At 37.1% G+C, this 72,089-nt stretch overlaps 3 protein-coding genes across 3 annotated transcripts; 2 read left to right on the forward strand and 1 right to left on the reverse strand.

Moving 5' to 3' along the window:
- The first annotated feature begins 17,183 nt into the window (after nucleotides 1-17,183).
- Nucleotides 17,184-22,557, forward strand: LOC104227429 (zinc finger CCCH domain-containing protein 25). Its single transcript, XM_009779673.2, has 5 exons — nucleotides 17,184-17,330; nucleotides 17,651-17,859; nucleotides 17,959-18,068; nucleotides 18,276-18,463; nucleotides 21,860-22,557. Exons 2-5 carry the CDS (start codon nucleotides 17,687-17,689, stop codon nucleotides 22,403-22,405), a joined length of 1,017 nt encoding a protein of 338 aa, XP_009777975.1. The 5' UTR covers nucleotides 17,184-17,330; nucleotides 17,651-17,686; the 3' UTR covers nucleotides 22,406-22,557.
- Nucleotides 22,558-24,441: 1,884 nt separating this feature from the next.
- Nucleotides 24,442-24,936, forward strand: LOC104227428 (VQ motif-containing protein 20). The gene has a single exon (XM_070170486.1). The coding sequence runs from the start codon at nucleotides 24,442-24,444 to the stop codon at nucleotides 24,934-24,936; it is 495 nt and encodes a 164-aa protein (XP_070026587.1).
- Nucleotides 24,937-40,474: 15,538 nt separating this feature from the next.
- On the reverse strand, nucleotides 40,475-47,160 carry LOC104227426 (uncharacterized). The gene is made up of 10 exons (XM_009779671.2): nucleotides 46,798-47,160; nucleotides 46,288-46,534; nucleotides 45,868-46,099; nucleotides 45,510-45,679; nucleotides 44,494-44,636; nucleotides 44,166-44,343; nucleotides 43,453-44,032; nucleotides 42,781-42,893; nucleotides 41,277-41,520; nucleotides 40,475-41,005 (listed from the first exon to the last, which is right to left on the reverse strand). Exons 2-10 carry the CDS (start codon nucleotides 46,473-46,475, stop codon nucleotides 40,778-40,780), a joined length of 2,076 nt encoding a protein of 691 aa, XP_009777973.1. The 5' UTR covers nucleotides 46,476-46,534; nucleotides 46,798-47,160; the 3' UTR covers nucleotides 40,475-40,777.
- Between the last annotated feature and the right edge of the window lie 24,929 nt (nucleotides 47,161-72,089).

Genomic DNA, 72,089 nt, shown 5'->3' on the forward strand with positions numbered 1-72,089 from the left:
AGCATTTTTCTTTAGTTTAGAGTTAATTAGTTGTTTTAATGTTAGAAATAAATAAAGAATTTTAATTTCTACAAAAAATAGCTTAATTTAGGTTTTTAATTAATTAGAGAAAAGAAAAGGAAAAAAAACAAAGAAAAGGAAATTAGGAAGAATATATTTTTGGTCTTGTTTCTTCTAAAATTGGGTCAATTCCTAAAAAGGCCCAAAGTAATTTTTAACCCTGGATTGATTTTGGAAGAAAAGCGTCGTTTCTCCATTTGGCTTCCTCATCTCTGGCGGAACGAAGAACAGCCATCCCTACTGCTGGAACAAAATTGGGACCTTTATTCTTCTTTTATGTTCCACATTCGGATCCTAGACCCCTGGAAAACGGCGCACAAGAGAGCTCCCTTCTTCTTCCTCGTCATTTTCTAAAAATCCCACGCTAAAAACCAGACCTCCCACCCACCTTCACACTCTCACCCTTCACTCTCATTCAAAAAATCACACACACAAAGACGGGAAAAAGGGGTTTGGATGAATGAAACAAAAGAACAAAAAAAAAAAGGCTGAAAAGAAGGTGGAAAAGAAAATGCAGCAATTGCTGCTCAAAATCATCACAAACGCCCATCATTTTCTCCATAAAAGGTGGTCCCATTTTCTCCATTAAAACCATGTAAACAGCCCAACAAAACTCAGATGTAAATCAGTCCAAGAACCAACTCCAATCAGATCTTAAAACCCCGCAAGAAGAGTTGGGGTTCATTGTGTTATTTGTTTGATTCCAATTAGGTAAGCCTCAAACCTCTCTGTATTCACTATGTTTTGAATGATGAATTTTCCTTACCGTTGATTCATTGTTCCTTTTTTTTTTTTCTCGTTGTTTTTGCCTCATTCTTTGACTCTGTGTCCGTTGCTCTTGTGTGTGTTGTTGATCTCTTTTAAGATTAAGTGGTGTGTTGCGTAAGAAATGGCTAAGGTGTGCGGCTATTTTGTGGTCAAATTTTAAGAACAAAAATCAATTTGTTGCCTCCTCTTTCTTTGTGTGTGTTTTCAGTATTTGTTTAAGTCAAGAAATTGCATCAATTTTCCTTTTTAAAAAAATGGAGGGGTCTGCTCCATTTTATTGAAGATGAGGGTCAAATTTGAGAGCTTCAGCGCGGTTTTCTCTGTTTCTAAGAGTGAGATCCGATTTTTTGCATTTACAGGTGAATGTTGGTTTATCCATCCATATTGTGGTATTATTGGGATTATTAATGTTAAGTAATTAAAATGGGTCTCATCGAACTTTCTGGTTGGTTGTTGAAATAGATTTGGATGTTCAAATATATCTTTTGTGTGTAGCACTACTTTTATGTGTTTTTGCCTATATAGCCAACTTTGGAAGGCCTGTGACAATATAACAATCAAGTGCATTAACTGATTTTAAAAAAATTGTCATCTTCTAATACAAGGAATATTTAACACTTTCAGTTTAAATATTATTTAATACTTTTACTTTAAAGAATGTACGTGTTTGATAAATTTAGCATGTGTTGAAGTTGCAATTTAAATTGCTAAATGTTCATCGATTAGTATAGAATATTGTATAAGTTAGGGCAAGTTGGCTTGTACTGTTATAGATGATACTGTTGTGATTTATTTTGTCCGTGGCATTTTATTATTCATGAATCAGTGTATGTAAGGCATGATACGTTCCTTTCAGAATATCCCGTCATGGTTTATGTCATTTCGATTTCGGGTTTGATGTTATTTGTAGAGGTGCTCTATTACAACCCCTAAGCCCATGGCCCTCACAAAACTAGCTAGCTTTTATAGACAATTTGAGGTGCGCCATTTTCATTCGATAACCCATGGCCCTTGGATAATTAATTTTAACTCTTTAGAATCGAGGTGTGCCCCTAGCTGAATTTTCCATGGCCCTTGCAAACTTGAAAGTGCGTAGTTGCTTTAGGCGCGTAATTTAAATTAATTTCCTTAAACTCGGGTGTGCATTTCATATGACCCAAATCCAAATCTCAACAACGTTAAATAAAATGTGTCGTAGACTGCAGGTGCATTTCATGTGGCATGGTTCAAGACGTGTTTTAGATAACGTTGAATCTTTCTTAAAATATTTAAAAGCGGTTAATAAGGCAAATGTATCACAGGCTAAAACATGTAATAAATCAGATAATAGGCCAATTATAATAGTTTAGGCGGCCGTGCTAGAACCACGGAACCCGGAATGCCTAACACCTTCTCCCGGGTTAACAAAATTCCTTATTTAGAATTTCTGCTTCGCAAACTTCAAAAGAAGAGTCGAATTTCCTCAATTTGGGATTTAAAATAAACCGGTGACTTGGAACACCAATTAAAATATTCCAAGTGGCGACTCTGAATTGAATAAATAATCTTATTTTGAATAATGTCACTTTAATTGGAAAAACTCCCTTACACTCCCTCCGGGGGTGATAAAAAGGAGGTGTGACAGAGACTATTGTGTTCTCAATCATGTCTAAGGTTGTTGTGGGCCCCCGACTCTATGTCTTTAGCAATCCTTGAGTGTGTGTGGCGAGAAATCGAATTGTGAGTCCAAGTCCCGAGCCAATGGTCTAGAACTTGCCTTGAATGTTTGTTGAGGCGAAATTTTGAGTGAAATTCGACTTGAGAAGTGATTATAGGCTCTCCTTGATCCAAATAATAGTCGAACAATTTCATAGCCTACCAATGATATAATCCCTAGCTAACCCTTTTGAGCCTTAAACCTTTTTCTTTCAAGAACCAATGCTACAAGCCTATACCCGTTCTAAATTATACCTCTCTTGGCACCCAAATCGTCCCTTGAGTAATGGCAAAAGTCTAAGTTTGGAGGGGAGAGACAAGAAAGGAAACAAAGTGGTAAAAGGTACAAAAGCAAAAGGAAAGGAAGGCGATGAAAAAGAAAGAAAAGAAAAAAACAAAAAGAAATCCCACTGTGCAAAGAATAAAACGGGATTCAAGAAAAACAAAAGTGAAAAGGTGTGGAAAAAGTAGAAAAAAAAGAAATGCTTTGAATTGCATAAGAAAGAGTGACAATGTGTCTCTCTAACCCCTTGAAAAGAAGTGAAATACACAAAGAGTCAAAGAGAATTGTATCAAAATGAATCAAAAGAAGTGCTTAAGGGAAGATGGAACTCATATGGACCCACAATTTTTCCTACCATGAACCAAAAGCCTTCACATTGACTCTACAAAAGCCCTATATGATCTTGAGTTGGATGACGCTCGCATTAGTGGATACTTACATGAGGGTCAAACATATGGTACTTAGAGACGGACTTGTGACCTTTCTTTGAGAGAGACAAGTGAATTTCCATTAACTTTGGTTTGTGTGCTTATACTCTAAAAGGTGAGGTTTGCTTAGGGAGAGTTGAGGATGTGTGAGTTTGGGTTCCACAACGACCAAAGTAATTGAGAGTGTTCTTTGATGTAATGAGTCAATTCTTGATGTTCTTGTGCCACACTTGATCCATAGTTTTTCAAAGTTTAAATTTTGTTAATGATCCATTCGTATTGAGGGCAATTGTTAGTCCCAATTGATGCTTGTTGAGGTTACTTTAGGACAGCTAGAATTACTTGGATTTTCCTTTAAGGAGTAGATCTTATTTTGTTTGATTGAGGACAAACAAAGGTTTAAGTTTGGGGGAGTTGATAAGTTATGATTTTAACATATTTTATGCCCCTACTTGCCTATGCTTTGATCATATATTGTTACAAAATAGCCCTAAAAGGCTCACAAGTTGTGCTTGATTGTAGGTTTGATCGACAAAGTGACGAAATATCAAAGATCGGCTCAAAAAGGAGTGAAACCTGCTCAAGTATCAAAGATAAAAAAATCTAAGGAAAGAAGGCCTAGTGCGTACCGCGCAAAGTTGAATGCGGCCGCACTAGGTGGTTCAGAGAGTTGGTAAACCAGGCTAGAGGCAACGCGGCCACGGTACACATCTCGCGGTCCGCGGTGAAGGCTCCGCGGCCGCACTACTCTTTGTGCGGTCCGCGGTCATGAGATTCAGAGAGATGAAAGTTTGCAAAGCCAATGCCATGCGGTCCGCGGTCGTGATTGTGCGGACCGCGCCAGCTCCCTCCACGGCCACAGTCCATTCTACGCGGTCCGCAGAGTCCAAGTTCAGAGAAGCAAAAGTCAAAGAGCCCAGTGCAGCCGCGGTCCATTTAGTGCGTCCCGCACTGACCCTGCAGGGGTATTTTTGTCCAGTTTTTCCAGCCTAGTATAAATAGAACATTTTACCATTTTTTGGTCATCTTTTGTATTCAGACGTGAGCTGCGCTCCTGAGAACGATATTTATAGTCATTTTTGGCACTTTTGCTTTACATTTACGAAAGCTTCTTGTAGTTTAATTTTAGCAATTAATTAATATGTTTAGTTCTTCATCTATTTCTTCAATTTCTTTGTCTAGCATGAGTAGCTAAACCTATTAGCTAGGGTTGTGGCTCAACCCTAGTGTGGATAATTGATGGGTGTTACCATCTAGTGTTAGATTGACTATGAGTGTTTGCTATTGGGGTTTATTTTATGTTTTAATCTAGAATTGGTAGTTGCAAACACTGATTCAAACTTTGTGGGTTTAACTCTTGTTGAGAAAGAAAGTCTATGACCTCAAAATTGACCCAATAAGGAATTGGGATGGACTCATGAGAAATGATAGTCTCAATTAACGGGTTAAACCTCGAGAGAGTAATTACCATACTTGAACCCTAGTTGCTTGGTCTAATTTGTCTACCCATTTGGTCTCGAGAGAGTCAATTGGGCAAAATCACTCTCTCTACTACTGAGAGGTGTGAGAGTGGGTAAAATTGTGCAACGGTTATAGCATAAGCCCCAATTATGTCAATCGAACCTTAGTAACATCTACCTGTCAATTAGCCACATAGGTAGTGTCACGACCCTAGTGCCCTTCTTCCCATTTTAGCAATATTCTCGTAGCATAATTTAGTGTTAACCAATAGTTTTATAAAAATAGTTATAATTCGAAAATCCAAAAATGTTTGAAGTGACATTAGGAGTACAAACACATCTCTAGGCTAGATAGACAAACCAACTCCACTACTAGCTCCCTGAGGAAATCTATCCCGACCCTCATATCGGGTAAAAGCTATTGCGACCCGCTCTTCCTACCTTAGTGTAGCGTTGAGTTGGCAGTGATCAGTACACAACTAGTTGAACACGCCGATGAAAAAGTGAAGAAGAAGACTCATGTTAATATTATGGACACCGTAAATCTGTGATAGAAATGCAATTGGCCAAAACAAAAAAAGAAGATTGGTGGATTTTACCTTTCTAAAGGAACTCTTCTCTTTAAGAGGGATCGAACTTTGGGATTTTTTTTCAAGGCGATTTTTTTTCATTGTTATAGAGAATTAGGTAAATTAAAAGAAAAACATAAAGTTAATACAAAGGTTAGCAAAAAAGAAAAAAAATAGTATTGGGTTAAGAAATTGTGCTTGAAAAATAAAGAAGAAGACCTAGTTGAGGAAATATCTAAAAATAATTTAAAAGAAGAAGAAAGAAAGTAGCCTCGTATATAAGGAAAAGAAATAGTTTGCTTGGTTAAAATTGCTGCATTGGGATTGTATTTCAAACCAGCGCCCTTAACCAGCATTAAATTTCCAGCGCCCTTCCCTAACCCCATCACCTATCACTGTTTCTGTTTCGTGGGTGCTTTCTGACCCTTTATATTCATTTCCTCAAGATTGCTATGAAATTATACCTACATTAAGTTAAAGTTAATGGGTTCTTAAAGCACCCAAGTTCTAAGTGTAGATCCGCCCATGGTAATAATTATATGAAATTAAGACATTGCCAAAAAAGGAAAACTATGCGAAAAAGAATAATGAGCAACTTAATTCATGCATAACTTAATTCATACACAACTTAATTCTTGCTTAGTTTATCTGCGAACAAAAACGACCTCTTACGGCTGTTATTTTTCTACGATCTACTCAACTGAAACCTGAAAATGGCTTAGTCCTTATTAAATGAGGTAATGGGAATAAAGATGGGGGAAAATCAGAAATAGCTAGATATACTGGTAATTAAAAAAAGGGGTACGATTTCAAAAGTAATCAAAATTTAGCAACTTGTTCATGTGAAAATAAAATCTGAACATAAAACACCCTTAAAAATCCAGAAATATTCCAGCATAATATGTCGGAGTTCAAATTTTTTACATATGAGATTCCACCATAATGTGCTGGAGTTGCAACATAATATGCTGGAAGTTTATACCCGGGAGCTCCATAATCTATTATGCTGGAACTTTCCGCGTGCTGGAGTCCCCACATAATATGCTGAAAGTTTATATGTAGGAGCTCCATAATCCAGCATATTATGCTACAACTTTCTGTTTTTAGCAAAATAGTGACTATTTTTAATGACTTTGTAAACACTAATGATTTTTCAATCATCGGTCCGAAAACTTGCTAGCCCGTGCAATTTTTATGGACCTTGGAATTAACTTAAATAGCCGTCTACCCAAGCGCTTAAACTTAAAATAGTCGGTGAATATATAATATTTATAATACATATATAATTATTGTAGAAATTATATGTAATGGCTAAAAAGGTAAATAGTGAATTTGATCGGCTATTTGCGTAAAGATCCCTTTGTTAAAGCTAGATTATAGGGGGGTTTACCTTCCTATACACTATTTAAAACCTTATTACCCCTACTCAAGTTGTAATTTAATTACATGATCATATACAATTTATCAATTATGTACAAATAAGTTTTAACTGAGTTTCCCTTTATGCTAGGAATTGAATAAGGAATATCATTTATTTCCTTATCAATTTATACTTGCCCACTCCCTCTCAATCTCTCTCTCTCTTTGTCTATGTCTCTCTCTCTCTTCGTGTATCTACTATCCTTCTTAGTTTTTCCCAATTTTTCTTCATTTAATGTTCTCTATTTTTTATGCTTTCTTGTTGTACGTAGTTTTAATGGAATTCATCAATGGATTTCAATCGTTTTCATTTCGCAATTTCCTTTCATGTTGCACAATTGATGTTCAAATTAAAATTATCAATCAATAAATCTTGAAGGTGTTTGACTCTCCACCATTGACAGTCATTAAAAAGCTTTGAAATAGAATTTGGATTTTCAAAAACCATTATTTGTTGGGATTGGGTGTTGTTGCAAATAAATAAGAATATTGTTTGGAGTTTATATATCAATTTTGAGGGTATTTTGGTTAAGATTAGACTTGATTTTTGCTAATTTCAGATTGAAAATCCAAGAAGAAGAAGAAGAAGAAAATATGACATACAATATACTTACTAAATTGTAGTAAAGTTGTAGTAAAATTGTAGGTAAATTGTTTGTTGTAGTTATATATATATTTTTTAATTTGAATGTTGTATGAAAGTTGAAAAATAGTGGATGATGATAAAATCTAGTTGTCACCCCATGTATAATTTGAGAAACTAGTGATATTTAACATAACAACATCTCTTAGTTGTGACGACCCGGCCAGTCGTCTCATGAGTTACCGCTCCGTTTTTCCCATTTCTACTTTTTTATGCTCCATTATCCATGTTTTATGTGATCGGATTGATCAGTTTGAGTTCGGAGTGGATTTGGTAAGAAATGAGACACTTAGTCTCTTTTAAGAAGGTTTAAGTTGGAAAAGTCAACAGGATGTTGACTTATGTGTTAGAGAGTTCGAATGTGAGTTTTGATGGTTCGGTTAGCTTTGGGAGGTGATTTACAGCTTAGGATCAGGATCGAAATTGGTTTTGGAGGTTCGGAGTAGAATTAGGCTTGAATTGGCGAAGTTGATATTTTGGCGAGTTCCGGTTGATAGGTGAGATTTTGATATAAGGGTCGGAATGGAACTCCAAGAGTTTCAGTAGCTTTGTTGTGTCATTTGGTATGTGTGTGCAAAATTTCAGGTCATTCGGACGTGGGTTGGTTGGATTTTTTATCAAAAGCGTATTTCGGAAGATTTTAGAAACTTTCGCTTGAATTCGATGAGTTTTGGGTAATTTGATGTTGTTTGAGGTATTTTGATGATTGTAACAAGTTGGAATAAGGTATTGGGTCATGTTTGTACTTTTGGTTGAGGTCCCGGGGGCCTCGGGGTGATTTCGGATGTTTAACGGGAAGAATTGGGACTTAAGAGATTTCAAAAAATTACTGCTTCTGGTGTTTTTGCACCTACGGCTTGGGGATCGCAGGTGCGGTGCCGCACGTGCGAGGGAGAAGGCCGTAGATGTGAGACGTGGGCTGAGGGTCAGGAACCACAGAAGAGGAATTTTGGGCCGCATCTGCGGAAGGGCGATCGCAGGAGCGGATTTGGGCTGGTTAAGTGAGTTCCGTAGGAGCGGACTTGTGACTGCAAATGCGGTACTGCAGAAGCGGTGGAGGGGTCACAAATGCGAAAACCCCTGGGCAGAATGTATATATATTCTTTCTTCGCAATTTTTGAAGGGTTTGACTATTTTAACTTCGGATTGAGAGCTTTTGGGCGATTTTGAAGGAGATTTCAAGAGAACTTCGTTGAGGTAAGGATTTTGGACCTAAAACACACTTCTATGGTAATATTTCATAGATTGGGACTCAAATTTAGGGAATTAAAGGACTAAAAATGGAGGTTTAGGGCTTGAGTTTAAGAGGGCTTAAATTGAGGATTTGAGGGGTCATTTGGGCTCTGATTCTTATGTTTTTGATATGTATGAACTCGGGGGGAGACGAGAAATCTAATGATGTAAAAAAAATTGAGTTTCGAGAAGTGGGCCCGGGGTTCGGGTTTTGCTAATTTCGGGATTTTTGGTATTTTTCGATTATTTTCGCTTGGGCTTTGTTCCCTTAGCATATTATGACGTATTCGTTCTAATTTTGGTTAGATTTGACGCGCGTGGAGGACGATTCGAGGGGCAAAGGCTTTGCGAGCTAGAGAGTTAGTCGGTTCAAGGTGAGTAATGATTGTAAATAATGCTCTGAGGGTTTGAAACCCCGGATTGCACATCGTAGTGCTATATTGAGGTGAGGCACATGTTTGATGATGAGCGTGGGGTCGTGCACTAATGGGGATTGTGACTTAGTCTGTCTCGATTGATGATTTTACCGCGTATTTGATTGAATACTATTTGCTATCATCATTATTTGGGTTGAATGCCATATTTGGGTCTAGTGCCAACTATTTGAACCCTTCGGGGATTTGTATTGATATTTCCTCACTGTTTTGACTTATACTTGAACTCAGTCATGTTATTTTCCACTGTTTTACTCTCAGCCACGTTTTACTCAGTTTTAAGACTTAAATGATATTTTAAATGATGTTTGGGCTGAGTAACACTATTTTACTATTGCTCGAGAGGCTTGTGATAATTTTTGACTGAGTAAGGCCGAAAGCCTATATTGTGAGGAACACTGATACTGATATGAGGCTGAGGGCCTGAGATACATATATACGCCACGAGGTGGCTTGATTGATATGAGGCCGAGGGCCTAGATTTGATGCCACGAGATGGCTTGATATTGCGCTTGGGCCGTAAGGGGCCCCTCCCGGAGTCTGCACACCTCTAGTGAGCGGGGTACCCATTGTGATGTGAGATTGAGCCCGAGGGGCGGAAATTGTTGATATTGTGCCCGAGGGGCGAACTTCTATGTGTTTACTTTATTATAACTGTCTGTCAATTACCTGTTTATTTGTTGTAGAAGTACTTTATTTTGTTTTTCATTGGTTTAATGCTTACAAATTACCTATTTAATTGCTTCATTATAGAATACCATGTGTATACGTGTTTTCTTACTTTCAGTCATTATTTATCTTTATTACTCACTGGGTCGGAGTACTTACATTACTCCTTGCACATTGCGTGCAGATCCAGGTGCCTCAGAGGCCGAGTGAGAGCTTTCAGTCGTTCAGAAATTACCGGGGATTTCGAGGTAGTTGCATGGCGTCTGCAGCCCTGATTTCTCCCTTCTATCTTATTACTTTTCCGCATTCTTAGACTATCTATGTAGTAGGTTGTTCAGACTTATATTAGAGGCTCTAGACTTGTGACACCATATCAGTGTGGCTGTGTAGTTTCTATGTATTGTTGACTTCTGCATATCTAACTTGTTGTTTTACACACTTATTATGATAATTGGTAATTAAACCCTGTTAGCAAATGATTTATTTAAAATGAAAATGGGCATTGGTCTGGCATGCCTAGTAATGTGATAGGCGCCATCACGACCGGTATTTGGGGTCGTGACATTAGCATTTAACTCTAATATTCACACAATTAAGCGTCACAAAATTCTTCTTTAGCAAATGTCTTTCAACAAATAATATTTATCTGATTATGCTACCAGCTTAATACAATTGATTTCCTTAAACATGCATTATTTTTCGTAACACGGTGGAAATCAAAACTACATCATAAGCACCGAAAGCCTGCAGGTCTATCACATAACCAATTTGAAAATAGGGCTCCTTATTACTTAGAAAAATTTGGCACAAAAATATTTTGAACTTATCGACATTTTTGACAATCATAGTCACAAGTTATTCGGTCAAATTACATAATCAAATTTTACCCTCAATGAAATTATATTCAATTGCGACTTGGAATGTAATATTTAATTAGTCACATTGCATTTGATTTTGTAATATTGAATTACAACTAACTATATAGTATACACTTATTGTAATGATCCGGCCGGTCGTTTCATGAGTTATAGCCCCATTTCACCCATTTATGCTTCTTTATGTGTTGTTCAGCTGTATTTCATCGTATCGTATTGGTTGGTTCGGGTTCGGAGTAGTTTTGGAGTGGAATGAGACACTTAGTCTCTAATTTAGAAGCTTAAGTTGGAAAAGTCAATCGGATATTGACTTATGTGTAGAAGATCTCGGATGTGAATTCTAATATTTCAGATAGCTCCGTTAGGTAATTTTGGACTTAGGAGCGTGATCGGAATGTAATTTGGTGGTTCGTGGTAGATTTAGGCTTGAATTAACGAAATTGGAAATTTGGTGTTTCTCGGTTGGCAGTGGAAATGTTAATATCGAGGTCGGAATGGAATTCTGGAAATTGAAGTAGGTTCGTACTATCATTTGTGATATGTGTGCAAAATATTAGGTCATTCGGACGAGGTTTGATGGGTTTCAGCATCGTTTGTGGAATTCAAAAGTTTAGAAGTTCTTAGGCTTGAATCCGATGGTGATTTGATGTTTTGATGTTGTTTGGAGTGTTCCGAAGGTTGGAATAAGTTTGAATGGTGATATGTGATTGGTTTGTATGTTTGATTGAGATCTCGAGGGCCTCGGGTAAATTTCGGGAGGTTGACGGATCAAGGATAGGATTTGAGGAAGTGCTGAAGATTTCCTTCAGCTGTCATAACCGCACCTGCGAAGAAGGGACCGCAGGTGCATGGTCCGCAGAAGCGAGAGATCAACTATAGAAGCGGCTAAGGCCAAGGAAGCCAGGAGTCGCAGGTGCGAAAGAGCGCACCTGCGTGACCGCAGGTGTAGGTATTGGGCCGCAGATGTGGCTAAGGCCGGATAAGTGAAAACCACAGATGCGGTTGGTTTGACCGCAAAAGCGGCCCCGCAGATGCGGGTAATGGGCCTCATGTGTGAGTCTCCTGGGCAGAAACTATATAAAGCCACCCTTCGCGAATTTCTACCATTTCTTCACCATTTTTGGGTGAGTTTGGATCGTAGGGCTGTGATTTCAAGAGGGAATCAAGGGGCATCATTGACATAAGTTACTTGGGCTTTATATTTTGTAATTGTGATGATTTTCCAAATGTTTAATTATAACGACCCGACTGGTCGTTTTGTTTTTTAGAACCCCGTTCCCTTAAATAAAACTTTCCACGCTTGCTTTAGCTAATTTACGACTTGCCGGGACGGTTGGTTCGGGATTTGGAAGAGTTTGGAGTGCAATATGCCCATTCGATTCCTTAGGATTTTCTTAAAAAGGCTAAGTTTGACTTTGGTCAATATTTTGAGCAAACGGACCCGAATTCGTGATTTGATGGTCCCGGAGGGTCCGTAGGAAAATATGGGACCTGGGCGTATGCTCGGAATCGAATCCGAGGTCTCTAACCCGAGTAATAAATTTTTATTAGAAATTGTTAATATGAAGTTTTAAGGATTTAAAGAAACTAATTAATGATTAATTTCATGGGTATCAGGCTCATATGTTGGTTCTGAAGCCGGGTACAGATCTGATATATCATTTAAGGCTCGCCCATAAAATTTGGTGTCAATCCGAGTAGCTTAAGGGCGTTTTGGGCCGTTAGAGGAAAATTAAGAACTTGAAGTTCATAAGTTTGATTCAATTGGTTTTAGGGGTGATTCTTAGATTTAGCGTTGTTTCGAGCGTTTTGAAGGTTCGAGTAGGTCCGTTTCATGATTTCAGACTTGTCGGTATGTTCGGACAAGGTCCGGGAGCCCCGAGCGTCAATCAGACGAGGCTCGAGTGAAGTTGAAAATTTTGAGAAGTGCTGAAGCTGCTGCTTCTGTCATAACCGCACCTGCGGTTGGTGGACCGCAGATGCGGCCCAGGGAAGGCCAGGCCAAACCGTAGAAGCGGCTCTCGAACCGCAGAAGCGGTCCCAACCCTTTTAGCCCCTTTTCGTAGATGTAGGACCGCAGATGCAGGACCCTGACCGCAGATGCGGGAATCGCTGAAGCGGTGAGGTTCATTCAATACGGGTTCTAAGTCATTTTTAACACTTTTCACTCCTCCATTGGCGATTTTGGGAGCTTTTGGAAGAGGGCTTCTACTTGGCATCTTGAGGTAAGCTTACCCCACCTATTCTTAGTTTAACACTTGTGTTTTAGGTGGATTAAACACTAGGATTAAGGTAAAATTATGGGGTTAGAACTACACCTAGTGTTTTAATAAAACTTAGATTTTACCATAAAATTTGTTATGGAATGGATTAGAAATCATATATTATTGATCCTTAGGTTATAGAGAACAACTTCCTTCGAAAAATTTCGGAATCCGGGCGCGTAGTCCCGGAGTCGGATTTTAGGAAACTTGTGTTAAAGGCTGGAAAATTGCTTAAATAGCTAGAATTCAATCTTGTGAGTCTATATTGACTAGTTCCTACCTCATTTAACTAGTTTGGGATAGTTCGACTCTGAATTGAGGGCTTGGACTCGTTCTTGGTATTGGAAGTGCACTTTGGAGCGAGGTGAGTCTCCTTTCTACCTTGTAAGAGGAAATTGTCCCCATAGGTGTAATAATTAAATTAATTGCTATTATATGTGGGGGCTACGTACGCAGTAGGTGACGAGAGTCCGTGCGTAGCTACTATTATGTTAAGTCCGGGTAGTCTAGGACCCAAAAGCATGCTCTACGTGGTATTCTTGTAACTTGATGATAAATTTGGATTCGTATAAATTATGTTGATTAAGGTAAATAAGACTAGTAGAGGAACCTTATCTTGCTTGGTCTTTTAAAAGAGGATTTGAATATTCCTGTGAACAACTACTCCTCAGATATACATTATTGTCTGCTTGTTGATGAGTTTATTTATATTTGACAGCGTCGCACGTGTGATTCGCGAGCGGGGTAAAAGATGCATCTATGGTTTGAGCCGTTCGACCCTCGGCAGTACACAATTTACTTTTATATTGGATCGGGCCGTACGTCCCTCGGTGTTGCTTGCGCATGCTTTACTAAGTATTTCTCTGCGGACTGAACTTTATATATGCCTTGAAACGTAAATGGATACTCATGATATTATGTGGAAAAAGAATTGTTATTCCTTTCCATACAATGCTAATAAATTGTGATATCCATGCTTATTATAGATTCTTTCTCATATTATTTGACCCTAGTAAGTATCAGTCGACCTCTCGTCTCTACTTCTTCGAGATTAGACGGGATACTTACTGGGTACATATTATTTATGTACTCATACTACACTTGTGTACTTAATTGTACAGGATCTGAGGTACGCGTATCTTGCTATCAATTTGGTGCGCATCCCTGAGCGGATTTCGAGACTTCTACGGTGAGCCGCTTCCCTTCCCATGCCGTTCAGTAGCCTGAAGGAGTCTCTCTTATATATTTTTGTTGTCGATTCTGTTTCGGACAGTAGGATAGTGTGATTCTTTTGTATATTCTACTAGTTGCCCACAGCTTGTGACACCAGGTCTTGGCACACACATTAGTAGACTGTATTATTTTTGGGATTGTACGATTATTGTTTTGACTTTACTGATCATTTTTTATTTTATTTCAACTTAAAGAATCATTGCAACTATTTTGGGTAAAAGTAAATGAGATCTTATTTAGTATTTTCCGCGTTGGCTTGCCCGACAATGGTGTTGGGAGCCATCATGACCTATAATGGGAATGGGTTGTGACATTAATCATGAAATCAGTGGGGGATTTGGGGTGAAGTTGAAGGGTTAGGGCTTGAGTTTTGGAGAGCTTTGATTGGAGATTTGAGGGGCCATTTCAGGTCGGATTTTGATGATTTTGGTATGTATAGAATCGAGAGTGAAAGGAGTTTATAGTTTTGTGGTTTTTGTCGGATTCTGAGACTGGGGCCAGGGGTCGGGTTTGAGCCAAATTAGAGATTTTTGGTCTAATTTGATAATTCGAATGGGTTTCATTCCTTTAACGTATATTGATGTTAGTATACTAATTTTGATTAGATTCGGAGCATTTGGAGGCCGAATCGAGAGGCAAGGGCATTGCGGGCTAGAGTTTGGCTTGGTTTGAGGTAAGTAACGCTTCCAAACTTGGTTCTGGGGGTTCGAAACCCCGAATATTGTGCTATATGATTTGTATTATGGTGATGCAAATGCCAAGTGACGGCGAGTGGGCGTACACCGTAAGAATTGTGGCCCGGTTCATTCCATGGCATCACTTAGTGACTCTTTTTTGCTGATATATGTGTTGTGATTATGTGAAATGTAAAAGAATTGTAAATCATGCTAATTATCATGTTAGGGCTTCACACCAATACTATGGAGACCCGAGTGATCGTTCTTGCTGTCATCTCATTAGTTTCGTTGATATTATGTACTTAGTCTTGTTCATGCATATCATATTATGTCTCAGTCTCGGTTGTTATCATTTGGCACATCATATCATTATTTCGGTCTAGTATTATGGCATTGTGAGCCCGTGTGTGTGAGACTGGAGAGTGATGACTAAGTGAAGCCGAGAGCCTGGTTATGAGTGACAGTTATGGGATCAGGCTGCACACCGCAGTAGATTATTGATTATGCTTTCGTTGGCTTATTATAGCGCTTGGGCTGAAAGGAGCCTCTTCGGAGTCTATACACCCCTAGTGAGCATAGTTGATATTATTGAGGGATGGATCTTCCCTGGACATGGATCTTATTCGAAGTACTTATGCCTGGAGATGGATCTTCTCCATAGGGATGGAATAGACTTTCCTCGGTACTGGTTACTGTTGTCAGTGATGTGTATATATTCCGGGATGGATCTTCCCTGGGTCGGATGGCCATATACAGTACCGAGTGGTTGAGCACTTGAGAGTGGAGGTACATGGTATATTTTCATGCTTTTTGTATATTGGTACGTAGAGATTTGCTAAGCTTTACACTTCACATTGTTCAGATTTGTATTACTTACCCTTGAGCTTAATATTTGAACTGCAAGCATGCCTACTTTACTGTACAGTTTAATTGTGTTTACCTGTTGAAGTTTAGTTCATCACTACCTGTTAGTCTATAGTTTGGACCTGTTACTTACTAAGTTGGTGTACTCACATTATCCCTTGCACCTTGTATGCAGATCCAGGTATCTCAGGCCACGGTAGCGGCTATTGACTATTCCAGACACGGATTTCATTGGAGATAGCGAAGTAGCTGCCTGCCGTTTGCAGTTCCGCTTTCTCCTTCTTTATTTTCCTTCTAATACATTTTGGCTACTTTCAGACTATTTGGGTCTTGTTATGTTTCAGAACGATTGTAGTATTGCTCATGACTTAGTGACATCCGGGGTCGGGCTTTTAATATCTGCATTTACTTTGGTTTTGACTTTACATATTTTATAGAATTTCAGTTAAAAAGGTTGTTATTTAAGTTTTGAATGAAATGTTGAACTACTTTTGAAATGTGTCGATTGGCCTAGTTTCATGATAGGCGCCATCATGACCGGGTTGGCTTTGGGGTCGTGACACTTATTTACAACTGATCTACAACTTATCTACAACTCTTATACAGTATTTCTACTCAGTTAAATACAACTACAATATCACAACTTAAATACAATTTTTATACAATATGTCTTTTGTATATTTTGTATCTGATTTGTATATATTTTGTGTGTGGTGTGTACTTCTTTCTCTCTAAAATTCCAATCAAAACTTACTCTCTTAATACAATTTTGATACATATCAACAACTTTATGTAAAAAGATAGTATTGATAACTTAAATACAAATTTTATTCAACGAGTCATACATTATACAACTATTTATATATATATAATTTACCTACAATTTTGTTACAACTTTACTACAATTTCGTAAGTATATTGTATGTCATGTCTTCTTCTTTTTCTTCTTCGAGTTTTAATATGAAATTTAGCCAAAATCAAGTCTAATCTTCACCAAAACACCCTCAAAATTGAGATATAAACTCCAAACAATATTTCCAAATGTTTGCAACAACACTTAGTCCAAATAAATAATGATTTTTGAAAAATTAAATTCGAATTTAAAGCTTTATGATAGATTAGTGTTCGAATCTTCAATTCCTACGACCTGGAGGTTACTTCAATAGGTTGATTGGCAGAAGACAACTTTTAGGCTTACCTTATCGAGAGAGAAAGACGGTGAGAGAGAAAGATGAAAAAAGAAAGAAAAAGTGATGAGAGATGCGGCAGTGAGGAATGAGGAGAGGAGAGAGAAAAAAAATGATGTAACCAAATCCCCTAATTCAAGGCACTAATAATGAATTGTATATAATTTGTAAGTAATCCTTATTTAGGGTGGATAATATACAAAGCTAGGATAATTTTAATAAATAAATTTCAAATATTATATAGGAAGAAAAATCCCATCATATGGGCTGATGACTGATCCTGTCTAGGTCGTTGGGCTTAACTTCTTTTGCCCATCAATGGTTCGTTTGTTACTGGGTTTCAACTTCGTTGTAGGACCAAATTTACCCATGTAGTAGAGAATTTATTTGTTTACATATACTCCGTTTTTAAAAATAAATTTAACCTTCGGTACTTATTTCTTTTGCCCTTTCGTTTTTTTTTTCTCCACAAACTACTCAAGAACCCCGCGGATTAACAAGAAGGAAGCCATTCTGCTGCTCAGCTTCTGTTATTGACAAAAAAACTAAAATCACGCCGTCGATAAGAGGTATCTTCTTCTCCCAGCAGCCACACCTGGAGCTTAGATTCATTAAACAAAAAACCTAGGGTTTCTATTCTTCCTTTTCTTTGCTCAAACCCTTCTGTTTAATTAATTGAACTTGAAAAACGTAAACTTTTGGTAGATGAGTTTTCAATGAATTGAAGGTTTGATTTCTTCACCAGTTCATTCTTCGTTATTCTATCAATATATCTTTTCGCTTTACTTACATAATAGCTTTTCATAATCTCTGTATTACTAATCCTGCATTGCAATTACAATTACACTTTCTGCATTGCTAATCTCTACTTAACTTTTCTCTGAACCAGAGGATCCCTTAGGGTTTGAGGAATTTGAATACTGCGATGAATCCGTTGACGCTAGTGAAGCGTATTCAGAATATTAATGCAAAAGAAGCATCTTTGGGGATCTCAGATGAAGCATCCTGGCATGCCAAATACAAAGACTCAGCTTACATATTCGTTGGCGGCATACCTTTTGACCTCACTGAAGGAGATCTCCTTGCCGTTTTTGCTCAGTACGTCATCTTACTTGAACACTTAGTATTCGTGCTTTGCCACTTTCTTTTTTTCCTTCTAATAATAGTTGGTCGCTTGGATTCTTTGATGTTAATTAGGTATGGAGAGGTTGTTGATGTTAATCTTGTCCGAGATAAAGGTACAGGAAAGTCAAAAGGTTTTGCCTTTCTTGCGTATGAGGATCAAAGGAGCACAACTCTTGCCGTGGGTATGTCTTTATCTCTCATTCTTTAAGCTTCTACGTTGTATTAGAATAAATAGAGATCCTAATTCAAGTCTCGTTGCCACCCGTTATAAAAAAGTTGCTAGTACTTGCTTTGTAGACCTAATATAAGTGAAGAAAAGTGTCATTTGTTTAACCGCCAAGTTTTTAGATGCAGTGGTCACATCATTCTCATTGGTATTGGACTTGCAGATAACTTAAATGGTGCACAGATCTTGGGGAGAATAATCAGAGTAGACCACGTTACCAATTACAAAAAGAAAGAAGAAGAGGATGAAGAGACAGAGAGGAAAAAGAGGGAGGAGAGAGGAGTCTGCCGTGCTTTCCAGAAGGGTGAATGCAACCGAGGAGCTGCATGCAAATTCTCTCACGATGAGCAGGTTCGATCTTAGTATTCCCTTTTGTTCTTGTATATCATCTTGTTTCTTTATCTGTCTTCTACTTTATAATGTTGTTATGATTTTATTTTGTGTTGTTATAGTAGTTTGGGAAGTGTTGTCACTTCTGTATTTGTACAATGCATGTTGCTTGCAGTTTAGTATGTGTATATTAGTTTGTGTAAATTGAGTTCAATGGCAATAGCTAGCCATATGCTGTTGGCTGGATGTATCGGTTGCAATGGCTCCTCTAAGCGTATGAGTGAACATTAGGGATGGAATACACACTCATATATCAATCTGTTTTTGACTTTGACATGTGTAAATATGATCAAAAATCTCTTCAGATTTGTGATTCTAGATATCGTAGGCATTTAGGTGGTAACATCCCCATGTTTATAGAACTTCAGTTATGCAATGTACTGAAATTCCCGTACTCATACTTTGACATATTTCTTGAGCAATCTGATGGATTTGGAATTGATAGTTATCTGTCTTTCTGCACCAAAGGGTATGGATAGCGGTCAATGAAGTGGAAGGAAAACTATGGGTAGACCAAGATTCTAATTCAAGCAGAGGCAAAAAGTGTTAAGTGATGCCTAAATTTTAGTTGGCAGAGTTACCCGATAGTCTAGTACCTTTGCTGGTTAGAGGTAGTAGGTACCCAGTGGTATAATCGAGGCCAGCACTAGCTGCCCGAGACACCACCTTATAAAAATGGAAAGGAAAGATAGTTATCTGCCTTTTCGTTCCATAATCAGGGGTTTGTCTCATTAGGTCAATTCCATAATCAGGGGTTTGTCTCATTAGCTCATTAGGAAATTGAGCTATCTATCTTATGATCTTAGGCCTTTACTGCTGCTAGTTTTTGTATACTGCAATCTTTTTTGGTTTTTGGTTAAGTAATGTGATTCTTATTGAAGTTGGAAGCACCAAGAACATGGTACCTTGGTACAACATGACTGGAATTCCTTCCCTTAAGAATATAGTCAATGACTTCCACTATGTTTACAGGATCATCTACAAGCTTCCACTGTAGGTATTTGAATTTTACAAAAGATAAGAATAAAATTCTATCTTCAATACATCTATGGTTCCTCGCAATCCTACTGTCCAAAAGATACGATGAGGAATGACTGTCCAAGCTTTTTGTTATTCTTGACCATTGGGATTATTTTCTTTGAACATGGAAATTATTCTTAATCTCTGAAGTTTCAGATGTTCCAAAACCCTAAGTTTGTTTAAAAACCTCTAGACCTCTTCTCTTAGCTTCTTTCATTTGGAAGCATTCTCGCAAAAGTTTAAAAAATTTGTTTGGTCTTATATGTGCTGTAGAATCACTACCAGAAACCTTCTTATAGCTGGAAATACCCTAAAGTTTACCAAGCACTCAGTGGGATGTTACGTGTGTCAGAAGTGTGTGTTGTAGTGCTTTCAAAGCCCTTACGTGTTGAGGATGCAAGTTGACAAGCTCTCTTGAGTGTGCCACTATGATTTTTCCGAGATCAACAATTTCCTGGGAGACATTTAGCTTATGAAATTGTTTTTATATTGTTTTTTTTCCGTTATTGTTTTTGTATTGTTTGTAGGATAGGTTAGTGTTTTTGAACTATCTTTGTACAAAGAAAAATCTCTCTCTCTCTCTCTCTCTCTCTCTCTTTGTTTTGCTGATCCAGTTTTCTTCCATTTGCGACATCTCCTTGCTCTTGTTTGCATTCTGTAATGAAATATTTCTTTGGCATTTGCTAGAAGAAAATAAATCTCGCTCTTCTCTTCCTAAAAATTCAAGAAGGTTGAAAAAAGGTTTGCCTTTAGTTTATGTGTAAGATGGAGGGGTTTGGGGGGGGGGGGGTTCTACACATGCAGCAGAAGCAAAAAATAAAAATTTGGCATACCCGTGGTGCTCATTAAAAAAATTACTTTTAACCCCCCCACCCAACCAACCACACCAAAGAAAAAAGACAGCGGAAGCAGCTTTAACTTAACCATGTGCCATAAATTACTGTTCAGATGAGAATTTGGAGTTGGAAGGAAGAAAGTGGTGAAAAATAATACTTGAATTTAGTGATGGGAAAAACTTCTGTCCTGATGGGTTGGATTATCCATTTTCTATATACAACCTCAGGTATCAGAGTATCACCTTTGATTTCCAGTAAACTCTGATGCGTTGCTTGTTTCTCTGGAGTTCTATCCATGTTTAGTTATGGGATATACACTCCACTTTGAGGCTTAGAATTTAAGAATGTCTGAGTTCAACCACATTAAAAGCGTCAAAACCTATTGGGTCTTTAAGCGCGAAGCTCAGCTGAAGTGAGTACTTTATTAAAAAAGATACAATTGAAGAAAACTGAAAGTATATATGTAACACTAGGAAAAATCATTATAACTGCAAACATTAATTATATGAATAAAGGAAATGAAAAATTTAACTTAGAAATTTAAATTTCTGATTCAGATACGAAGTGCAGTTTAAGTTTCTAATTCGACTTTTATGTCTATGTTTCTTATAAGTTTGTAATTTTGAATTACTAATTGTTAGCATATTCATTCATAACGTATCTTTACTAATTAATATTCCATTTTCCCAACCATATTCATAATTTAGTGCAGTCCTCTTCAAGATGACCCGTGGGTAATATGAGGTGCATGCCTTACCACCTTGGTGCTGCACTGAAATGCCACCTAAGCGAGGCAAAGTTTCACGCCTGTGCTACGCCTAGCTCAGACGAGCCTTTAACAAAACTGAGTCTGACAGTACTGCTAAACCTAAATTTTTTGTGATTTACCAGGAAAGTGTTTTAGTAAATCCAGTACGGCTTTTGCAAAGTCATCATGGACAAACAAATAGATTAGCTGCTAGAAGATCATATGCCCATATCTATATAACTTAACTATTCCACCACGTTCTTCCAATATCTAATCCATAAACCCAACTACCTTGGCATGAAGAACGATTACGGTTTGAGGGAGGGTGTTTGTGTGTTTTGGAGGGGGGGGGGTCCTGAGAATTAGCATGGTTATGAGAGCCTGATAGCAGGAAAGGATTCCGAGATGGGGGTGGGTTGGATTGTTTGTGCTCATAAATTAATCATTTCTGATTTCTCTAGCGGCCGGGGATAGGTAGATATTCAATTTTAGTCACTTCTCAAGGAGGCGGAGAAGCAGCGTCCTTTTTGCCAAATTGTCTGCAGATTCTTCTAAGCCTAACTAACTAATGCGATCATATGAGTTTCCAGTAAAAATGAAAGAGGAAAAAGCAGAACTTTCTTTTCTTATCGTGTTTTTTAAATCTATTGACCCTCTTTCCCCATTTGGAGTTTTCAGCTTTCTATAATTCAAAGATCTGAAGTTCGTATTTTATAATTTTAGGGTATTTATTCCTTTTCTTTTTGTCTGTAGAGAGCTGCAAACACAGGCTGGGGTGCTGATGAAGATCGACAATCTAAGAGATGGTCGCATGACGGGTTTGAGGATTCTAAGAAGGATAAGAAATTTGGGCAATCGAGTCGGCCTCCACGACCTGATCACCAGGAAAAGGTCAAAGTCGATGAAGATCCAAGAAATTCTAAATCAAGAATCAGTGATGTAGAAAGGCACTACGAGCAGAGAGATTTGACTGCAAGAGATCATTATAAGAGAGATATCGAGCAGCACAGGTCAGAACTAAAAGGAAAGGATGGTAATTACAAAGATCTGGATAGGTCACATGTGGAGAGAAGATCTAGGAGGTATGATGATGTAGGGAATTCAGGGGAAGATACTGAGAGAAAATCAAGAAAGCATGATGATGTACCGACTTCAAAGGAATATGATGATAGGAGGGATGAAAGAAGACAAAAAAGATATGAATCTGAAAAAAAAGATAACAGGGACCGGGACAAACGAGCTCGCATCCACCGTGATGGAAGGGATGAAGAAGATTGGAGCCAAAGATCACGTAGATAATGGTTGCCTGATTTAGGACTTTATCTCTAAGACTTGTGGAGGTACATAGATGACTGAATCGTGCTAAGTTTGCAACTTCAGTTCCAATTCTGAGTACAATGCCTTATCAGACAGCCAGAGGTGATCGCCTAGGTTAAATGTGTTCAATCACCTAGCTTAACAGTGTCGGCACCAGTTTTTTTTTCTTTGGGGGGGGGGGGAAAGGAGGGGGGGGGGAGGAGAGAATTACATCAAGAAGCTGTATCAGAGAGGGGCCATTTAGTGCTCATAAGCAAAAGACCATTTGGAAAGCACCTGAATTTAGAAATTCATCACCTGAAATCTCAGACTCTTGTGTGCTGTACTAAACAAGGGATTTGGTTTTTAGCATCTCAAATATTTCAATTCAATTACATGTGCCTGCTGGAAGGATACAAGTGCCCATTTGCTGTACTTATGAGCTGATTTTGTCTTCATTTTGACTTAAAAAGAGCAATTCTTATAGCTCTTGAAATTTTCCATTTCATTTGATTTAATCTTTTGAAATTTCCACATATTTTGTTCTGGCTATCTGATGGTTGAATGTTCATGTAATGTCGAACTCTGACATGAGCGATGTACAGGCAGGGTGATGTGCTTTTGTTGTTGGCTATATTAAAAAAAATCAAAGGAAAAAAGAGTAGCAGCTTTGGTAGTCCATCTACACTGCTGAGAGGAAATCCTTATCATGGTATGAGGTGGGCTTTGGCAGGAAGATGAAAGCAGCTGATTACAGGAACATTTCAGCTATTGATTTGAACAAATGACCATGGTATAAAATTCTGATGTTGTTAGCTTTATAGTTACCTCAGAACTAAGAAATTTATGGAAATTTTTTAAATGTAATTAGTCTCTGTTCTGATAATCATATTCTCTATCAGCTATTGTTTTTCTTCAATTTTAAGACTGAAACCTTCTAATGGTTTAGTTCCAATTTTATCCAATGTCCTCTAAAAGTAACAAAAATGGTTTAGTAGTTCGCTCGTAGCATGAAGATTGAAGAGTTGAGTGAGTATTACTTAATCAATTTTGTTAAATGATTTAATGGGGAGTAAAGATAATGGACCTTGCATTTTTAAAGCTGGATATATTCCTTTCTAAATCTTTCAAGGAAAATCTCGAATTTGAATTTCAAATCCGTCTTGCTCGTTGGGTTTAATTTAGTTTGGACATTTTCTCACAGCCCATCAAGGGTTGAGGACAAAATCGTGAGTTTCAAGGACCTGGATTTCATAATAAACCCAACACTGTCGACCTTTTCTTCTGAAAACATGTACCCAAACACATGTAATTGTTGGGGCCCACATGCAGATCCAGAATTTAAATTTTATGGGTTCAACTTTTAAAATATTTATTGTATTATTAAAATTATGGGTTCAAATCTAATGATTATTAAAATTTTAGTAAATTTTTACATATAAATCCATACACCATGTCAAAAGTGTTGTTGACTAGTTACAGACACAAGGGAAATGAGTTTATCGCACTCGTAAATAGCTTATAGTTTCTGTAAGAATTTTGCAATTACATTGTATCTATAAAAGAAAACGAAACATCACTTGGCTTGGGAGCTTAAAGACACGTTTGAATGGTAAAAGCGCGCATCCCGTATTTACACCAAATCATATTAATTTTTAATAATGTGAGAGCTACAGTTTAATGATAATAGTGTGGATGAAGCCATATATCATATAATATGTTCATTCACTTGGTGTAAACATCATAAATTTTAGCCGTTTGAATTAAGAAGATTATCACGAGCAATCCTAGGAGAGCATGCATGATGTCTCCTGGTCTAAACTAATAACCTCGTTTTCCCTAAGAATCAGCTGAATTTGACACTGCGACACCATATCCTCCCAACAAACCTTCCACTATACTCTCACATATATCCAGCTATCTCTTTCACATGTGTTAGTACTCTTTCCCTTTTCTATATATTAATTTACGTAACACATGCATTTTACTACATACAATATTCTCCAGAGTTACACATAAAGTTACAAATTTAAATAACCATGAGCCCTCCATTGAAGATCAACAGGGACTCTTGTCACATCAAGAAACCATCATTTGAGCAGCAACAACGCCATCCAGTTATAATTTACACTCATTCTCCCAAAATAATTCGTACCCATCCTCGCGATTTTATGGCATTAGTCCAAAAACTCACTGGCTTTTCTCGTTCCGAAAAAGACCTCTCATCTTCACCCAAGTCCGAGCCAAATAATTATCATCTTGATTACAATGATAACAATGATTTTAAAGGTGGGGTTTTGCCGAAAGTTGAAAATGAGTCTAAGTCGGATGAAAATAAAAGCATCAGTTGCAATAATGCAGGGAATATTCAGCTGGTTAATGAAATTAAAGATACAAATAGTGAAAATGTTAATCATAATTATTTTGGTGATATTACTGATCAAGCTGATTTTTTGTGCTCAGCTCAATCACTCTTTAATTACACGGATTCGTTCTTCTTCATGCCCAGTATGAAGGAGCTTCCAGATTATTGAAATGGATTTTTTAATTTTGTTGTATTAGAACTATTACTCTTTTATTAGGAGTATTATGGTTCTTCTTTTTTGTTTTCTTCTTCAGTTGCGAATTGTGATCTCTCTTTTAATCTGAGGGGAACTTTGATGAGCTTCAATTTGGTAGTTTTGATACAATGAAAAGAATAATAATTTCGTTACATTCTTCTGTACTTGCTTTTAGTGATATGGAATTAATAATATATCTTTCACTCTTTATAAGTCGAGATTCTTTATGGTTGATATATATTACTAGTATATATAAATGCATAACTTCCGTTTCTCGTACTCTTTATGGTTATGAATCCCACAGCCTTAGTGTTGTGAGTTCAATCCAGCAAGATATCATATAAATATATATATATATATAAATTCTGAACCCATAACCTGAAATTATAGTGAGTTTTGTGTTAAGCAATTGCTATCTCCCTTGGAAGATTGGACAGAGGAGTATTGTACTTCATAGTCGGTAGGATCAACACACAAAGAGTTTTCCTTTATTATTAAGGAAATAAATTTTAAACCATTTTTTTGCACCAAATACACTTATGTGTATAGAAATTAGGCAAAGAAAGACAAATGAAATATGAGTATGCTGTTTTCTTTTATTCCAAAAGATGTTTCTCATCTTGTAGTTTTATACTAAGAATCTTAACCTTTTAAGAAATATCAGATATACAATTATTTCTAAGAAAGATTATATTAAGTACTTAAGAGTTCTTTCAATAATTAGGCAAATATTTTGTTAATTTGTAAAATATATCATAGCAGAATATGTTCTATAAACAAATCTAAAGTGACATATTTAACATAAATGTTAAAAATTGAGGTGTAAGATTCTTCCAATGCTATTATATATTACTACATATTATCTAAATATCAGAGATAAATAAAATCATTTTCTCAAAGTGTGACCGTGAGCTTAAAGATAAACAAAGTTTTTTAAAAAAAAACTTATTATATCTATTGTTGGTATTCGTGATTGCTCTCTCACCAATCTTTGTTATTGATTCTCCTATACTTCTTATTTCGGAGTCTATAAATGTAAGATTCTCTACTCTTATAATTTCGTCAAATATTCTAGTGTTGAATAAGACTACTTTGGGGTCTATAAATGTAAGATTCACTAGTCTGGAAAGTTTGTCAGATATCTTGTCACAGATAAAATGGTCTGATATTCGGTATAAAGTATATGTATTTATATGCATGTAGCATCTTATTTTGCTCATATTTTGATGAATTTGGATGAGTAATATAATAATTTATTCTAATGTATGGTATTTTTACGTGTATGAGTCACCCGGAGGCAATGTGGGACGAAAGTGCATGATTTGAAGCAAAAAAAAAAAAAAACAAAGCGAAAAAATGGGCCAGTGTAGCGCCCGGGGTAGTGCATCGCGCTTCCCGTGGCGCAACTTACAGACCTGAAGTTTTTTCTGGCGCAGCTCAGCGCCAAGGCTAGCGCTACGCGCTACCCTGGACGCTGGGTAACGGAAATTCTCCTATTTCACTCAGGACAAGATTTTGACGGCTCTACACACCTCCAACTCGTCTAAAAAAGAAGTTTAAGCCTATTTTTGGAAGTGGGGAAGCCACTTTGAGAAAAAAACACGAGCACGGAACTGCCGTGGAGGCCGAATTTCATCTTTCTTTCACCAAAATTAGTAATTTTTATGTTGTTTTTGTATGATTTATTGTTTAGCTATCATGTCTATGTGGAGCTAAACTTCACGTTCTAGAGTTGTGATTCTTCCATGAATATTGTTATCCGAATATTGATTTTGATTTGTTGATTTACTATATTTGTTTATTTATTCAATCCTGTGCTTAATTATTTGATTACTTGATCACCAATTAAATACTATCTACGAACCTAGAATTGAACTCGGAAGTGATAATTCTAGATTGCACATTGAATTTAGTAGAGCAACTTCTTGAACCTGGGCACCAGGGAATTGATTTGCGGTTAGGATAAACATATGTTAATTGCTTTGCTTGGTTATTATACGAGAATTACGAATGCATTCTTGTTGATTCTAAGTCTATAGACACATAGGCGTTAAGTTAGCTTGAATAGGCAGGTATGAACTCGATAAATTCTTGTGAGTAGTATTAACCCCGTCAACCAGTAAATCAGATAAATTAATTAGTCAATTTAATTGAAGATTACAATAGGATTGTTAGATAGCTCATAATCCTAGATCATATTCATCACATTGATAACATAAAAGTCCGCTCTTCTTTTGTTGAGAGTTCATTATTTTTTTTCTTCAGTTTAATTAGTTTAGAATCACCACTTTTGGTTTTAATCCTTGTTTAGATAATTAGGATAGTCTAATTTAATTAATAATTGATAAAAAGTTCTCGAGGGTTCGATATCCAACTTTTAGTCACTTTATTACTTGACGACCGCGTACATTTGTATATACGTTTGGCCGCAACAAGGTCTGATGAAGTGTCATAACCAGTACTAACCCATCTGGTCCTTCTGTAAATGAATGCTAGGCCTAACATTTTAGCACTAAAACAATAATCTAGTATGCTGTGACGTTTCACTCCACATGGTAGGGACCTAACAATGATATTGTGGATGTCTTTTTTTCTTTGGTTAACTGGATACATATATACATATACATATATATATATATATATATAAGGGAGGGACGAGCTCCCTTAAGAGCTTTCATCAATGTCTAGCATTGTGTTACTATTACAAACAATAATTTTTCTTTTAAATACAGTTTCTAGGATGTCTGCCCATACTGCATCGTTTGCAAATATCAGAGGAACTGCCAAAAATTTAGTTCTTTCAAAAATTTTCTTTCTAGCTCCTTCCTTGGCGAGGAGATCCGCTACTTGGTTTTGCTCATGATAGTTATGGCCTATTGCTAGGTTCCTCAGTTGCACCATCAGATACTTGCATTCAGAGATGATGGGATTATGAGTCAGATTACCATGTTTTAACATTTTTAACACTATTTCAGAATCAGTGTCTATCACAAGGGGTGTTAATTTTTGATCCAGCGCAATTTTAGGCCCTGACAAATGCCTTAGAGTTCCGCCATTATACTATCTATATTTGGAAGGCCCTTCATGTAGCCCAACACCCAGTCTCCTTGTTATTCTTGAAGACCCCCCAATACTCCATTTGCCCATAGTTGTACATGCAGCCCCATCAGTATTTAGTTTGTAAAACCCAGCATTTGGTGGCTGCCACTTAAGGTATATGATTCTTGTGTTGTGGGGTACATCCATAAGGCGATATTCAACTGCCCTAGCAATGGTTTGGTTCACATTAATGTGATTTTTCTTCCTATCAAAGACATTTCTGGTTAGCCAAATGCTTCAAAAACAGAAAGGCAGAAGGTGTTTCCAACTAATGCAAGCATTAAAATCTACATTTTTTTTAGCTTTTGCGAGGTTTCCTCCCAGTTTAACATTAAAAAGGGTGGGAGAGTAAGGGTTGGCAGGTTGGTGCATTGTTGCAACATTTTTTGCCAGAATTGTTTTGGATTAGTGCATTCAAAGAACATGTGGTTGGTGTCTTCCACCCAAGCTCCATAGTAGGAGCAATTTGGGTTGATTCTCAGGCCTAGGCCTATGTGGTGCATGTGTCTCCCTGTAGGCAGTCTATTCTGCTGCATGAGTCAAATAAAGAACTTAATTTTGTTTAGGCCCCCTAGCTTCCGAATCCAACTAAAGTGGTCATCTTGGGTAGAATTGTGGTCCATGGGTGAGTCTATGAAAAAATAGGCAGACCTAGCACTAAACAGTCCATTGGAATTGAGGTTCTAGATTAGTTTGTCATCAGCCATAGTAGTATTAGGAATAAAGGTGCTTTGGATGATGGTGTTGATATTTTGAGATATTGGATGGAGGATGGGAGTAAATTCCCATACACCATTGCAATACATAATATTGATCTTCCTGTTCAGATCTGCCTGCTGCCATGGCCCTCTGAAGATGGTATTGAGAGGTTGCATGTTAGGTGTCCAGGTGTGTGCTAGGAAGTTAACCCTGTCCCCTTTGTAAACCACCCACCTAGAAGCCTTTTTTTCAAACCTTCCAGCCTTCTTGGATACACTGCCAAGTTCTAGTTTTTGCCTTAGCCCTATTCCCTGTTCCACTACAGTGCTTAACCATGAGAACTCTAGCCCAAATAAAGTTAGTGTTGTGGTATAATCTCCTTGCCAGAATGGTGTGGAAAACCTTATTCTTCAAGTGTGCGTGTTGTAATCCTAATCCCCCCATTCTTAGGTTTGGTAACAGCGTCCCATTTAACTATGTGAAGCTTTCTTTTAGCAGAAATGATGCCCCAGATGAAGTTCTTTAGAATCCTATCAATTTGCTGGTAATATAGGAAGGAATTTGGATGAATTTTATTACATGGCTGGGGATACTACCCAAGCTTGAATTTGCTAGAGTAGTGTGGCCAGCCATGTTTTAAAACTTAGTTTTCTAGCCTGCCAGCTTAGTATTGAGGTTGTCAAGAATGGATTGAAAGTCTATTGGTAGGCCTTTTATGGAAAATGGGGAAACCTAGGTATTTGGCAAAGATAGAGCCAGTCTTAATGTCTGGGATAGAGCTGCATATGCTGACCCAGTCCTCTTTATAGTTGTAAGAGAAAATGACCTTAGATTTTTGGAAATTGACCTTCTGCCCAGAAGCAACATTGAATTCCTCAAGGGAAACTAAAATGGTTCTACAATTTTTCCTGTTGGCCCTGGCAAACAGTGTTAGATCATTGACAAAGAACATGTGAAAGATTTTAGGCCCTCCCCCTGCTGATGTTGATAGGGAACCAATCCTTGTCAATTACAACATTCTCATTATTTCTTGATAGTTTTTCCATGCATATAATGAATAAGTATGGAGAGATGGGGTCTCTCTGCCTAATACCCCTACTTAGGTTGAAGTAGTTAGTCTGAGTACCATTGAATAGGATAGAGATAGAACTAGAAGATACGCAAGACATAATTAGTGTGATTATCCTAGTGGAAAATTAAGAAAAGGAGTGAGTCCTTGATGAAAAACGGCTTCAATTTGTCAAAGGCTTTTTCTAAGTTAATTGTTATAATCATACCATCATTCATTCCTTTCATTTTTTGGAAGTGAGTTATGTACTCTTGGACCATAATGGCATTGTCTGCAACCATTCTGTTGGCTAGGAAGTTGGCCCAGGTTGTCCCAATGACGTGGTGTAGCATAGGCTTGATTCTATTTATAATGATATTAGCGATCAGCTTGTACATGGTGTTGCACAATCCTATAGGTCTAAAATTTCTCAACATAGTAGCATTGGGGAATTTTGGGATCAGGCAGAGGTTGGTTTTATTCACTTCATGAGGGAGTATGCTATAGAAGAAGACAGACTGACAATAGTTAATTACTTTACTAGACAGAATGTGCCAGTACTTCTGGTAAAAGAGGGGTGTAGCCCAGCAGGACCAGGGGCTTTCATGGGCTTGAAAGAATAAATGGCATATTTTATCTCAGATAGTCTAAGAGGTGAATCCAATGTTGTTTGATCCCTATTTGTTAGGACATTGGTTCTATCATTTGTGATTATACTGCCTATAAAAGCATTAGTGTTCAGAGGTAAAGATCTTAATGAAGTAAGTCGGGATGATATCCTTGATGTGGTGAGAGTCTTGGATTGTGTTGCCCACCTCATCCTTCAAATACAATATAGTGTTCCTCTTTCTTCTATTAAGGGATAAAGTGTGGAAAAAATTGGTGTTGGTATTGTTGACATTCAATTTTGTCACTCCTTTCTTTCAAATAATTTTTTTTGAGCTTTTATGTTATTAATAATTTAAATGCCTTATTTTTGTTACTACTACTACCTACTACTACTACTACTACTACCTACTACCTACTACTACTACTAATGGGAGCTAGACAAGCCAAACCTTAACTACTTGCTACACTTTCATATTGCTTCATTTTAACAAACACAAGGCGATAACATGATAACATCGGAATTTTAAGCAAATAAGCGGAAGTCAACAATTAAATATCTTAAGTCTACGTCTATTACAACTTTTAAAAACCTCGAATACCCAAAACCTGGTGTCACAGTGTCACAGACTGTCTAAGAGTCACTACAACCAAGGTCTGAAGAAAATACAATATACTGTTTCGGAACAAAAGAAAATGAAATAGAGGAAAAGGGATAGAGGGGGACGTCAGGGCCTGCGGTCATCTACAGGTCTACCTTGGGTCTCCAGATGGACTGAAGGAAGCCCTCCAACTACTATCCGAAAGCTGCTCCTGGATCTGAATACAGTGCAGAGTGTAGTATCAGCACAACCGACCCCATGTGTTGGTAAGTGTCTAGCCTAACCTCGGCGAAGTAATGACGAGGCTTAACCTTGGCGAAGTAGTGACAAGGCTAGGATCAGACTCCAAATAAACCTGTGCAATTCATATATATATACAGCGAAAAAGAAATACAGAAATAACCAGTCAATGTGGGAAGGGAAGACATGCTGTGGGGGAGATAATAGTTCCGAATAAAAGGGCATCAAGTAAGGAAAGAAACATCATAACTAGAATATCAACAAGGAAGCAGAAATCAACAATTTGCACGGCATCACCCTTCGTGCTTTTACTCTCGTTCTCACCAAAACAATACACGACATCACCCTTCGTGCTTTATGCTCTTTCTCACCCAAACAACAATCACAAGGCAATTAGGGTTAGGGAATCCATAACCTCGAAGCAAATCAAATAACAACGAGTAATGAAAGAAACAACATAACTCGTATATCAACAAAGAATCAGAAATCAACAAATGCACGGCTTCACCCTTCGTGCTTTTACTCTCGTCCTCACCCAAGCAATCATATAATAAAAATGTGTATGGCATCACCCTTCATGCTTTTACTCTCTTTCCTCACCATATAATCAATAAAATCGGTACGGAATGGTACATTGTGCGGCACAGCATCACCCTTCGTGTTTTACACTCTTTCCTCACAATAGCAAACAATGCACGGCATCACTCTTCATGCTTTAACACTCTTCCTCACCCAAATAACAATCACAAGCAAAGGGGCAAGGGAATAAACAAGATAGTAATAGAGATCCCGACAAAGGAACAACAGTTAAACAATTAAATCTCGGCAAGGGAACAACAATTAAACAATTAAATTCCGGCAAGGGAACAACAAATAAATCAACAATAGCCAGGCAAGGGTGACAACATAATGATCTCTTCTCTTTCTCAATTTTTTTACTTCACAATTCACTTCACAACTCGAGCCAATGCTCTAGAGGTTCGATTATCACTTATACATTCACAACTCATTTCACAGCTCGAGCCAATGCTCTAAAAGTTCAATTGTCACTTATACTTTTACAATTTAGCTCCACAACTTGAGCCAACGCTCCTCAATGTTCATAGGTCATAATTCATTTCACAAACTTTATACAACAATTAGAAATCTTCATCAAGGCATGAACAATACAACGAAATCATGAAAATCACAATATAAGACCCACGGTCATGCTTGACACCAACGTATAGATACTAGTCACCATGCCTATACGTCGTACTCGACAAGAAGCAAGTAGGAAATAGGACACAACTCATAATCCCTCAAGCTAAGGTTAGACCAAACACTTACCTCGATGCAACGAACACAATTCAAGCCTCAACTACCGCTTTACCTCTTATTTCCAGTAATAGCTCTCAGGATATCATTAGCAGCTGTGAGGCTGTTTTGCACAATTGGGAGGAATTCTTGGTGGTTGCACCACATGGTTTCAAACCTAAAAGGCTTGTTGGACTTTTTATGGCTTTGTCTAATTAAGCTTAGAAGGAAGGGGAAGTGATCGAAGTGAGTTCTAAGAAGACGAGTAACAGTGGATTCTGGGAATTATTCAATCCATTCATCGGTTGCAAAACAACTATCAAGTCTTTCTAGAATCAGATCATGTCTCCTAGTGTATCTTTTATTAGTCCAAATGTATTTAGACCCTTTAAAATTAAATCCACTAACTTACAAAGGTTCAAACAGTTCCAGAATCTGTTGCTTCTATTGTTGTTCAAACTATTGTCCCATAACTTATCCCTGGCTTTTAGGATTTCATTAAAATCCTGTGCGACAAGCCAACTTCCCTTGTATTTTAATGCTAGGTCTTCTAGCAGACTCCAAAGTCTATTCCTATCATTAACACAGTTGCTACCATAAATAGCCGAAAAAAGCCACTTAGAAGATGAGGGCATTACTTTAACCGTGACATGAATCCCCTGTGGTGTAGTGGCAGCCTCCTCAAACTTAACAAGGTTGTCCTTCCACTGAAGCACAATACACCTATATTGACTAATGGCAGGGTATTGGAATTGAGCATCAAATTTGAGCTCAGCAGTGAGGTGCTTACGGTCACCCATCCTTGTTTCTACTTTCTAGCAAAACCAACATGGCAGGGTTGTGAAGCTTCACCATTGAGGCACAGTGTCTGCGTAACTCAACACTTTTGTCTCCCCTAGCATTCCATATTATGAAATTCATTAACATGGAGTTTTGAGACGGGGCCTTCCTCTTGATTCCTTTCCCCTTGCCCATAGGGTTTGGCTTCATCATGCCCACTAGAGGGTCTATAATTACTGCTGAGTTCTCTGAGTTTGTAGCTTATGAGCTTTCTAGGGCAAAGAGCAATAAGTATCTCCGAATTGCTCTTTAAACTCTATCTCTAGAGGCTCCTGCATGAGGAATGTATTTGTCTTTGGCACCCCTAGTTTTGCTAGCATGTTCTCCAGGTCCATGTTGGATTCCCTGAGGTAATCAAGTGCTATGGTGGTCCCTCTGCTCAGTTGTTCGATGGGGGATAGTGGGTGAGGGGTTGGTTGTGGGATTGGAACTACTGGTGGCTATAGTGTGAAGGAAGCCGATAGGATCGAGGCTTCCAAGTTCATGAGAGGGAAGAATGGCATGGTCTGGAAAAGCTTCCCCATGAGGTTGTTGAGTTCTTCCATCGATAGGGGTTGTTGGTCTCCATGTATTGAGCATGCAGCAGTGTGGACATCTACAGGTGGTATCCAAAGTTTGCCAAACTCCGGTGAAGCGGGTGGGTCGTCATGCATGCTAGGTAGCGAGGGCTTTGGATGGTTATTTCCATGGGGACAACCCCTACCATCATCTGGAGATTTTGAGGGCGCCCCTATAATGCCATCCTCAACCATGATTCCGGTGTGTGATCCGGTGGTAGTGGGGTGGAGGAGATGGTTAACGGAGCTGTGGCTTGGGCTTGGGAATAGGTATTGTGATTTTCCATTACTATATTCTTCTTCGAAGAATCCGCCAGCTTTGTTTGGATTGTTAACATGACTAGGGAGAGCTTGGCTATAAGCCACCTCTTTTCCATTGGATTTCGTGTAGGGTGATTTGCTTATGCAGTCGATCTTAAGGAATTGACAAATAGTGTCACATCACTGATGGTAGTGGGCATTTGATTTGTTACAGGCACTCGATTACCTCTATTAGACTCGTTATTATGGCATTTCGGAGGCGAGTGGGACACCTTGGAATGGATTTGCACTGTCAAAGTATCCTTTTCCAAAAGAGAGATACTCTCATTTTGTGAGTGCCTGATTTGAAGGGGACAGGGTCAAAATTGGTGGTGGAATCTTTATTCCCTTTTTTGGTGTCTAATTTTGAATTGTGTGGGGGGGTGGAAATATTTTCTGAAATGGCATCTTTTGAGAGAGTGCCCGAGTTGGACAGATGCCTTTTTCATACCTGTGATTTTGGCATGTGGAGAACCACCAGGTTTGACTTGGCCCACGGTATGGGTTGGACCTTTGTCAGAATTGGCCCAGGACAGCCTCAATTCTTATTGGTTCCCTATTACCTACCCTTGAGAGCCCAATTGGCTAACCGATCGATTCCTTTTTGGGCCTTAGGGATGCTCCCTTTGGTAGTGGTGGTTGACAGATCAAGAAACGTACCTATGGAGGCCTAAACCGTTTTATTTGGGTTTGGCTCGCCTCCGCAACTGTTCTGGAATGTCGTTGTGGGCGATCTCCTGTCTGCAGGCCGTGTTTGATCCTCGTGAAGGGGACTATTCGCCATAATGAGTCCTCGTCTGTAACTATGACTTTGTTTGGGGATGTGTTGCTGGGTTCCAGCTGACTGTTAAATTTCTTAGGCTTAGATATGAATGAGCAGCTTCTCAAGGTATGAACAATTCTCCCACATTCCTTGCAAATGATCCCCTCTCCCTCATATAGGATTAGTTGGTTATGGGTGCCATTGGTAGCGGTAGTGGTAACCAGGGGCGGACCCACGTGGAGTCAAGTGGGTTCATATGAACCCGCTTCATCGAAAAATAACACCGTATATATAGGTATATTTTTGCTGTTTTCAGACAAGTAAAGGTATAAATATAATTTTGAACTCACTTGAAACAAGTAAAATGCCTAGTCTGTTGGTAAAGAGGGTTCAAATTTTCCACATGGTCCTAAGTTCGAAACCAGCTATTCACATATGACCTCTAATGTTTTTTTTTGAACCCGCTTGATAAAAATCCTGGGTCCGTCCGCCACTGGTGGTAACGGGGATATCAAGAGGGACTTGGACACAAATCCTGCCATACCTCCCCCGAAGAGTGGATGAAGTACATGTCTACGATTGATTTGTCGTAGAATTTCATTGGTAATTGTGGCAGCCTCGTCCAAATTGCCATTATAGATAGTTTGGACTCTGTCGGAATAAAATTAGGCTCCTACCAGTGTACAAATAGAAAATGGCTGGTCACAAACCATGATCTTTCCATTAGAATTTTATTCATGCTCTCTTCTAGGCTGAAATTCACAATGACGAAGTCCACCCCAGATCGATGAGATTAATGGTTTAATGGGTTTCCATAAGTGTGCAAGCTTTGCTCGCAGCAGCTGGTGTGGAATTCCCTCCCCCCAAATAGTTTTACTATTAGGGAGTGCATCCAGGGGTAGTATAATCTGGTTTTGTCTTCATTTGATAAGGGAATTGTTGGGATATTCCCCGTGTTCAATTCAAACAGAGGCCTGGGTGGCGGTGGGTGATTTAACTCAAAAGAGGTGGAAGAGACAAGTTTTTTTCCAGTAGAATTTCCTCCTCCATATCAATCTGAGGGGCTTCAGTAGGAAGATCTGGTGGTTTCGGTGGAATTTCTCTCTCGTTTCTATGATCCAAACAGACATTGTAAATAGGGGAAAAAAGATATTGTGAATGTCAAAAAAACAAATGACACCCTTATATTTTATAACCAAAAGCATAAAAGAGGGAGCAAAACTAAATTTGTTTATCAAGATGCAAACAATCCTCTGGCCTCGTTAACTTAATCAATAATAGTGTGGAAGAGCACTTGCTTTCTTACCAATAGATAGTGATTTCAACAGAATTATACTGATTCTTCATCTAATATTGAATGATGTGCTAGGCCACCTTTTATTTGAGCACTTATTTATGGAAAAGAAAATCTTCCCAAAAATCAAGTAACTCCTTTAACTGGTAAATAACCAAAATTCAAAATAGGAGATTCAATTGGTTGGGACCGTTCACTTACATTTACTCACATGAGTCACATCGGCTTACATAGAAACAAAATGAATGAAACTCACAGTAATGCAATCAAACACATAAGATTCAAAATATTTATTACAACCAAATGTAATATAAAAGAAAAAGAAAATCCTAACCAATCCTATCTACCTTTTTCTATACTTTTTTCTAGCATCCCGAAATTTTATCCACAAACAGCCTCCAATAAAAAATATACTTCGTGGCGTTTCCCCGAAGTATACATGAAATTTAAAAAAAAAAAATATAAAGCACCCAAGCAATTAACTGGGCCTAGAGTTTGCCTACTTTTTTCATATATACAAATTCGATCAAAAGTTATAATTGATATACAACCTAAATATAATATTTTATTGTAGGGAATCCAAGCAAAAGCTACAAGTTACATATAAGTTATATACAACTTGAATATAATTATGTTAGTGGTATATATTTTGTATATTATTTGTACACCCGACATACAAAATATATACTTATTTATGTTTTTTTATTCGAGTTTCAATCTGAAATCTCAACCAAAACTAACTCGAACCTTCACCATATTTTCTCAAAATTGAGATATAAACTTCAAAGGATATTCACAATTATTTGCAACAACACAAACAAATAATAATTTTACAAAATTCGATTTTCGAATTTAAAGCTTCGAATTTTTTTAATGGGTGACAATAAGTTTTTAACGGATTAACAGGGTTTCCAATTCAATCTGCTCGCTTCTGATTTGAAAGCTAAAGAGAAATATTTTGGCGAAATGGCTTCCTAGCCACTTAAACTTGTCGGGTTTTTTAAAGCCGATACATAAACTTATAACTTTCCCATTTGAACACTCGAACTCGTTTTTTCCATAACTAATAAACACATCTGACCATTGACCATGTGCGCGTGTATTGCACATACACATACGTGTCCATCCAGTTAGCAAATGACCAATGGATGTCTTACACGTAAGGGCACGAAAAGTCAAGCAGCAACTCCTTCTCTTTGACTGCTTTAGCGTTCTTCTTCATCAACAATGGCTATCTGCTTTTCATTATTTTGTTTCACAGGTGGCTCAGCTTGATCCTTTTCTATGTTACTCTTTCGTTCCTCTTCCTTCTTTTCTTCCAGCTTTTTTATTTCAAGGATTCAACAGTTAACAAGATAGTGCCCTAATTTCCTACAATGTTTGCAGAATTTGGGTATGTTTGCAGACCTTCAATTTCAATCACCCGCTTATATAGAACAAATTTGTAATCTTCATCATTAGTGAAGCTGAGAAACATATTTAATTTATCATAAACTCCAATTTTTGCCTATAATTTTATCATAAGCTGAGAATTTTTTTAGAGAATCTTGACCTATAATTCGGGATCGGGTCTTCAGAAATCGACCAACAATTGTCCTCTTACATTGAGCCGCCATGATGACATCGTAGTCTCTTGTTTTGAAGATCACTGTCGGCATGCCGTTGTATGTCGTCTTTCTAGCTTGGAATTTCAAAGAGAATCTGAAGGCCCTCCTTATTGAAACTTGAAATACCCCAGAATCTCTTCTTCTATGCATAATGAAAACATGGAAGAAAACATTGCAGAATTAGGCCCTCCTAATTTCCCTACTTTCCACCATTTTCACTGTCTGAAAAATGAAAAAAAAATTGAAAATAGAGCTTCAGATTTTTAAAAATGGAGGAAGGGGGTATTTTGTACCGTTGGGCATTGGGAAGGGGGTTTTCACACTCCTGTGCATCGTGTTCCTCACGCGGGCTGCTGATTAGGACCAACTGACGCCACATGGGCATGATCAATGGTCAAATGTGTTTATTAGTTATGGAAAAAACGAGTTTGAGTGTTCAAATGAGAAAGTTATAAGTTTATCTATCGGCTTTAAAAAACCCGACAAGTTTAAGTGGCCAGGAAGCCATTTCGCCAAATGTTTTTGGTAGTAGAATTAGCATTCCCTATGGAAAATCCAAGACCAGATTTTCCATATGAGAATGGAGGCTAATTGATAATTTAGTTTGATATAGTATATGTTAAGATTCTAGTGAGGAAGAAAGGAAATTATCACTAATTCTTATGTAATTGATAATTTGTATATGAGAATATAATTAAGTTATAACCTCTCTACTAGTGGGCTTGCATCAATGTGGGATATCAAGATGGATGTGCGATCAAGACAAAATTAGAAAAGATTAGAAATTATCATATTCACGAGAAGGTTTGTGTAATATACATCGATATAAAATGAGAGAACGCCACTTGACTTGATTTGATCACGACCTCCAAATGCACTGACTTATAGGTGTAAAACCATTGTGAATGGATGTGTAAAAGGACGATGTAGACCTAAAATCATATGGATTTGGAAATTACCTTGAAAAACGTAACGATATATTATTACTTTTGCTTTAGGTCTTATAATTTTTTAGCAGATGTTGAACCTTTAAGAGATATACTTTTAGAAAATATAAAGAACTTCATAATTTTCTATATGTATTTGCATAATATTGGTTTGAAATGAATTTAAATAGTGTAATATGATTAGTGACGATTCATACGACTGAATTAAGAAGTAACTAGTTTTGTTGTTGTATGCAAGATAGTTTGTTTTAGGAAGTAAATGAACAAGGGATTGGTAACATATTGTAAGTTGTTGCTATTGTCTAGTGTCCTCTCATCTCCTTTCCTCCTGTATTCTTCTCATCTCACTGCTCTCGTTCTCCCCCGGTTACTGTTGTAATCTTAGATTCATTGTAATATTTTCAGTGCTTTCAATATTATCAGATTATTTGGCTCCCGACTGGTACGATATTAATCTGATAAGGCAATCAATCTGTATGGCCTAACGTGATTGCTCAAGTAATTTTTAAAGTCGACACTCCCAATGAACAGAGGTCTTCCCTATTTCTGAAGGAAGAAAAGAAAAAGGAAAAAATTGGCCCAGGGAATTGCTAATTAGCTCAGTGTGTTATACCCTAATAACCATTTTCTAATGATAAGCCGTACATAAAGATTTTTGTTATCATTTTCACCAACAAATTATGAGAAGTTTTGAGGTGTATGTTGCATGCTTTTAGAATTCTTTTCTTGTGACTTTGACTATTCATACTTCACCTTCGTGATTGTTTCTCCGAACTTTAAGGTTCTAATAATGAATCCCACTTCAATTTTCATGTTTAAATGGGTTATTCCAATTGAACAAAAATGAAAATTATCTAAAGAAGAATTTCCTCTTAGTAATTGTTACTAGAGTAGGCGTTCGAGCAACTCGGATTGCATATAAAAATTTCGGTTTGGATTTTTAATTTTCGGATTGAAGAAATGATAATCCAAATCCAATCGAAATAAGTTCGGATTGGATCGGATTTCTTGAGTTCAGTTTCGGATTAATCAGTTAGCATTTTCTTGGACTTTCGATTTTGAGCTTATAGGTTGAGATGTTTTTCATTTTACAAAAATGAATATCCAAATGAAGTACTCATGTTAAATTGTCTGAAAAATTTCTCATTCTCACCGAATCATCCAAATGAAGTATTCAAGTAATGAAATTATTATAAAAAAATACAATAAAGACATTAATACAGCCGATAAGAAGTAGAAATAGTAAACCATATCCAAATAGAAAGTATTCTCACAGTAACTTAGTAATTAATATTGAATATATGAGATAATATCTAATGGATAGGATACTAAACTTATTACTATTGACATATGGATAATGGATTAAATATAAAATATAAGACTTTCGGATCGGATATCCAACAATTCGACAAACCAAATCCAATATCCAATCTAAAATCCAAAAATTTTAAAAATTAAATCCAAAATCCAATCCGTAATCTGAAAATCCAAACCAAAAATCCAAAAAATTCGGATTTCAATCTGGATTTTGGATTTGCCCAAACTATGCCCACCCTAATTGTTGTCCCAATAGCTTGAACCTCCTAATTCTATACCCTGAAAAAGAAACTAACTTTACCTTGAACAAGACAAGCTATGGATTTCATTAAAAGCAGCATCATTGATTTCTACAATAAGTCATTGCTATTTCCCTTGGAAGATTGGACAAAGCAATACAGTACTTAAATGGTCAGTAGGGTACAACAGACCGAGTTTCCAATCCCCAGAGGCAATGATACATAACCAACAGCAGACATTAATGGAGACCTCAAGGCCAATCTGATTTCTTCTTTAATTACTTTCTCATATAACACAAATTTACAGTCACAGGAGACTCTCTAGGATGATGGATATTTGTTTATGTACAAAAAACTTCATCATCTCTTCTTTTTGTCTTCTTTGGCTCTTTCAAGAACTACAGGAGCTGCCGGGATACTGAACCACCACTCCCTTAGTCTCCTACTCCATCTTTCTGTGCTTGCTTTCCGAAGAGGTGAGTATCTTGTGAAGAGTTCCAGGAAACTCATAAGGATTATGTATCTCGAAGGTACGAATGCCAAAACTAGTGCCGAGACCAAAAGAGCACCCACTAACTTCTCGCTTGCCTGAAGAATAACAGGGATAAGATGTAGGTTCAATTAAATTATCTACATCCAAATAACAATGGGATTACCATTAATCACAGTTAAGCAAAGACATATTATTTAAACTCCTATCACAAGATCAACTCTGTTATGCGAAGGAATCATCCAGGATGCATCGGCACAGCAGCAAACCGAAGTTTTCAGATAAAGGAGTTTTCAACTTCTAGTTAACTAGCAACTTGACTAATAAGATTGCTCGTCATAGAAGGAAAGAGCTAAAATTCGCACAAACCTGTGGGAAGATGGACAAAAGTAAAGCGCGGAACTTGAGAAGAACGATGTTTCCGTCCTGGATCACTTCTTCAGCTTGAGATATTGCAGTTTGAACAGCCAAAAGTTGCTCCATGGCATTCATTGGAGGTGGAGTTATTACTTTTAGTTCATCAACTGTCTTGCCTTGACTAAAACAGCGAGTAATTACCAAAAAGACAGCAAAAAAGGTGAGCAATAGTGCAAAGCCGTAGCACAGCCATCCCCTGCAACCAACAAAAAGAGAAAGAAAGAGGTGGGCATCAGTGAAATTTTTTCAACCACCACATTATCAAGAAATTTCATCCATGCAAGGGAATGTACATGGAAAAACAAAATCCAGAGCATCAAAAGGCAGGTCAACAGAAACTATCAGACCGCCTTTTAGTTGGAAATGCCACAAATTAAGGAGAAAGAGAAATAAATTATGAGAACCAAGGTGTTTCTTAGGACTTTAAAAGACTGAATAACTAAAGTATCTAGTAGGACAGAAAGAAACTTGATAAGCCATAAAATCCCGAGCATTCAGTTTCCTCTGTTCACGGGCTAATATACAGATGATCCAGATAGGCTTTGATCCTTTCCCATATAAACCCATGTCACAAGTATTTTATCGATAGGTGGGATTCACATACTTGATGAAAGCAATAACAATTAAATAACTGTTACATGATAGCGGCAATGATGAAGAAAGAATTAAAAGATCATTTTTCATTTCACTTGTATTTTTTATGTATACTACCATGTTGTATACTAGTTGGCAAATTTCTGTGGGTAACTAGGGTCGAGTAAATGAACAACTTGCACATGCTTTTGACACCAGCATGGTGGTCAATGGAGGTTAAACCACGTGAAATTAGAGCAATGGAATGCAATTGAACCTTTTTATTTTTTGGGAGTAAACACAGGGATGTAACTGATGTGAATCTGTTTTTTTGGTTCCCCGAGTTTTGCATAGGAGCCGCCAACACTTCTGTAATTATGCATCTTCTGGATGCTAGTATTAATAAAAATAACTTTATTTCACCGGAAAAAAAAAAGGAAATTAGAACAATGGTCTCTTCTATTTGAAGGGTAATGGTAAGAAGAATGGTCTTCTAATGACATTCCACCAAAAGAACTCAGACCAAAATGATATCCACTTGAATTTACTTAGCTAAGAAACATAAAACTACAATCTGCACAGAGAACATAATACTCACAGAGACTCCAATAAAAACCCCAAAAGTGCAACTTTCAAATTTGGAGAAGGTAAAATTTGCATCCACTCCCCCCCCCCCCCCCCACAGGTGGAAGCACTTCATGGGATAACCCCTTTTGCTGAGAGAGAAAAAAAACTAAATCTGAAGAAGCAATCAGCTATTTAGAGAATACACCAGACAATCGTAGGTTGATGATATAGTGGAGTGCCAGAGAAAATCACATGTATTTAAGTCCTTTTCTTTATGATGGCCCATTACAGAGATATTAGCCAACTACCAACTTACCTGACTATAATGTATGAGAAAACCGAGCAGAAAATCATGGACTTAAAAGGGTCCTCCCAGTAAGCTAGAAGAAGAATCCAATTTCCAAGCTGCATCATAGGAGAGAGCAACTCCTGCAATGAATCTTAAGGATTAGTATGAGAGGTAACTCACGCAGATTAAGATATAGCTCATCAAGAAAGGAAAAAAATTAATTGTAAAGAGACTCCAATGGTTTTATTCCAAAGATTGAGCTATGAGAAGGCGACAGCATAAAATTTTGTAAACGGGAAGACAACAAGCATGTCAAAACTCCCTCCGCTTCAATTTTGTCCATTTGACTCGGCACGGCGTTTAAGAAAAAGAAGAAGACTTTTGAAACTTGTGGTCTTAAAAGCTTAAGTGGTAAAAGCTTTGTGGGGCCATGACATTTGTGTGGTTATAAAAGCTTCTCATTAAGGATAAAATGGGTAAAATGAAGAGTTTAAAGTTGAATTATTTCCAACTGTAGAAATGTGTCATTTTTTATTAGAACGAACTAATAAGGAAAATGTGTCATCTCAATTGAAACAGAGGGAGTAACAATTAGCAGATCCACTCGCAATGTCTCAATAAAATGGCAAAAGATTGTATTCAATTTATCCTCTTCGACCTTTCTATTTATTTCGAAGCCACTGTAGTTGTTATTAATACCTTCATCACTGCCAAGTTGGTGTCAAGACCATCAACTTTCACTCCATCAACCGTAGCTTGTGCTTGCACTACTTTTTTATAGTTGCTTCTGGATTCCTTAACTGCTTTTTCCAAGGGAGTCATCTCCCCCACAGCAATTTCACCCACAACAATTCCTGTCTCATTAGGGACATGAGAACTTGTTCCGAAAACAAAACCCAGGTTGGAAGCCAAGGCTGAAGCCGAAATTGAGTACATTCTGTTTTTAGGTTTGGGAGAGTTTGTCCGCGCCGATTCCCTTACAGTTGACCTATTTGCAATTGTTTCTAATATAAGGTCTCCCCCGGGAAGCTGATCACATACATTGAACATAAGAAGATCCTCATAACAAAGTGGTTGTTTAGCGCTCATATCCTTCAGGGCTTGTACTCGCAATATACCAAATATAGCTTTCAGAAGCGCCTCATCACGCTCTATTCCAGTAATCTGGAACATAAGTATGAACTGATGCACATGTAGAACTTCCCGAATAATTGCTAACCAATAGTCACGACGTGTATGTCCTTTAAGCTCAGGAAACTCCATTATAACAGGTTCTGACCTACAATATTTTCAGCAGACCATTAACAAGTTTGCCGGCTGCTTGAACTAGAAAATAGTCTTAATAGAAGAAATACATTAGATTTTGTAGAGAAGTATGACCCACATAGGAGTCATCATGTGTCATGCCTTACAAGGAAACTGATTTATACAAGACTGCTTTATCAAAGAGTCTTGTGCCCCATGGTCCAGTTAGCTCCGGTTTAACAATCTGGTTTAGATCATCTGACAGATCATATATCTTTGCCTTGTCGTAAGACACAACACGAAGTGCCTCAAAGTAGAGAGCATGATCTGTCAAAGTCAGCCGACCTGAAAATTACAAATACATGGCCACAAAATATATCAGAAAAGCTAATAGATGCACGTAATCTGCTCAAATTCCAAGTCTGATATCATTCCTTTCTGCTCCGAAGATAAGAATTTCAAGCAATACAACCATTGCTATCCACAAAAACATACCGGGCCATGCCGAAATTCCCACGTGTTCAAGCACCGGCTGGGTTGTCACAGTGCCATCCAGCTCCAGAATTTTCTCCCCTCTTGCTGCACGTAAGGCAGAAAGATGGGACGACTCAGATTGGGTCTTAAATTTTTTAATAGCCCTGAAAAAGTTCCCAAACAAGCAACATTCTCAACCGAGGATTATGGATGGCCTGCTAATAAGAATGCCATAAAGGAACACTAAAGCAAAGATGCATTCTGAATCACATCACTTCAATTCAAAGTTACTAGAAAGACCACTACTATCACCACTCCAATAAGATTACCTAACAATAATAAACTACAGAGCACCCCAATGCAAGCACACATAGGCTGATACGATAATCTTCCGTGTCAAACCACCCATGCTACTACGTTTCAGACTAGTACTCCTCTCTCAACTGGAGCTTAGGCAAGACATAAATGATAGCAAAAGAAGCTTATAATCTATTATTTAAGCATTCCACTAGACAAAGTGGAAGGAACACAGACAGGGGGGGAGGTCTAATTGGGGTCAATTCTAACCATTGTAAGGGACCTTTCCAACTCAGTCTCTAATGTACTTTATTATACATGGTATATATCTACTTGCTGCACTTAACACCATACCACCGAGGGTAACTGCAGGATGCTCAGAAATTGGCAACATAAATGCAGTTTATATAGTACCTAACGTATGTAGATAAATCATAACGGGGCTAAACAGCATTATGTGATCCCTTGGTTAATTCGAGCACCTATGTTATGTGTTGGGATAAATATAGACGTCTGAGCTATTCGCCTCGATTATATTACCCAGGTTAGACATGAAAATCTATCACTAGAACCTATGATGAAATTTTTGTTTAAAATTTGTTTAAAAAATATTATGATCTGATAAGTCAGTTGGAAGATGAACCACAAACAGAGGCCAGCACAAGCACAAAAATAAATAAAACTCGTAAAGCATTTAACTCAAATTTTTGCAAGTAATAAAGCGCTAAAGTTGGTAGTACCTTTCCAAATTAGTCAGGTACTTATCATAAACTGAGAAAAGAAGTCGACCACCTGTTGACGACGTAAGCACACCGAAAATGCTATCAGTAACTATCACATTGGCAATTATAGGAACTGCTGAAGCAATACGGGAAAAAGCCTCTGAGCCAGCAGTGACATCTTCATCCATCTATAATTAAATGAAATGTCAGATAACAACCCAGATGAGGGAGAACAACAAACATTGAACTAATGGACCAGGCAAGGATTTCATGAATATTCCGCACTATAAACTAAAGTTCAGTGGTGTTCAACAACTTATGTAACTATAAAACTATTCTGTAGAGTAAAGGAAAACATGGAAAAGTAATCTCATACACTGGCGAAAGGCTGGCTAGAAGCTGCTGGAAACTCCCATGCAACCATCATGTCAAATGTAAGGCGCCGAAACAGTTTGTCGCCTAGGTAACCATTTACTTGTATAGACAAGGCAAGAGCCCTGAAGCAACAGTATTCCAAGAAGTTCCTAGCATACTGAGTATGCTTTATGGAATCAGAAGCCTCTGCATCAAAGTTTTCTTGAAGTTGACTCATGGAAATATCAAGGATTCTGCATACAAAATCAGATTTTGGTTATTCATATCACGAGACATAAAATAGAACACAACAGCCAACTCAATGCTTTTGTTCCTGCTAAATGCATCCATCAGCTCAATTACACTGAATCTGTTAGAAGCAATCAATATCGTTAAAGATTACGAATTGTGTTTGAAAGACAGGAAAGAACAAGAAGCTTACTTTGAGCATTTCCGGATAACGACATTTGCAACAGGAGATAGCTCAGGCAACCAGTTCTTGCCAGTGGATGAAGACCCCATCTCCTCTAAATCTTCATCAAGTGAACTCGGGTTTTTTGTCAACCATTTAAATGACCCATCTTTAACCAGACCCTCCAGCATAGTTCTGGTTTTGCTAACCATAGCCATTTTAAAAAAAACCTCCTTTTTCAGATCATTTACCAATAGAAGGTCACCCACTTAAATGCCTACACAATACATACTACCATCAGGATTTGTCTACAAAATTACTTCATTCACCGTTTGTGGGTACGGAGAATCAAAATATCATAGTTAAAGACTAATTATTGAAACTCTAGCAAGTATTACAGCGATGTGCACCAATTTCTTTGCTATGGGTCGACTCAATTAAGCTAAAGGGTTTAACAGAAACCCTTGACAGATAACCCCCAATAAACATCCAAATTAGTGATAGACAGTTTGAACATCTAGCTGAGTAAGGATCAGATACCTGTAAAAAAATTGCAGCAGTTCTGAAATTAAAAGTCTTAATCAGAAATAAGTCAGTCTACAAATTGGGCTTTGTATTCAGTCCACCGCCTCAAAATATCCTTGTACTTTTGATCATAAGAGATAGCGACAGGAGATAAATGAGTGCGTGTTTTTTTGTAGATGAAAAAAGACAATATCAGTCAGATCGAAAATGGTGTCGTGTTGTGGGAGTTAAAATCTAAGATTAAACAGAGAGCAAAGCAACTGCTATCTATTGTTTGCTACACAGATAAAAGGGAAAGTAATCTGGGACTCTCCACTCTCGAGGAACTTTTCTCTTCACCGCTTTCCCACATTTTCCTCTCTCTCTCTCTTTTTTTTTATTGGATAATATTTGGTGAAAAAAGGTAATTTGGAAATTGATTCAGTTGTTTTCAACATGAATGTCATTTAAGAAAATTAAAGTTTGGTGAGTACAAATTATTATTTCACTTAAACACTACTCAATCCAGTTTTTTAAACTTATATTTTTATTTCATATTAAAGTTAAAATAATTAATCTGATGTAAAATAAATATTTATATTTGATATGCTATGTAAAGAGACTAGTAAATGATGATTGTATTAAATCATATTTTGTGTGACCCTTCTTCGGACTCTATGTAAATGCGAAATGTTTGATAATGTTGATCTACTTATTCACATTTTTTTACTCTTTAAGGAGTAGTATTTTTTATTTTTATTTTGGGATAGAAAAAGATAGTTATAGTATTACTTAGTCAATGTCATGACAAAATGTAAAGTCGTAGCGTACCAGTTGGCCAATATGTATTGTTGAGTCCTCGAATTTGTTGATTTATCACACAGTATTGTACACTCAAATTACTCCTTCCTTCCCAGTTCCCACGGTCTTTCCGAGATTCACTTACATTTCTCGACTTCCACTATGTTATCTTGCAATTTCTTTTGAAAATTATACTCCTACTTCTTAAGGTTTTTTTGGTCTAGTCTTCAGATCTTCCAAGTCATTTTTGTGCTTACTCCATCATTCTTCTCCATATCCTCTCTTCCCAGACTTGGATCCGCACGATGGGAATACTTAAGTTTTTAGCCAAAATTATTAGGTCTACACGAATAGCCTTCAAAGTGGATGGTCTTGAATTTTTGTCTCCCCTTGTCTTATAGGCAAAATTTCAAGTTTAACAAGCGTCTCGCTTGCCCCACATACTTTTAACTTTTGACCTTAAAATTCTACAAACATAAGTACTATCATATTTCTGCAGTTTATTGCTACTTTTGTTTGTCATAGAAATGACATGGGGTGGCCACTTTATACTTCGCTTTTAAATGTATATCCATTTTTTAAATCTAGTGCAAAAGTAGCCGATTGTCGTTAAAATGAAAAAAGGTATTGTCGATTTCTGGAAAAAGGAATCTCATCTTATCACATCCAAAGAATGAGAGAACTTGTATCTCTCATATGCCTCGTTTTTGAACTATTAAACAGAGTGAAATGGGTTCCCATCAAAGTCTCATGTATAGATTCTCAGGCTACCCAGTCCCCAGATGGTCTAACTGGATTAATTTGCAATATAGTACATTTTTACAAGGTTGTATAGCATATATATAATGCATTTCTTACTTTTTGAACTAACTACGAGTTAGGTTTCAAGTTCAATTCACTTACAACAGTGTACACTTCGTACCCAAATGTCTGAAGTTATTATTCAAATATTTGAAGTTCATACTCAAATATCTGAAGTTCATGCCAGTATATTTGAAGCCTATACCCAGATGTATGAAATTCGTATCCAAATGTCGCCGACATCTTCTGAAAGGGAATCAACTCGCATTCTGCTTAGCGCATATAGTAGCTTTATAGGGGAAAATATTGTATTATGATTCTTCCCATATAGTAAATTTTGTGGAGAAATAGTGAGAGCAGCGCTGGTTCAAGATCAAGATGCTATTATGACAGTATAAAAGTTATTCTAGGAACTAAAGATATTGAACAGTGGGGGTAACTAAGGAGTTAAAAATTATGAGCACAATAACCTGAAAGAAAGGTCTTTGCTAACTACTAAGCAAAACAGAAAACAATTCAAAGTCAGCATGGTTGGAATATAACAATATATCATAGGCCTAAAACATCTTGAATGAACCAAAAATGGACAACAGGAAGAAAAAGATAAGAACGATCGACATCCAAATGACCAAGCCTCCCTCTCTGATCATGGGAAGCTCTGAGATCAAACGGATTCTCTTACTGGTGTTGGCCACCATTTTTGTATAATTGGTAACACTTGTAACCTATCATTTTCTGGTGCAAAAATCATTGGCGAATCCGGCAGCTTGAATATAGAAGGACGGGAGAGCTTTCTGCTTTATCTGTTCGTATATTGTATACGACAACACGATAAGTACCTACACGAAAAAATATAAAATATATTATTTGGGTGAAAAGCTAGTACTGAAATCCTATTCTTGGTATCACGATGCTCTCGGGGGATTCTTAACGCCTTGTTTGTAGGGACGATTCTCTTGTGCACCAATGTCCAAGTTCCCATATACTTATACAAGGGTACAATCCACCTGCTGTGATTGAATGAGTTACTTGAGCAAACCGTAGGCGACCTTAACACATCCCCAATTTACAAGCCATACAAGGAATATCACGAGCCTCAAGTGGTAAATCAATAATGTGTAGAATCTGTGCAGGATCATTACTGAATGGATCAAATGCGAGAACACAGTCAACCATATCACCTCTCTTTTAACTCAATCTATATAACATCCGTCCACAAGCAACAAGTAAAGTATTACTACTATTTAGGGAATTCAAAGCGCGCGGAGATGTAACATCAAATTTGGTCGATCTTTCCTGCTCAGACGAAAAGATATCGACATCAATCCTAGAATTACCACGATCAAAATAACGTAAGACCTGATACTCTGTATCGAGTATTATCCATAGAATTAGGCACAATCAAGAAACCAATACCTCCACCAAATATATAACGGGGAGAGGGGAGAACAATATATTGCCTAGTCGGAAAATTAGAGATGGAGTAAATTCTAGCCGAAAGACCTCGGGCAGTGCATAAAATTAAGTCGCCACAGGATGCTTGTAAAAAAATTGAGTGATCATTGGGCCAAAACCCTTCCACACGACTCGATAAACCCTTTCCAGGAAGAAAGTCTACATATTCTACATAATTTTTTCGATCACGTAAAACAAGTGTAAGGGGAAGTAAGGTTTTATCGTTATTGCAATGGTGAATGAAAGAGGTAGTCAAAAAGTAATGAGAGGAGATTAGAGAAAACCAGCGTTTGCAAACCAATTTGCATCGAGTTGCTTCTTTGCTATTTGATAGCCTAATGAGGACCTCATTAAGGAGTTCGTCCGTTAAATTATTTAAAATAGCCAGCGACCTTTTCTTCCGAGGAATCTGCAACTTGCGGCTGCTTGATTTTGTACTCTCTAACTCTGCCATTGACACAACTCGGCAGATAAATATTGCCCTATCTCCGTTGGTATATATAGTGGCAGGGCCGTCTTTAATGTTACTGAAAAGTGTCAAAACTACACCTATCGTTTGTTAAATGGTTTATAAATACCCTCCGTTCATCTATCCGTCTAAAAAACACACGATGTTAATTCTATTAACAAAAATACCCCCGCGACTAATAGCAGAATTGGTGGGTTTTTCATTTACTGACGTGGCGATTTTTAACTGGGCCACGTGGCAATCTTTGACTGGAAAAAAATGGATATTATTTCAACTCATTTACCTTATCCGACCCATTTACAAAAATGGGTGGTATGCATTACACCCATTCCCACTAATCTGACCTCCCCTTTCTTCTTCTCCAATTATAAACCCCATCTTTGGACAAATTGCAGAACAAAAATGGACCAAATTTACACTAGTAAATTTCAGTTTCAACTTCAATTTCAGTATCAATTTCAGTTTCAGCTTCCTGCAACGGAGCCACAACAGGTTTCAAAATCATAATCGCATCACTGTCAACAGGCTCATCTTTCGCACCTTCATCTTCTGGATTCACATTTACAGCTCTAGAGCCATTCACCACCACAAGCTTAACCTCAAACACCTGGGTAAAAAGTTTGTTCACCTGCACAGGTGGTGCTGCCTCAAACACTTCCTTTACTTCACTTTTGACTGAGTGAAGCTCCGACTACGTAATCGCTATCAAATCTGATTGTGGAGGTATTCTAGCAATAATCAACTATTAAAATCAATCGCTCGATGAGTTGGGCTCCTTATGGTTCGAGGAACAAGAAGTGGCAGCGATGACAAAGATTATACCATTGATAAAAACAAAGAGATACAAAGGGCTAAGTCAAGCTATAACGGCACTCCAAATGGTTGGGAATACGTTAAAACCCCGTGGAATTGGTGCTTTTAATACCATTGCTAAGGAAACTCCCCCAACTGATATTAGCACAACCTTCAGTGATAGAATTAAACTTTTCGTTGATGGTGCCATTTTAATTTGTTCGATAAATTTAACGAAATTATTTGTTTTTCCGGTAGGGTCGTCTTTAATGTTATAGTAGTAGTAGCCAACAACCTTTTCTTGCGAGGAACCTGCAACTTGCGGCTGCTTGATTTTGTACTCTCTGACTCTGTCATTGACACAACTCGGGAGATAAATTAGTCATATCTCTATATATAGCGGCAGGGCCGTCTTTAATGTTATAGTAGTAGTAGCTAATAGGACCCGAAACTGAAACGACGTATTTTTGTACTTAAAATATGTTTATACAGTTTAAAAAAAGTTACATTTATACATAAAACGCAGTATAATACTACATTTTACTTTAACGGAAAGTTAGCCGTTAAAGTAATATACTGCGTTTTACTAAAAAATTATTTTTTTTATAGGAAAACGCAATATAGTACTACGTTTAAGGAAAACGTAGTATTATACTGCGTTTTCCTTTAATAAAATATAACCCCTCCTTCTTCTTCCCCACAAGAGATCTTTCATTTTTTTAAAAAAAAACTCCCGCTCTACCACTGCTGGTCCCCCCCTCCCCCCGCAATTAAAAAAAAATTCTTGGGCCCCACTCGTCACACAAAAAGTGAAGAGAGTAGGTCTCGCATACAACCCAAGCCTTGGATTCCTTCTTTAGGGGTCAAAATTTCAAATTTCCGATATTTCAAAAAATATAAATCGAGGTATTTCAATTTAATTTATGTCAAAACTCGTAGAGCATATGCATATTTATTTTCTTGAATGTATTTCCACGTTGATTTGTGTTATGTTTGCGATTAAATCTGTATGTTATTTTTACCCGGATTAAATTACTAGTGTTTTAGAAAATAGATAAACTTGAGAAATAATTTTTATTGTTAATGAAATTATTCACAAATATCTTTTACTATTTAATATGTAATTTCGTGAATGTTATATTCATATGTTTGTTGTTTTTATTTAGTTTAGATTATTTATTTGCTTAAAGAATAGTTGTCTTTTAGCTTAGTAAAATATAAAGCTTTTTAGCGTAGTAAAATATAGAGACTTATAGCGTAGTAAAATATAGAGCCTTTTAGCGTAGTAAAATATAGAGCCTTTTAGCGTAGTAAAATATAGAGCCTTTTAGCGTAGAGTCTCTATAGTTTAAGTATGTACTAACTACAAACTCTATCCAATTACACTTTACAAAATTAATTATTTAATTTATAAAATAAACTTATAGAACTAACAAATTAATATATGTTGTCAAATTAAATATCGAGCCTGGAACTCATAGTTGTATACCCTGTCCAATTAAAAAATAATTATTTAATTTATAAACTAACAAAATTCTTAAAATATTGAAATTGACGCACAAAAGAATTAAGGATAGCTTGGTGCTATTGGGCCTCAAATATCTAGTCTGGAACCCATAGCTAACTACTCTGTCCAATTAAATAATTAATTATTTAATTTATTAAACTAACAAAATTTTAACTTATTGAAATTGGCACACATAATAATTAAGGATAGCTTGGTGCTACTGGGCCTCAAATATCGAGCCTAGAACCCATAAATAATTACTCAGTCCAATTAAATAATTAATTATTTAATTTATTAAACTAACAAAATTTTAAACTTATTAAAATTGACACACATAATAATTAAGGATAGCTTGGTGCTACTGGGCCTCAAATATCGAGCCTGGAACCCATAGCTAATTACTTTGTCCAATTATAAAACTAATTATTTAATTTATTAAACTAACAAAATTTTAAACTTGTTGAAATTGACACACATAATAATTAAGGATAAATTGGTGCTACTGGCCTCAAATATTGAGCCTGGAACTCATAGATAATTACTCAGTCTAATTAAATAATTAATTATTTAATTTATTAAACTAATAAAATTTTAAACTTATTGAAATTGACACACATAATAATTAAGGATAGTTTGGTGTTATTAGGCCTCAATATCGAGCCTGGAACCCATAGATAGTTACTCTGTCTAATTATAAAATTAATTATTTAATTTATTATAACACAAATACACAATTAATATTGTTTAAATTACAGTAGACGGCATGGACTTGCCGCCTGTGCATCCTGGACCAGTCGCGGATCATATATTAGTATTACAAGGCGACCATAGGTCCGCCTATGTATGGGAGGGACATCTATTGGATCAGACTCTCCATGCCAGGAGACCGGACGACTTGTGGGACTTTTTGAGGGAGGGAGATTTCCATGCCCGCGTAGTCCATCGCCTGCGTGCTACGGGCTTCCTTAAGATTTTTGAGATTGGGCGGGTGCAGCTTGACTGGTCTCTCATCACGGTGTTGATAGAGCGGTGGCGACCGGAGACGCACACTTTTCACTTGCCCACTAGAGAGGCCACCATCACGCTTCAGGATGTTCAGATTTTTTATAGGCTGCGTGTAGATGGACTGACCGTTGCACTGCCCCAGTATATGAGAGCTATGACGCGTCCCTAGTATTTGGATTTGCTGGGGCAGTATACTGGTTTTAGACCACATGGTGAGGTTGCACTTAGAGGGGGCAGTCGCATTTTTGTGGCAGCTATCAGAGAGCATATGGAGGTATTGCACCCCGACATTACCGGTGAGACAGAGGATATCCATATTGACCGGTACACGAGGTTGACGTTGTTCCTTCTTTTGGGGGTGTCTTGTTCCCAAACACTTCGGGAAATCTAGTGAGTCTGTGCTTTCTGCATCATCTACAGCAGCTAGATGAGTTACCCCAGTACAGCTAGTGTGTTGCTGTTCTAGCATACCTGTACAGGAGTATGTGTCAGGCGAGCTTGGGCACCTAGGTGGACATATGTGGTTTTCTGCCGCTTCTACAGGTGACAACATTTTTGAATACTCTGTTCATTACTCCGAATTCTATATAGTCAAAATGACTCTTAAATTTTACGTCAACCTTTTATCTTAGGTTTGGGCCTGGCAACGGATCATGTCATTGCAGCCACCGCTACAACCACTAGAGCCAGGTATAGCACCTCCATTTTTCCCTCTAGCTACGAGATGGGTTCTCTGGCGTGGGAACTACCAAGGGAGTGATGCTCATCATAATCTCCCCCTTGTCAGGGATGTGTTAGATATGCTGATGGCCGGACAGGTAAATATGTACCTAAACTTACTTGTTATAAATTCACTTGTGTTGCGCATACTCACTTTTATGTTATTATTTGATAGTTCATCTGGACGCGATACAACGACGAGTTGCTAGCTCATCTGCCCGATTATTGCTCGATCGACCGACTGTTTTAGAGCACTTCCGTCCCGATGATGTGCCTCGATGTGGTAGAGCATCATGCTGCAGAGCGTGTACTTCGCCAGTTTGACCGTCCCCAGATTATATCGGGGGAGCCTGGATGGGTGCCTACACATTATCAACTGGATGATCGTACTAGGGTGGACGATGAATTTGTAGGATGGCTAGAGGCGCAAGTCCATATTTGGGACCAGCGATAGGAGTTGATTCCGCCACCACCTTCACAGATCCATGAAGCGACTATTGAGCTCTATACGTCATGGTACCGCCATCACACCCCACTGATGATCGGGAACCCCGTTTATGTACTTGGCGATCAGTACAGACCATACGCCGGGAGGCACGAGGCACTGGTATGTTTTTGTGTGATAAGTCTTATAATTATGATATAGCGTTATTTAATTAATATTTTAAATATTGTGCAGGCTATTGGGCATCACATGTTCTACCAGTTGGGACAGGAGATGCAACAGCATGGCGACAATGCTGCAGTCGTTGAGTATGGCCGGTGGGTGGAAGAGCTGGCTCTTCGGACCCTGCAGCGAGCCAGAGAGGGCGTGAGGTTGGATCATGAGGCTGAGTATGCGGCTCTAGAGGAGCACCATTGGGGTAGGCCTGTCCCACGAGGCAGGTGTATGGCACGATCCAGGGCTATCCCACGAGGCAGGGTTGTCCCACGAGGTAGGGGTACCCCACGGGGTCGCGGGGGACGACGAGGAGGTGGTCCCCATCAAGGGGGCATTGAGGCATATGTCGACCCACATGTTGAGGCACATGTCCCATCAGCCAAGTATAGGCTCGTAGATCTAACTGCCGGATCGCTTCCATACGCCTCATGAATTTGCACTACTGGTGCTCAGTTGCAGCCATCCACATTAAATCATGCACGACTTTGTCAGGATATTTCTTCTGGAAATTGGCCTTCAGGTGCCTCACACAGTAATGGTGGTATGCATAGGGTTCCTGCCATTCAGGTAAATACCGTACAAAACTTAAACTACCACCATATCGATCGGATATTAGACAAATACTTGAACGCTGTTTGACAACGTGCTGCATCAAGTGGTTCAAAAAAAGTGTCCATGTCTCTTCGCTTTCGTTGGCACAAATGGCAAAAGCTAGTGGAAATATTTGTTCGTTGTCATCTACTGCAACTGCAATCAAAAGTTTAATATCATGCTTTCCATAGACATGAGTACCGTCTATGGAAATTAAAGTACGACAATGCACAAAACCATCAATTGCTGGTTTAAATGACCAGAACACATAGTTGAAAATATATTTGGGTCTGTCCGAACTCCGCTCACTCCTCCATTCAACAACAGTCTCGGGGTTAAAGTGTTACAGTGCGTCCATGTACCTGGGCAGAGATGAAAAAGAATTATCCTAGTCGCCATAAATAAGTTTAAAGGCACGTTTGCGACCGAGATATGCCTTTTTTTTTGTTATAGTACAACCATACTCCTGGTGGACGACTGTAATACACTCTTTAATCTTGAACCTAATGGACACTTCCAAATATGGAATCAAGACAAGAGAAATCAATTCTACATCCAGGTTGAAGTGATTCTCATTGAATGTGTCCATTTCACATCTGTGGGTGCTAATAAATTTACCCACTTTCCACAACCCTGATTTCTTTTTGCTGGCACGCAACATCCAGTGACAGCCCATAAAGTCTCTATGGCATACAACCTTGTATACCTCCTTAGTTGACTCCCTTACCGTCATCTCACGGTATTTTCTTACGTTGTAGATTTTTACAGCCCTGATTAGGCGAGCTTTATCGGGGAAATACATGCCCTTTGCCAGCACCGTTGTTCTAGACTCATCCCATATTGCTGACCAAATTTCTTCATCATCCCTTGTGAAGGCGTCCACGTCCGGCATACTTGGCAGATTATCAAGGTAGGGAATATTCCGCTCATGAAACGGCACGTGAGACTCGTACACTCTTGGTCTGACGGGAGGTGGAAGAGCATGCTCCCTCGTCAGCTCAGGTTCGACATCCACTTCCTCCTCGTCATCACCCTCATCAAGGAAGGGTGTGTCATCTCCAGACTCATCGGCATTATTGTCGTAATCACTATCATCTTCCTGACTCTGCGTACTTGCCAAATCACGAGTCAATACGTCATCTATGGGCAACTGTGTGAGGACAGGAACATCAAGTTGCTCATTTCCATGATGGATATTTTCTTGTTGGTGATGACTCCCGGGTGGACCACCGTGGTCCAACACGCCAGAACTACGCATATTCCAACTAGGAGTGGGGTCATAACTTGTAGAATTCATATCCGGACGATACATCCGATGAAAAATATGAGTGTTAATACAAATCCAATTCAAACATAAAATAAACATCGCTAAAGCGTAGAAAAACTGAACTTTACCTGTTGTCTTGTGTATTATATAAAGTCGAAAAATTATTTTGTGGCTGCTCATTCGCCGGTGGTGACAAGTTTAAATCAAGACAAACTCTTTCATCAGGAATCTGTCCGGCAAAAACTGCTCCAGAATAACCACCAACCTTGACGTGCATTTCCAATCATTTTATTACAATAAATTCCCTGTATTCATCCAAAATCCGCAAAAAATCTCTAAGAGTTTCATCATCTTCGATGTTAAACTCAGAATAATAAGCAAACCTCTGTGGAGTCACAGAATACGGAAATAAACCGGTTACTTTAAGGTTCACCGAACGTTTCCTCACACTCATTTTTTTACATAACAACAATATCAATTTATCGTACTCCATTGTAAGCGGCAATTTAACATGACACTATGGAGGTGAACTATACCTCACAGAGTTATTCTCCATTACAACCTCCCCCCTCCCCCCAATATAATAAGACCCTTATTTTTGGCTCTTTAGACATTACAAAAAATGCTTGATAAGAAGAAGAGAAGTATGAACGGAAGTTTGAAGGAACGTTTTGACTGGATTTTCATAAAATTCTAACGCCTTTAAATAACGCAAGTCCTAGCTTGGGATGCAGAATATTTTTATGTAAAATGCAGTATAATACACCGTTTTATGTATTTGAATTATTGTTATGTCAGTTATCCGCAGAACACTTATTGGTGGGCCCAAAAGTTAGTGTAAGATATAGTATAATACTACGTTTAAGTAAAACGTAGTATTATAATACGTTTTACACTAACAAACAAATTGCCAGTTGTGAGCACATGATGTTTGCCCTATATATGAATAATTTTCCAACAAAATAATTTTTCATTATTTTTACAATTTTTTTTGTGCATTTTGGTATCATTTTCTGATAATGGTTGCATTTTATTTGTGCATGTTAATTCATATAAAATACAAAAAAAAAAATATATGCATTTGCATTTAGGATATAATTTTATATTTTTAGGATCAATTAGGGGTTAGTTTGTTTTAGAACCAAATATGAAAAAATTACAAAATAGCTCACTTTCGCATTTTAATTGTTTTAATTGTATATTTGGCGTAAAATAGGTTTTAAATAATTTTAGAATTTAATTAGTTTAGTTTTGAAATATATTAGGACTTTATTTTAATTGTTGCAATCGTATAAAATCAAAAAAAAATCAATCAGAAAAAAATAAATAAAAAACACAAAATTACAAAGAAGAAAACAAACAAGAACAAATTGGGCTTATCTCAAATTTAAACCCAAACTTCAGCCCAAATCAGCCTCCGACCCAGGACCAGAACCCTCTTCCCATCCGGTCCAATTCGATAAGCTCAAAACGACGTCGTTTGGCGTCGATTAATCCAAGTCGTCGAGGTTAACAAGATCAACGGCTCAGAGGCGGGGTAGGCGTCCTATAAGACTGTCCGAAGGTCCCCCCCACACCATTCATCATCGTCTTCCTCAACCCCCACAAACCCTAGCCGCGCCGCCCTGAAAATCCTAGATCGCCGGTGGCGGCGCCGACACTAATCACCCCCAAATTTACACCCCTCGTCCTCCTCACTCTCCTCTTTCCATTCCTACCATTGGTTTCCCTCGAATATTGCTGGAGCTCGTCGAATCTCCGATTGAAGTTTCCAGCCAAATCGCAAGTTCATCCAAACCGGTCCAAAATCATACCACACCATCCTCAGACTTCCCTCAACCCAAATCCATGACCATCTTCCTTCGAATCCTGGTGAAGTAGCTCGGACTTCAAATCTGAAAATTTTCGGTCAAAACCCTAACACAAAATCTTGTGATTTTGGACCGTACTATCCTTAACCATGTGTTTATTGTGAGAACACATGGCTAGGGATGTTACGAGTCAAAAATTTGGAAAGATTTGAACAAGCAGTGATTAATCGGAGGTTTAGCTCCATTGGTAAGTTTTTCTTCAACTCTCTGAGTCGTTTTTTATTTAATATAGTCTCATATTCCCTTCTTCTTCTTCTCCCTTAAGTTTGTTTGATTTCTGGAAATCGGTCATAGTCAATTTTGGTTTATTACTGGTTCAGGCTTAAATTTCATTATGTTAGTTTAGTTCATGTCGTTGTTTCTAAGTCCGCTTCAGTTAACAGTAGGATTTAGGCTCTGACTCATCGTTACCTTAATTGGTTAGTTGGATTGGTTGTTTATCGATCATATTTTAATGTCGTTCATAGATAATAGTAATTATTAATTTGAATGGCTAGTATTAATGTTAGCTCATGCTGATACCTGTTTTGATAGCCCTGTTTTTCCTTTTCTGATTGTTTAATGATTTTGGGTTTAGATGTTAGTTTAATGTTGACGACTATTCTCGTTTGATTAATAGATTGTTAGAATATGCATTAGGATAAGTTGTATTTTAATTCAATCTTGATATTCTGCCTTAGAGTTGGACCCGGTTGGTTATAACTGAGCAATCTTTTGTTTTAGTTAACTTTAGTTAGATTTTAGCTGGGGTTAAAAGGATTGGGATCAGTTAGCATTGGGCTGTAAATTCCAGACTAGTAGAAGGGCATTTTAGGGATAGAAAAGGGCAGTTTCTTTGGGAATAGTAATTTCAAAATAGGGGTAAGGGTAGTATAGGTATTTTAGGGGTAAAAGAGCATCCTAGGGCCTTCTAGAAGGGTATTTTAGTGTAGATTTCAGCCAACTTAGGATATTAGCTTGGGAAACAAGTCAAGAAATGAGGGACTAAACTGAAAATAGGGGAGGGACTAAAAAGAAAACCAAAAATCTGATTAACCCTCTTGGTAGCACCTATAAAAGGGCCTCAAATGCCTTGAGGAGGGGTCTTATTTTTTGAGCAAAAGTTCACTAGCTAGTTTAGTTTTCCAGAAATTTTCCTTTCTAGTTCCACATGCAAAGTAGAAGTTAGAAATTCAACAACCAAAAAGCAAATAGATTCATAAAAATTCAAAAAACATGTACTGTTTCATTCGATTACGAAATTGATTTTCTGGTTTTAGTAGCTGAGTTACAAATCTCAGTTCCTTTTCTGGTGATTTGAGTAGTCAGAGCAATTTCTGGTTGGTTCAAGAATATTGGGGTTTCAGTCAGTCTGTTTTGGTTCCATTTGTTGAGTTTTCGAGTTTGAGGTGTCTTGACTGTTTAAAAATTCAGTGTTGAGTCAAAATTTTGGATTCTGAGTTGCTGGGTTGTTGATTCCTCTGTTTGGATTGCTGAATTTGCTCCTGAACTACACTGTTGCATTGCAGCTTCTGATCCATTTTTCTTTTAATTCCTTTCAAATCTCAGGTACACGTTCTCAGCCTATTTGATGTAATGTGAACATGGAATACAATTGTTGCCGTGGAATTGCAATACAAAAAGGATTAAGTTTAGATATTTCCACGTTTGTTTGATACTCACAGTTGTCTTAATTGAATTGTATATGCGAGACATCTAACTAGGCTGTATAACTGTATAGTTGATATATGGCATATAGACATGGTGTTTTGTAACTGAGTCATCATGGTGGTTAACTTTAGTTTTAGAATGAATGCTGTCAGTATAGTATATTATGGTTTACAGAAAAAAGAAATGAGGCATCGAAACAATAGTATTTTTAAACAATGTCTCTGCTGCAATTGTTAATGTCAACAGGTGGTTGTTAATGATTAGTTTGTAAGTTCTAGTACCTTAGTGACATAATTTGAATAAGTATGACAAGTTCAGGATTACATTTGGCTTAACTTATCATTTTGATAGTGCTCAAGGTGACTCAATAATTGAATAGTTAAATGGTTACCCGCATTTCGTCAGTTGTAGTATAATAGCCTGTTAGTTCAATGGGGGTATGTAATATGGATTTAATTAAGAGATGGGTCCAAATTGGTGGTTTGTCAATCCAGGGGATCGATCCCCACACCTTCGCGAGCTCAACTGCTATGGGCCACTCCAGGCCCAACGCTTGCACTCACAAGAGTCTTCTTCCCAATTGTGCTGGGCCCTTTGAGGCCCAAGACCGGTTGTACGTTCCTTTTGTGTTGGATATTTGGGTCCGGGTTTGAATTCGAAGCCCGAGTTCGGATAATAATCAATTAGGATTTTCTTTTTCTTTTAGGGACAAAACCAAAAAAAAATAATAGAAAATTGTCGTCACTTTTTAGGTTGGCCCTTTAACAAAAAATGATGAGACAAGCCTCGCCGAATAAAATAAATTGCGGGGTCCTCAATAAATGGTTATTAAAAATGATTAGAATTTGGGAGGGTCATTTAGCGAACTTCACGGTTTTTCCCAAAATAATATTACGTTAGAATCTTTAGGCGTGATTTTAATTAAATTACCTTCTTAAACTCGGGTGCGCATTGATGCGACCCAAATCAAAATTTCGACGAAGTCGAAATGTGTTGATAACCACGGGTGCATTGATTGCGACGTGGTTCGAAATGCGTTTTCACGACGTCGCAATTCTTTTAAAATAAATAACGATGAAAAGGGGTTTACGAATAAAAGGCACATAAGCTAGCATGTATTAAAATCAGATAAAATCAAATACAACAGTTAAGCGACCGTGCTAGAACCACGAAACTCGAGAATGCTTAACCCCTTCTCCCGGGTTAACAGAATTCCTTACCTGGATTTCTGGTTCGCATACTGTATCAGAGTCATATTTTTCCTCGGTTCGGGATTCAACCAGTGACTTGGGACACCATTAATCTCCCAAGTGGTGACTCTAAATAATTACTAATTAAATCCCGTTCCGATTGTCCTTTAAATGGAAAAACTCCTTTACGCCCTTACAGGTGTAAAAAAGGAGGTGTGACACCAGTCCTGCAGAATACTTATTTGGTGGGCCCAAATTGTTGTAAAACGCAGTATAATACTGTATTTTAGGTAGGAATATAATTTTTTTTAACTGTATAAACGTATTCTATGCCCAAAAAGGCATCATTTCAGTTTCGGACTCGTATCTAATAAGGGTGGGTTGGGTTGATTTTGGATGGCTCAAGATGTGTTGAGTCAATAAATTAACGGATCATTAACCCGTTCAAAAGTAATTTGGATTGAGATGGGCTGAGTCAAGTTGGGTTAAATATGGGTCACATCGAAACTCTTACCAAACTTTAATTAATATGTATTATTTTCTATGAATTGTTTAATTATCAAATAAGATTTTCTTCTTCTTTTGTTATGGTTATATATAACATATTAAACAAAATAATTTTTTTGGCAAAATACATAAGTTACCCCCTGAACTTTGGACCAAATCCCCGTTACACACTTTTTGACCACGAAAATTATTTTACACACTCAACCTTTCCAGAGTATGTCTAATACATACCTCTTTGCCTACGTGGCTAGCGCGTGTTTTACAAACACAATGAGGCATCTGAACAGTAAAAAATTATATGTCTGATATTTTATTTAAACGGTTCAGATTTTGTGAAATTTATCCAACGACTACAATAAATTTTCTTTCTTTCTTTTATATTTTTCTAAATTAATCCACCACCTACCCATCGAGAGCCCACCCAGACCTCTCCATTGTCCACCATTAATGCTCCATAATTTCTCCACCATCCTAAAATAAATCAACACTCACCTGTCGAAAAATCATCATACCTTCACCATTGAAGCACCTGTTCTCTTCTCTTCCTTTTTCCACTTACACCTGTTGGGGGCACCCATGAAGGAGCCCTTAATTTTGTATTAATTCTCGCATATTATTTTTGCTATGATGTAGTATATGATCTACTTACCATTATATACCATTGTAGAGGGTTGTAGGTTTGCTTAACAAGAACCGATATTCTAGTACTCCTAATTATTTTTGGTATTTGGATCAAATGTTAATAAATTTTTGCAAAAGATTCCAATATTTACTGATGGTACTGAAATTTTGTATCTCGAAAATACTTAGAAATTAGAAGCTAGGAGCATTTAATTGGGGCTTCTAGTTTTTGTTTGAATTAGACGGTAGAGGTCTGGTTGTTGTCGCGCGAGAAAGATAACTCGCCGGCGAAGAGAAAGAGATGCAAGGGGGAAGATGGTAAAGGGTACAATTATAATTTTACGTATTTTAATTTTTAAATGAGTAATAACACGTGTCACAATCTTATTGGTGCGTGACTTTACACATATTTTAAAAAATTGGGCAAGAAAAAAAGGTGTGTACTAGACACACTCTGAAAAGGTTGAGTGTGTAAGATGATTTTCGTGGTCAGAAAGTGTGTAACAGAGATTTGGTCTATAGTTCCGGGGGTAACTTATGTATTTTGCCAATTATTTTTGATATATTATAGTAAAGTTATTCATGGATCAATTTGGGCTAAAAATCAGCCAACTTTTAATGGGTTAAAATGAGTTTGGTCAAAATGGGCTGATTTCAGCAAATGGATGGGTCAATAACCAACCCAATATTGAATGGGTTGGATGGGTCAAATGGGTTTGAGCTCAAATTGACAGCACTATGCCTTAACGCCTTCAAATTTAGGGTAAAAATAGCACGGGCTGGCCAGTTTTCAGACTGGTCATTCAAAAATAGCTAGCGTTTGCCAAGTCATTGAAAAATAACCACTATTTGCTGCAACAGAGTCCGGTCCAGCATAATATACTGGAGTTCGGCGCACTTGTGTATGAATTTCCAGCATATTATGCTGGAACTCCAACACACGGAAAATTCCAGCATAATATACTGGAGATTCGAGCACTTGTGTATGAACTTCCAGCAAATTATACTAGACCGGTATACTTTGCTGGAACTCCAGTATATTATGCTAAAGTTCTAGTGTGCTTATGCTGGAACTCCATCATATTATGCTGGAGTTCCAGTATACTTATCCTGGAACTCCAGTATAATATGCTGGAGTTCAAGTATACTTATGTTGTAACTCCAGCATAATATACTAACGTATTTTTCGGGTTTTGAACAGTATTTTTGCTCAAATTTATCTTTACATGAAAAGTAGTTAAATTTCGATTACTTTTGAAAGCGTGACTATTTTTGAATGGCCTCTTGTAAATCTGGCTATTTTTGAATTTCTCCCAAATTTGGAGGGCCTTTTCTTTAATTTATGTATAGAAATAATAGGTTTATAATTATTCCTAATAAATAACATTTAATATAAAAGTAAAATTTTTCATATAATTTTTTTTAGATTAAAAAAGTACTTGGACTTGCTTAAAATGGGGGATTATGAATGGTTTTTGTGACGCCTGAATTTGAGTTGATTTGACAAGGGAATCATTATTCCACTTTTTATTCCTTCAGATAACCTATAAAAAATTTACTCTTCTTCATTGGTTTGACCAAATCAATATTTCTTTTCCCCTATCTCTTTACGTTCCCTTTAATATTATTACTCACCTTCTTTCACTAATATTTTATTAGTTCAAACAGTACCTTTTTAAGCTTCAATAACTCCAAACTTCTATTGCTTCATAAAAAATACAGTATACATTTCAAGTAGGCAAGCAACAACTAGACAGTACAAGCAGAAGATAATACTTTAATCGGTATAGTTACTCTAATATTGATGGTTTAAATTTTTTTTTTGAATTAAAAGTATTAAAGGAAAAGGCAAAAATAAAAAATATTTCCTCTAGTTCACTTTAATTAATTTTTTGACTGTTTTCACATAGAGGTGACAAGCGAGCGAGTTGGATCGGATATGAACGGGTCCAAACAGGTAATTTAAAAAAGAATGGATAAATTATTTGACCCGACTCGTATTTGAGACGGATAAAAACGGGTTTATCCGGCAGATAATATGAATATCCATATTATCAATGACTTCTTAAAGATGATCACTTATGAGAGAATTCCTAGTCTTCCAAACTTGAGGAACTCCAATTTGAGGCTTTACAAATCCAAAAGTTAAACACATTAGTTATCCATTTGGTTAACCATTTTCTAAGTGGATAATATGGTTCTTTATCCATATTCAACCCGTTTTTAAATGGTTCATTATCCAACCCATTTTTTGATAGATAATATGGGTGGATAATTATTTCTTTAAACCATTTTGCTACCTCTATTTTCACGCATATTAAGAAATTCATCTTTAAGCATTAATTAATAATAAAATTGACCATATTAACCTCATCGATTTGTTTATTGGAAATATAACAAATGCTCCTATGCTCTTTACTCCAATGACAACTTTTAAAAAAAAGAGGTTAATTCTTTCTTGATATCTGAAAAATCAAATATTGTAGACCACAAAACAAGGGCAAAAAATCAATTAAAGTGGACAGGAGGAGTAATACTCTAATCGATATATTCAATCAAATAAAAAGACGTGATTCTTTTCCAAATGCTTATATTGCTTATAAAATAATGCTACAAGTTTTTATAACAATTGCCTCTAACAGAAAGAAGTTTTTCAAATAGTATCAAGAAAGATTAACTAGGCTGGCTATATTGTTAATTGAAAATGAATTATTAGAAGTAGTCAATTATAAAATGATAAAATTAACAATTTTGTATCTCAATTAGCTAGAAGAATAAACTTCAAATAAAAATATATATTATAACTTTTTAAAATAACTTTAGGCCTCACAAAAACTTTAGCTTTAGGCTACACGTATGATTGAGCTGCCCCTGTATAGTGTAGATAATTTAGGCACCCAAAAAGTTAAGGTCCCAGAAAATAGTACTGCTATATATTAAAATAAAACTTGTATAATTACTTTGTAACATTATCATATTTAGCAGTTAATTTTCATATTAATGTTAATAAATTATTTCATTAGTCAGAGTAATTAATAATTGGAAAATAAATGATCATATATCAATTTTTTGATTAGTTTGATTATGTAACATAGAAATAAAAGTCATAGTTAATTCATTGGTTACTGGAATTATTTTTATATATGGTCATTTATCCTTGCTTCTTGAATGCAAGTAGTCACGCAAAATCTTTTGTAAGGGCTGACACTGTTTAAAGAAGTCATATTGAAAAATACAATTCAGATCACATTAACGAAATGCGTTTTTTAACTACATTACTACAACTTTTTTTAATGACTTTTGATTTTTTCAAAATTTTATAATTGAAAAAATAAATTCGTATCGTTTTTTGTCACTGAACTCAACAAAGTTACTAGTTGTGGTTTGAGTTATTTTACTTGTTTCAAATAATTATCATCATATCAGTTTTTTCTGTACCTTTAAAAAAATTGAACGTTCGATCATCAGTGGTACATGCCTACAAATTTCTCACAATAAGGTGATTAATATTTAATACACAATAACAATAATAATTACGCCTTAATAATAATAATGCTGGTGATGGTGATTAGTACATAACAATAATAATTCCGTCTTAATTTTAGTATAATAATTACGTCTTAATTTTAAGTAAAAGGGGATCATTCCTTGTATTCCTTGTAAAAGGTGATGGTGACAATTGTATTTATTATATTTGTACTTAGGCCTCTAATATACTAGTTAATTGAAGTTGATATTCGTTGTTTTCCAATTGTTGTTATTACTTACATGCTTTTTGCTTAGTCTTTTACTGTTGCCCACATATGTATCCTTGTCCATTGTTGTACTTGCGTATTTCCTATTTTGTAATTCTTGTTATCGATATTTCTATCATCTGGTTGGTTCTGTTACTCGTACATTTGGAAGGATGAGTTGAACGCACGAAGGGTGTTGCCGTGCTAAGTGAATTGTACATAAAGTTATTTATACATGGTGAGGATGAGATAAAAGCACGAAGGATGTTACCGTGCCATGTGATTTGATATTTCGGATATACTTCTCATACTAGGAAAGATCGTAAATCTTCTATTATGGTTCCTTTTAGTACTTGTTGACTGTCTCGCCGAGTTGTATATGATACTTTTATCTGTTATGCTTGGAACTGCTTTACTGCTAATCTAATGTACATGTTATAACAATAAGCATCTTTTAACTAAAAGCCTCGTCACTACTTCGACGAGGTTAGACAAAATACTTACCAGTACATGGGGTTGGTTGTACTGATACTGCACTTCTGCACATTGCGTGCAGGTTTTGGATTGAAGCTGCTAGTGACGTCGGGTGCTAGTTCGGAAGATGTTCATGCATTTGGATATAGTTGCCATTTGTCCTTGGTGGCTTAGGTTATTGTTAATCTGTTTATGTAACCTTCAAACAGAACGTGCATTTATTTGTATCAGTTTTGAAATTCCAAATCTTAAAAGCTCGTGATTCGTACTACCAGTTCTTGGGTAAACTTGTAAATGTTCAGTTATCTCAATTGAGTTGTATTTTTCTGTTAGTTAGCTTACCTAGCGGGTTGAGTTAGGTGCCATCACGACTTATAATTTTTGGGTCATGACAATGTGTTATCAGAGCACTAGGTTTGTAGGTTCTACGAGTCATGAGCAAGCGTCTGGTAAAGTCCTGCGGATCGGTATGTTGACGACCATACCTAACTTTGGGAGGCTACATGGCATTTAGAAAAAAAATTCCTTTCTTCTTTTCTTATTGCGCGGCTTTTCTTCAGCTTGAAATCTATGACTTTGACTCTTCCCGATCGCTCATATGTGATGTTGTGCGCTCATGTCACGCCGCAAAACTGAGGAGCGTGACCGGAACTCAACTAAGTAAACCCAACTGAGCAAGCATGTTAGGTTTTATTCTATCCAAACTAATTCACGAATAAAGAGGATATGAACTCCATTAATCATACTTTGTAAATATATCATTAACGACTCTCATTTCATTTCTATTAGCAACTTCGTTCATAATTTTCAAAATATTACAAGTTTTATACATCTTTGCCAAATATCAATATTTCTAATTCAATTCCCCATTATCAAACTCCACCCACAACCTGTCTACGGATCCTCTAAATGCAACTGAAGAATAATATGGAAATGACGGCAACAAGGCTCTGGCTATACCTCAAAATACAAGTACATGATAAACAAATGATACAAGACCCCGAAATGAAGTGGGTCTCACCAAGTTGGCTGAAAAGAGGATGTGCCACTAGCTACGACCAACACTACCTGCTATGGAACCACCTACATCCATTTAAAGATGTATAGCCCACGGCAAAATGGACGTTAGCGCCGTCGAATAGCACTAGTATGAATAGCTAAAAGTCCTCTTTCAAAATAGAATGCCAATATAAGGAAAGACAATCATGTAAACAACAAGTAACAATCAATGATATCCAAGGCCAAGTTAAACATTACAAATTTTCAATATACGAAAGTTTATATGGTAAAAAAAATGAAACTCGGGATACAAAGACAATACTATTATTGGATAGAAGATATTTAATACCGATTCACCACAATTCACAATACCACTGTTCACAATATGCACATCATAACCAACTCCCAATTTCAATCCCAACTTCTGTGCCAACATATACATATACATATTCCACCATGAATCTTAGCACGGAGTCCGATCTCGACCCGATTGGCTAGGCTGTCTTATTTGAGACGTGTACCTCAATTAGAATTTTATTGTCACTTTCCAGTTTCAATATTAGCACAACACAACCATGTGTACGGCATGACGTCTGATCACGGCCCGATCGGCTAGGCCGTCTTACCAAGACGTTTTTCCTTTTCCATCATTCATCTCATTTAAATTTTTATTTCACATACATAAGTTCATCGGTACTTGGGGCCACAATTATCACATCATACTTGACACTAGGCTACCTTTCATAACTCAAACTTCTTTCCCTCACATTTCACATCAATATCAATTTCAATAACAAGCCATTCAATTCAAGTACACATGAGAGGAAACATGAATCATAGTCATATGGAATATTTCCGAAATCATACACCTTAAGTTCATTAGCAATGAAACTTTAAACACAAAGGATTCTTCCAAAAGTAGGGGACACACCAAACCACAATATAAACACACATAAAAGTCATAGCAAGAAATCACACCAATTATTCTTGAATTACTCTTTTCCAATCACGACAATAAACAATTTCAACATCGGAGTATGTAACAACTTGGATCACATTGGATATACTTATAAGGCAAAATATTATATCGAACGGCCACTTATGGGCATAAATTGAGTACAAAGCCTTTAGGCCACTTTATTTTTTGAAGTAATTTACGGAAAGTAAAGTCAAGGCTCATTTCATAATCTGCTCACATTTTCTCATGTCATAGGCATCACCAGGCACAATTTATAACTCAAGTTCTCGGCACGTTGGCCACACTCTATTTTCCAAATTCATTTAATTCATTTCAAACATCTTTATAGATTAGCAACAACTAGACACAATCAATCAAATACATTTGGTACACATAAGAGCAATTAGGAGTATCAACCATATCGAGTTTTCTCACACAATTTGGTATACTAGCCTTTATTTGAAACACGACTCAAGCCGTAACATTTTAATATGCAACTCATACTTAGTATGTATGTATGTATGTATGTATGTATGTATGTATGTATGTATGTATGTATGTATGTATGTATGTATGTATGTGTATATATATATAATAGTCATGTTTATGGATAATAACTCGGAATATAAGATTTACGAACTTTGAGCTGCCATGCTTGAACTTATGAAAATATTTATGAAATTCGATTCCAAGAGAGAAAGTTTAGCCATCATACCTTGTTTAAGCTTTCCTTAAGTTACTACAATGTTCCGGAAATTCTAACAATCCCAGTCTACTTTGAGACATAACAAAACCGAACACAAATTAGGAAGATATTGATGGTTTCAGCTCATTTAAACATTTTATCTAACACTAGTTGTGCATCTTGATTTCAAAGCTCTTCTACAAGATTTCCTTCATTCCCCAACCCAATATTTACTTATTTATGTTTAGAAATCTTCCCACAACCCTAATTTGTACATGCATGTATACATAATACTATTACACCCAAGAACCATACCTGAATAACCCATCTTATACCCAAAACTTGAAATTAAAGTCTAGTGTATAGAACCTTACCTATTAGGTGAAGATCTTGTGATTGGTTTCCCTTATTCTTGAAGATTGATGAAAGATTGAATGGTTATAATGTTAGACTTCCTCCTTCTCTCTCTAAAATGCTCTCACCTCTCTCTAGATTTAGTGTAAAATAGCCCCAAATGAAGCCCCAAAGCTTATTTATCAAAGTGGGCGGCAAACTTGCAGCATAATCATTATGCGATAATCGACAGCATAATCAATTATGCGACAACATAATTTTTGCCCGACTCTGCTTCACTATGCGACGCGTATGTGGACCGCAAAATTATTTTGCGATCGGGAAAGTGATCACAAATCCAGCCTTTGGTAATTTGATCATAACTTTGTGTAGGAAAGTCCAAATGATGAACGGTTTGAAAAGTTAGAAACTAGACTCGAAGACCTTTTATTTGATAGGTTGTTCAAAAAAAAAACCTCATATATACCTATATATATATATATATATATATATATGCTCGTCCAAAGTGTGGACTTGTGCGAACTCATTTGGAATTTTAGCCTATTATGAAATTTTCCAATTTGACTTAGACTTAGGCCTTTCCTTGGACTCCAAATTACTTATTGTATGACTTATACACTTATTTACCAAATCCAATTGATGTCCATCATGTTAATAGCACGTAAAGTATTATAATTAGCCTACCTGGCACCACGAAATCCTAAATTAAATAGCAAAATTTTCTGGGGCCTTACATTCTCCCCTCTTAGGATCATTCGTCCTCGAATGATGAGTAGTGTCCGCCCTAAATGCTTAGCATAATATATCTCTTTTCTCACCTACCTCAAGTCCCTAAATTTTGACTAACTCCTAAATTTTTAAAAAAATTTGGCAGTCTCCTTTGTAATTAGGCCTATCCACCTGCCAGAGAATCACCAAAACCGTCCTAACAACACATTCACAACTAGACAAAGCACCACAATGTATATATCAATAATACTAATTTCAGCATTACAAGCACTACATTATCATAAAGATACCTGGACATGAACTGTACATTTTTAAGTCATAACACCTAGAAAGTACCTTTCAAGTCAAAACCAATTGCTATACAATCAAGAGAAAATACATTATTTCCACAACACTCTCGACCTTCAATGTGGCCTCTTATACTTACATACTTTGCTATAACACATTCGCGGAAACAACCTCCACCCCAAACTTACCTAACAAGGATGACAAATAGATACCCTTCATAGGCCAACTATCCATTACCTCCACCTTCAATAATTTCCACAAAAATTATGCACAAGGGATTTCCAACTACATTCTTAGACATAGACATATGAAAACACAGAATACATGGAGAACAACGATGGGGAAACATCATACTCATAGCGCGGCCTAATGTGAACTACACTTATTTCACCTTAATTATCAGGTCACGTAACATCTTCAGGGGGGAAATATTGAGAATAACCCATTCACCTTCCTAAACTCTAAATCTCTACACGAACACCCACGCTAAACCTTTGATGACCTTCAACAATTACTCTAAGATGTGCTATCACAAACTGATCATAAAATTACCTATCGAATATATGTGATCACACGGGGATGCTTTCTCTTTGACATGTTTGAACCTTCAATACCCAATAGATTTAATACAATGAGGAGCAACGGAGTTCAAGATTGAGCTGGAATTATATAGAAATCCATTAAGGCGCTGAGCAGAGTATTTCATAAGGTTATATGCTAAGAGACACGAAGATTACTACTAACAATACTAACATGGTTAATCATAGTGACGAGATCAATTATTAGACAAATGAGGCATAGGGGTAACTAGGACATTGGCGATAGGAATCATTAAGGAGAAATATTCAAGTACGTGACCCAGTCGTCTCCTGGAGCGTAGGGAAAATCAGTTTATCAAGAATGAGAATACTCTAGAACCTTGAATGCGACATGGGTTTCAAAATATATGAAGTTGAATTACACTCCTAATGTTAACTAACACAATGAATCTATGCCACAAGCCCATGGGGATGAAAAGAAGTTGAAAACTTATGAGATTATCATATTTCAAATAGCTTAACCCTTCCCGATAATTGATCCTATATGAGAGAATTAAAGATACGACAACTTGTCTTCCAAATCAATATGCTCATGATATGTGCAAAAATCTGAAGGCATTTAATCTCAACCTTTCACGAGTGAAACCACATAGCTAGGAC

This window comes from Nicotiana sylvestris, chromosome 3 (genome assembly GCF_000393655.2).
Source record: "Nicotiana sylvestris chromosome 3, ASM39365v2, whole genome shotgun sequence".
NCBI lineage: Eukaryota > Viridiplantae > Streptophyta > Magnoliopsida > Solanales > Solanaceae > Nicotiana > Nicotiana sylvestris.

What these genes read in the sequence shown, in the direction of transcription:
- LOC104227429 (XM_009779673.2), top strand. Translation starts at nt 17,687, where the DNA reads ATGAATCCGTTGACGCTAGTGAAGCGTATTCAGAATATTAATGCAAAA. An exon ending in CTCCTTGCCGTTTTTGCTCA is followed by an intron (nt 17,860 to 17,958) that starts GTACGTCATCTT and finishes GATGTTAATTAG; the next exon opens with GTATGGAGAGGTTGTTGATG. An exon ending in AATTCTCTCACGATGAGCAG is followed by an intron (nt 18,464 to 21,859) that starts GTTCGATCTTAG and finishes TTTTGTCTGTAG; the next exon opens with AGAGCTGCAAACACAGGCTG.
- LOC104227428 (XM_070170486.1), top strand. Translation starts at nt 24,442, where the DNA reads ATGAGCCCTCCATTGAAGATCAACAGGGACTCTTGTCACATCAAGAAA.
- LOC104227426 (XM_009779671.2), bottom strand. Translation starts at nt 46,475, where the DNA reads ATGGCTATGGTTAGCAAAACCAGAACTATGCTGGAGGGTCTGGTTAAA. An exon ending in GTTATCCGGAAATGCTCAAA is followed by an intron (nt 46,100 to 46,287) that starts GTAAGCTTCTTG and finishes TTTTGTATGCAG; the next exon opens with AATCCTTGATATTTCCATGA. An exon ending in CCAACTTGGCAGTGATGAAG is followed by an intron (nt 42,894 to 43,452) that starts GTATTAATAACA and finishes GATTCATTGCAG; the next exon opens with GAGTTGCTCTCTCCTATGAT.